The sequence below is a fragment of the Schistocerca cancellata genome, chromosome 1 (genome assembly GCF_023864275.1).
Source record: "Schistocerca cancellata isolate TAMUIC-IGC-003103 chromosome 1, iqSchCanc2.1, whole genome shotgun sequence".
Taxonomy (NCBI): Eukaryota; Metazoa; Arthropoda; class Insecta; order Orthoptera; family Acrididae; genus Schistocerca; species Schistocerca cancellata.
In genome coordinates this window covers 113,049,044-113,121,132 of record NC_064626.1, presented here as the reverse complement: position 1 = coordinate 113,121,132, position 72,089 = coordinate 113,049,044, and the positions used below count along the sequence as shown (strand labels likewise).

Genomic DNA, 72,089 nt, shown 5'->3' with positions numbered 1-72,089 from the left:
CGGCAAGTGTCCACCACTTCAAGCAGGTGGCCGTCGAGGTAAAGTTCAGGATGAGGGTGGACCGTCCGACGCCTGCAGAAGTGCATAACTCGAGTCTTGGGTGCAGAGAACTGAAAACCGTGAGTCAGAGCCCATGATGCTGCCTTGCGAACGGCGACTTGCAGCCTGCGTTCGGCGACTCCCGTAGTCGTGGAGCTAAATGAGATGCAGAAGTCGTCGGCATACAAAGAAGGAGACACCGACGACCCCACTGCTGCAGCCAGACCATTAATGGCCACTAAAAATAAGGAGACGCTCAACACCGAGCCCTGCGGGACCCCATTTTCCTGTATGTAAGAGGAACTAGAGGTGGCACCGACTTGCACCCGGAAAGAGCGGCGCAATAAAAAGCTTTGAATAAAAGCCGGGAGCCGACCACGAAGACCCCACTCATGCAATGTGGCGAGGATGTGATGCCTCCATGTGGTGTCATACGCCTTCCGCAGATCGAAAAACACAGCAACGAGATCCTGACGTCGGGCAAAGGCCATACGGACAGCAGATTCCAGCCGCACCAAATTGTCCACTGCAGACCGGCCCCGACGGAAGCCACCCTGGGATGGAGCGAGGAGACCGCGCGACTCAAGGACCCAACACAAACGCCGCCCCACCATACGTTCGAGCAATTTGCACAAAACGTTGGTGAGGGTAATGGGACGATAGCTGTCCACCGCCAGTGGGTCCGCACCGGGCTTCAAGATGGGGACAATAACACCCTCTCGCCATTGCGACGGGAACACGCCTTCACTCCAAATGCGATTAAATATCGCGAGAATGTGTCTCTGGCAGTCCCTGGAGAGATGCTTCAGCATCTGTGCGTGGATGCAGTCCGGTCCTGGTGCTGTATCAGGGCAATCGGCGAGGGCAGCGAGGAATTCCCTCTCGCTGAAAGGAGCATTGTAAGTTTCAGAACGACGCGTGTGGAACGATAATGGCGTCTGCTCGGCCCGCTCCTTGAGAGAGCGAAAGGCGGGGGGATAAGTTGCAGTCGCAGAGCTCGTAGCGAAGTGCGCAGCAAGGTGTTCAGCAATGGCGGCAGCGTCCGTGCACACAGCGCCGTCTAAAGAGATCCCAGGGACACCCGTAGGGGTCTGGTGTCCATAAATCCGCCGTATCCGGGACCACACGAGCGAGGGGGAAACACGGGAGCCCAAGGAGGAAACATACCGCTCCCAGCACTCCTGCTTACGCCGTGCAATAAGACGGCGGGCGAAGGCACGGAGCCTCTAAAAGGCGATGAGGGTCTCCAGAGACGGGTGCCGCCTATGACGCTGGAGAGCCCGCCTACGGTCGCGAATAGCCTCAGCAATCTCCGGCGACCACCAGGGGACAGCCTTCCTCCGAGGGAGGCCAGAAGAACGGGGGATGGAAGCCTCGGCCGCTGAAATGATGGACGTGGTTAAAACACGAACCACCTCGTCAATGTCACCCTGTGGGGGAGACTCAATGGTTGCAGCGGAAGTAAAAGCTGGCCAGTCAGCCCTGTGGAGAGCCCAGCGGGGCAAGCGCCCAGAAGAATGACACTGGGGCAGTGACAAATAGATGGGAAAATGGTCACTACCACACAGGTCAGGGTGCACTCTCCAGTGGAGGGATGGGACAAGGCCAGGGCTGCAAATAGAGAGATCGATGGCCGAGAACGAGCCATGGGCCACACTGAAATGCGTGGGAGCACCGGTGTTCAAGAGGCTAAGGTCGAGCTGAGCCAACACATGCTCCACGGCCCGACCGCGAACATCGGAGACAGTCCCACCCCATAGAGGGTTGTGGGCATTGAAATCACCCAGCAGCAAAAAAGGTGGCGGCAGTTCGGCTATCAGAGCAGCCAGGACATGCTGTGCGACAACACCATCAGGTGGAAGGTAAATACTGCAGACGGTGATAGCCTGTGGCGTCCACACCCGAACAGCGACAGCCTCTAAAGCTGTTTGTAGAGGTACAAACTCGCTGTGAAGAGAGTTAAGGACATAGATGCAGACGCCACCAGACACCCTTCCATAAGCTGCTCGGTTTTAAAATAACCCCGATACCCACGGAGGGCTGGGGTTCGCAGTGCTGGAAACCAAGTTTCCTGCAGAGCAATGCAAAGGAAAGGATGACGGCTGAGAAGTTGGCGGAGCTCAGCTAGATGGTGGAAAAAACCGCTGCAGTTCCACTGGAGGATGGTATTAGCCATGGATGGGAAAAGCGTGAAGGGACTGGGGAGGCAGATTACGCCTCCGGGGCCCCTGCTGCTACTGAGTCACCACCTGGACAACAGCTATCTATTGCATCCGAGGGACTGGCGAGATCCATGTCCTCAGCGGACGCCAGGATCTCCACCTCATCTTCGGACGCAGAGGGAGAGGGTTGCGGTGGGACAGGTGCCACCGCAATTTCAGGATGCTTGGGAGCCTTTTTCTTCGACTGCTTTGCGCGCTGAGCCTTAGGTGATTCTGGCTGGGAGGGCCTCACTGGGTCAGTCTCTGGGACTGAAGACGACCGTGACGCCCTACGACCAGCGACCGGTGGTTGTTTGACAACCTTGCGGGTGTCCGCTTTGGCACTGGGCAAAGCCTGGGATGGGAGGGCCCCAAGGGACCCCTTCCGAGCGAGAGGAGCCGAAGAAGGCTCACGCTTCTCCGGCTGTGAAGGGGGAACGGATGTCCCCGGTGGTTGGGGTGGTGTTGCTCCTGAAGTAGATGGAGCAGGAGCAACAGGGAGTGAAGTGCCCCCCACAACCAAGGGGGCCGGTGAATGCTGACCGAGCTGAGATCGAACTGGTGTTGCAGCAGCGGCATAACTAGTTGGCATTGGCACAGGATGTAGCCGCTCAAATTTCCGCCTTGCCTCGGTGTAGGACAGGCGGTCCAGGGTCTTATATTCCATTATCTTCCTTTCTTTCTGGAAGATCCTACAGTCCGGCGAGCAGGGGGAATGGTGTTCTCCGCAGTTAACACAGATAGGAGGCGGGGCACATGGAGTATCAGGATGCGAAGGACGTCCACAATCCCGACACGTGATGCTGGAAGTACAGCGAGATGACATGTGCCCGAACTTCCAGCATTTAAAACACCGCATCGGAGGAGGGATATATTTCTTCACATCACAACGGTAAACCAGCACCTTAACCTTTTCGGGTAAGACATCACCCTCAAAGGCCAAGATGAAGGCACCGGTGGCTACCTGATTATCCCTCGGACCCCGATGGACGCGCCGGACGAAGTGAACACCTCGTCGTTCGAGGTTGGCGCGTAATTCATCGTCGGACTGCAGAAGAAGATCCCTGTGGAATATAATACCCTGGACCATGTTGAGACTCTTATGCGGCGTGATGTTAACTGAAACATCCCCCAACTTGTCACAAGTGAGCAACCTCCGTGACTGGGCAGAGGATGCCGTTTTGATGAGCACAGAACCAGAGCGCATCTTGGACAAGCCCTCCACCTCCCCGAACTTGTCCTCTAAATGCTCCACAAAAAACTGGGGCTTGGTTGACATAAACGATTCCCCATCAACTCGCGTACACACAAGGAACCGGGGTGAATAGTCTTCACTGCCTTCTTTTGCCATACATTCCTCCCATGGAGTGGCCAGGGAGGGAAATGATCGTGGATCGTATTTCCTGCCGTTGAGGTTAGACCTCGATCGCTTAGAGACTGCTGGTGGTGGCCCTCCAGCGAGAGATGATGTACCACGCTTCATTGCGGGTCATCCGCCCTGATGCCACCTACTCCGACCAAGGGCCCTCCCCACGGGCGCCACCCAGCCACAGCAAAGGCCACCTGGCAGGATGGCCGTTGCCGGGAGTCCCGATGCCCCAGGGCGATGGGCATCTACTCCTTGGCATACGTGGGGAGTTAACGGCGCAGGCATCAGTAGAGCGATCCCTGTGTTGTCAGGGGGCTACAACCAAGAGGGTACATGGCGGCCCCACCACAATGGACTGGCTACCGTGCTGGATCTTAGGTGCAAAAATGGCCAAGGTCGTCGTCGCAGTTAAAAGAAACACTGCAGAGTGCAGTGTGGTAATCGCCCAAGAGATCGAAAACGAGCGGGACACCATTGCAACGACGAGAAAGACGGCTAAAGGTGATATTGCACGACGGATACAGTGCACCATGTAAGGCGCCCTTCCCCAATTGGCTCGCTCTTCGGAATAATTTAGAAAGATGGAGGTCAAACCCGAGAGGGGACCATCACATAAGGCCGAAACATGTGAGACTCCTTTTAGTCGCCTCTTACGACAGGCAGGAATACCGCGGGCCTATTCTAAACCCCGAACCCGCAGGGGGCCCTCTGGAGGGACCGAGTCCTTCGAGCCCTGTGCAAGTCGAGCCGAAGGCAAGGGCGAGGAACACACCACGGGGGTGTACGCAGAGGCGCCCGGAAAGGAGGTGGAACAGGGAGAAACCCAAGCTCGCAGAGAAGCTCCTTGACGCGTACGGCGATCGGACAACCCGACCGGGGCCGACGGTCTGGCAGATGGACGACTGACTGCGGGAACAGGACACGATAATTTGGATTCCCGGGCAAGCTTAGAACATGGGCAGCATAAGCGGCCAGCAAACGTTGGCGCCGGAACCGCAGTGGAGGTACACCTGCCTCCACTAGTACACTGTCCACAGGGCTGGTGCGGAAAGCACCAGTGGCAAGTCGTATCCCGCTGTGGAGAATTGGGTCCAGCACCCATAAGGCAGATGGGGATGCTGAGCCATAAGCCAGGCTCCCATAATCCAGACGGGACTGGATTAACACCTGGTAGAGCCGCAACAGGGTAGAGCGGTCGGCGCCCCAGCGGGTGTGGCTCAAGCATCTCAGAGCGTTTAGATGCCGCCAACACGCCTGTTTAAGCTGCCGGATATGAGGCAGCCAAGTCAACCGGGCATCGAAAACCACCCCCAAAAACCTGTGGGTCTCCACCACAGCAAGGAGTTCGTCGGCAAGATAAAGCCGCGGCTCAGGATGGACTGTTCGGCGCCGGCAGAAATGCATAACGCGGGTCTTGGCTGCCGAAAACTGAAACCCATGCGCTACAGCCCAAGACTGCGCCTTACGGATAGCGCCCTGTAGCTGACATTCAACGGCTCCAATGCCAGTAGAGCTGTAATAAAGGCAGAAGTCGTCAGCATACAGGGAAGCAGAGACAGAATTTCCCACGGCCGCAGCGAGCCCGTTAATGGCTATTAAAAACAGGCAGACACTTAAAACAGAACCCTGTGGCACACCGTTCTCCTGGATGTGGGAGGAACTATACGAGGCCGCGACTTGCACGCGGAAGGTACGATACGACAGGAAATTGCGGATAAAAAGCGGCAGAGGACCCCGAAGACCCCATCCATGAAGCGTAGAAAGGATGTGATGACGCCATGTCGTATCGTACGCCTTGCGCATGTCGAAAAAGACAGCGACCAGGTGCTGACGGCGGGCAAAGGCAGTACGGATGGCCGACTCCAGGCTCACCAGATTGTCGGCGGCGGAGCGGCCTTTCCGGAACCCACCCTGAGATGGAACCAGAAGGCCCCGAGACTCCAGTACCCAATTTAAGCGCCGGCTCACCATCCGTTCGTGAAGCTTACAAAGAACGTTGGTGAGGCTAATGGGGCGGTAACTGTCCACCTCCAGAGGGGTCTTGCCAGGTTTCAAAACGGGGATGACAACGCCTTCCCGCCATTGCGACGGAAACACCGCCTCGACCCAAAGACGGTTGTAAAGATCGAGAAGGCGCCGCTGGCAGTCCACTGAAGGGTGTTTCAGCATCTGACAGTGGATGCCATCTGGCCCAGGAGCGGTATCAGGGCAAGCAGCTAGGGCACTGCGAAGGCCTGGGGGTAATTCGCAGAAGCGGAACTCATAGCAAAATGCTCTGCTAAGCGATTGGCAATGACGTCGGAGTCAGTACAAACTGCTCCATTCAGTGAGAGCGCAGGGACGCTGGCAGGGGTCCGATAGCCGTAGACGCGTCGAATCTTGGCCCAGACCTGCGAAGGAGTGACATGGAGGCCAATGGTGGACACATACCGCTCCCAGCACTCCTTCTTGCCTTGGCGGATAAGGAGGCGGGCCCGCGCACGCAGCCGTTTGAAGGCGATAAGGTGTTCTAAGGAGGGATGTCGCTTGTGACGCTGGAGCGCCCGCCGGCGATCTTTATTCGCTTCAGCGATCTCAGGCGACCACCAAGGCACAGCCTTCCGCCGAGGGGACCCAGAAGATCAGGGAATGGCAGATTCGGCGGCAGTAACGATGCCGGTGGTGACCGATTGAACCACCGCATCAATGTCGTCATTAGAGAGAGACTCAAGAGTGGCAGTGGAGGAGAACAAGTCCCAGTCAGCCTTATTCATAGCCCATCTGCTAGGGCTCCCAGAAGAGTGACGCTGTGGTATTGACAGAAAGATCGGAAAGTGGTCACTACCACACAGGTCGTCATGCACACCCCACTGGACAGACGGGAAGAGGCTATGGCTACAGATTGAAAGGTCAATGGCGGAGTAGGTGCCATGCGCCACACCGAAGTGTGTGAAGGCACCCTCATTTAACAGCGAGAGATCGAGCTGCGACAATAAATGCTCAACGATGGTGCCTCGACCTGTTGCCACTGACCCACCCCACAGAGGGTTATGGGTGTTGAAGTCGCCCAATAGCAAGAAAGGTGGCGGCAATTGGGCTACCAGTGCAGCCAGGACATGCTGCGAGACATCACCATCCAGTGGAATGTAAAGACTGCAGACGGTAACAGCCTTTGGCGTCCACACCCGAACAGCGACAGCCTCTAAAGGTGTTTGGAGAGGGACAGACTCGCTGTGCAGAGTGTGAAGGACATAGAGTCAGACGCCACCCGACACCCTTTCATATGCTGCCCGGTTCTTATAATAACCCCGATAGCCACGGAGGGCGGGGGTTCGCATTGCTGGAAACCAAGTTTCTGAAGAGCAATGCAGAAGAAAGGGTGAAGGCGGATAAGTTGTTGGAGCTCAGCTAGATGGTGGAAAAATCGCCGCAGTTCCACTGGAGGATGATATTGTCCATGGCTGAGAAAGGCGTGAAAGGACTGGGAAGGCAATTTACGCCGCTTGCTCAATCACTGCCACCGCATCCATGGCGTCTGAGGGACCAGCGAGATCAAGGTCCTCAGCGGACGCTAGAATCTCGACTTCATCTTCAGACGCAGAGCGCGAAAGGTGCGGTGGGGTTGGTGCCACCGCAAGTTCTTTGGCCTTAGAGGTCTTTCTCTTGGACTTGTCTCGCTGAACCTTGGGTTGCACCGGCGGGGAAGGCTTCACCGATTCAGTCTCCGGGACAGAGGAGGATCGTGAAGCCCTACGTCCAGCCGCTGGTGAGGACTTATGCCACTGGCGGCCGTCATCCTTCCCGCTGGTGGAACCCTGGGAAGGGAGGGGCCCAAGGGAACTCTTACGGGCGAGAGTAGCCGAAGAAGTTAGACGCTTCTCTGGCTGAGAAGCGGGGACAGACGTCCCCGATGGGTGGGAGGAGGTTGCTCCTGAGGTAGGTGGTGCAGGAGCAACCGGTTGGGTAGAGCCCCCCACGGGCAAGGGGGCAGGAGGAGCCTTACTGGTTATCGAGCTAGCTGGAAGTCTCGAAACTGATGGGGCTAGCACAGTTGTCGTAGCAGTTGCATAAGAAGATGTAATTCTCACAGGATGGAGTCTGTCATATTTCCTTTTGGCCTCAGTATAGGTCAGCCGGTCCAGGGTCTTATATTCCATAATTTTGCGCTCTTTCTGAAAGACTTTGCAGGCAGGCGAGCAAGGTGAATGGTGCTCCCTGCAGTTGACACAGATGGGAGGCGGGGCACATGGAGTATCGGGATGAGATGGGCGTCCGCAATCTCGACATGTGAGGCTGGAAGTGCAGCGGGAAGACATATGGCTGAAGTTCCAGCACTTGAAGCACCGCATCGGGGGAGGAATATAGGGCCTGACGTCACATCGGTAGACCATCACCTTGACCTTTTCCAGTAACGTATCACCCTCGAAGGCCAAGATGAAGGCACCGGTAGCTATCTGATTTTCCTTCGGACCCCGATGAACACGCCGGACGAAATGTACACCCCTGCGTTCTAAGTTGGCGCGCAGCTCGACATCAGACTGCAAAAGAAGGTCCTTATGGTAAATAACTCCCTGAACCATATTTAAACTCTTATGCGGCGTGATCGTAACAGCAACATCCCCCAACTTGTCACAAGCAAGCAACCGTCGTGACTGGGCAGAGGATGCCGTTTGGATCAGGACCGATCCAGAGCGCATTTTTGACAAGCCCTCCACCTCCCCAAATTTGTATACTAAATGCTCGACGAAGAACTGAGGCTTTGTGGAGAGAAAAGACTCCCCATCAGCTCTCGTACAAACTAAGAATCGGGGCGAATAACTATTACCTCCATCCTGAGGTTGGTTGGTTTGGGGGGATTAAAGGGACCAGACTGCTATGGTCATCGGTCCCTTTTTCCAAAGACAAAGAACACCCACAGAGAATAAAAACGAGGAACAAAAGAGATCACAGACGATACAGGACAAGAGAAACTGAGACAAAGACAAGACAAAACGAACTAAAAGCACACAGAGTGTGACGGTGGTTGGCCGACCAGAGAAATAAAAAAGGAAAAGCCAACCACTAGAAACACATTAAAAAATCAGTTTAAAACCGGAGGCCAAAGGCCAGAATCAACACAAAACAGTAAGATAGAAATAGAAACACTCAGAGTAAAGAATAAAAACCCCCTGCCCGAATAAAACGTAAAACTAAGTCAGCCATAGCCGGGTCATCTGTTAAAAGGGCAGGGAGCGAGTCAGGCAGTGCGAACGACTGCCTGAGCGCAGCTAAAAACGGACACTCCAATAAAACATGAACCACGGATAAAACGGAGCCGCAGTGACATAGAGGCGCATCCTCACGGCGCAATAAGTGGCCGTGGGTAAGCCGAGTGTGCCCAATGCGCAGCCGGCAGAGGACAACAGACTCCTTGCGAGAAACCCGCAAGGAGGAGCGCCACACACCGGTAGCCCCCTTGATGGCCCGAAGTTTGTTGCGTGAAGGCAGGGCGCGCCATTCAGTGTCCCAAAGGTCCAGAATTTTGCGGCGTAGGAACGCCCGCAAATCGGTCTCCGGGAGGCCAACGTCCAGAGGTGGTGCACTAGTAGCCTCTTTCGCCAGCCGGTCAACATTCTCGTTGCCGGGGATCCCAACATGGCCTGGGGTCCACACGAAGACCGCAGAGCGGCCGCAACGCGCAAGAGTATGCAGGGACTCATGGATAGCCATCACCAGACGGGAACGAGGAAAACACTGGTCGAGTGCTCGTAAACTGCTCAGGGAATCGCTACAGATAACGAACGACTCACCTGAGCAGGAGCGGATATACTCTAGGGCTCGAAAGATGGCGACCAGCTCAGCAGTGTAAACGCTGCAGCCAGCCGGCAAAGAACGTTGTTCGGAATGGTTCCCTAGAGTGAGCGCATACCCGACTCGACCAGCAACCATCGAGCCGTCGGTGTAAACAATGCCAGAGCCCTGATACGTGGCCAGGATGGAATAAAAGCGGCGGCGGAAGGCCTCTGGAGGGACTGAGTCCTTCGAGCCCTGTGCCAAGTCGAGCCGAAGGCAAGGGCGAGGAACGCACCACGGGGGTGTACGCAGAAGTGCCCGGAAAGGAGGTGGAACAGGGACAAGCCCAAGCCCGGAGAGAAGCTCCTTGACGCGTATGGCGATCGGACAACCCGACCGGGGCCGACGTTCCGGCAGACGGACGACTGACTGCGGGAACAGGAGACGATAGTTAGGATGCCCGGGCGAGCTTAGAACATGGGCAGCATAAGCGGCCAGCAAACGTTGGCGCCGGAACCGCAGTGGAGGGACACCTGCCTCCACGAGTAAGCTGTCCACAGGGCTGGTGCGGAAAGCACCAGTGGCAAGGCGTATCCCGCTGTGGAGGATTGGGTCCAGCACCCGCAACGCAGACGGGGATGCTGAGCCATATGCCAGGCACCCATAATCCAGACGGGACTGGATTAACGCCTGGTAGAGCCGCAACAGGGTAGATCGGTCGCCGCCCCAGCGGGCGTGGCTCAAACATCGCAGAGCATTGAGATGCCGCCAACACGCCTGTTTGAGCTGCCGGATATGAGGCAGCCAAGTCAACCGGGCATCGAAAACCACCCCCAAAATCCTGTGTGATTCTACCACTGAAAGAAGGTCGCCGGCTAGATAAAGCCGCGGCTCCGGGTGGACAGTGCGTCGCCGGCAGAAATGCATAGCGCAGGTCTTGGCCGCCGAAAACTGGAACCCATGAGCTACAGCCGAAGACTGCGCCTTTCGAATAGCACCCTGTAGCTGACGTTCAACAGCTGCAATGCCAGTAGATCTGTAATAAAGGCAGAAGTCGTCAGCATACAGGGAAGCAGAGACAGAATTTCCCACGGCTGCAGCGAGCCCGTTAATAGCTATTAAAAACAGGCAGACACTTAAAACAGAACCCTGTGGCACACCGTTCTCATGGACGTGGGTGGAACTATATGAGTCTGCGACTTGCACGCGGAAGGTACGATACGACAGAAAATTTCTGATAAAAATCAGCAGAGGGCCCCGAAGACCCCATTCATGAAGCGTAGAAAGGATGTGATGACGCCATGTCGTATCGTACGCCTTCCGCATGTCGAAGAAGACAGCGACCAGGTGCTGACGGCGGGCAAAGGTAGTACGGATGGCCGACTCCAGGCTCACCAGATTGTCGGCGGCGGAGCGGCTCCTCCGGAACCCACCCTGAGACGGAACCAGAAGGCCCCGAGACTCCAGTACCCAATTCAAGCGCCGGCTCACCATCCGTTCGAGAAGCTTACAAAGAACGTTGATGAGGCTAATGGGGCGGTAGCTGCCCACCTCCAAAGGGATCTTGCCCGGTTTCAAAACGGGGATGACAATGCTTTCCCGCCATTGCGGCGGAAACTAACCCTCGACCCAGAGACGGTTGTAAAGATCGAGGAGGCGTCGCTTGCAGTCCACTGAAAGGTGTTTCAGCATCTGACAGTGGATGCGATCGGGCCCGGGAGCGGTATCAGGGCAAGCGGCAAGGGCACTGTGAAATTCCCACTCACTGAATGGAGCATTGTAGGATTCAGAAGTGTGGGTGCGAAAAGATATACTCCGACGTTCCATCCGCTCTTTAATGGAGCGGAAGGCCTGGGGGTAATTCGCAGAAGTGGAACTCATAGCTAAATACTCTGCCTGTACAAACTGCTCCATTCAGTGAGAGCGCAGGGACGCTGGCAGGGGTCCGATAGCCGTAGAAGCGTCGAATCTTGTCCCAGACCTGCGAAGGAGTGACATGGAGGTCAATGGTGGACACATGCCGCTCCCAGCACTCCTCCTTGCCTTGGCGGATAAGGAGGTGGGCCCGCGCATGCAGCCGTTTGAAGGCAATAAGGTGGTCGATGGAGGGATGTCGCTTGTGACGCTGGAGCGCCCGCCTGCGATCTTTAATCGCTTCAGCGATCTCAGGCGACCACCAAGGCACAGCCCTCCACCGAGGGGACCCAGAAGAACGGGGAATGGCAGATTCGGCGGCAGTAACGATGCCGGTGGTGACCGATTGAACCACCGCATCAATGTCATCACGAGAGAGAGGCTCAATAGCGGCAGTGAAGGAGAACAAGTCCCAGTAAGCCTTATTCATAGCCCATCTGCTGGTGCGCCCAAAAGAGTGGCGCCGTGGCAGTGAGAGAAAGATTGGAAAATGGTCACTACCACACAGGTCGTCATGCGCACCCCATTGGACAGACGGTAAGAGGCTATGGCTACAGAGCGATAGGTCAATGGCGGAGTACGTGCCATGCGCCACACTGAAGTCTGTGGAGGCACCGTCATTTAAGATCGAGAGATCGAGCTGCGCCAATAAATGCTCAATAGCGGCGCCTCGACCTTTTGCCACTGACCCACCCCACAGAGGGTTATGGGCGTTAAAGTCGCCCAGTAACAAGAAAGGTGGCGGCAATTGGGCTATCAGCGCAGCCACCTCATGCTGCGCGACATCACCCTCTGGTGGAAGGTAAAGACTGCAGACAGTAACAGCCTGTGGCGTCCACACCCCAACAGCGACAGCCTCTAAAGTTGTATGTAGAGGGACAGACTCGCTGTGGAGAGAGTTAAGCACATACACTCCTGGAAATGGAAAAAAGAACACATTGACACCGGTGTGTCAGACCCACCATACTTGCTCCGGACACTGCGAGAGGGCTGTACAAGCAATGATCACACGCACGGCACAGCGGACACACCAGGAACCGCGGTGTTGGCCGTCGAATGGCGCTAGCTGCGCAGCATTTGTACACCGCCGCCGTCAGTGTCAGCCAGTTTGCCGTGGCATACGGAGCTCCATCGCAGTCTTGTGTAGGTGTTCACGAGCGCGAACGGACGTGTCTCGCGCGCGCTCCCGCAACTACGGTCTTTTTGTCGGTTCTATCGGGAACAATCACGCCAGTGAACGAAAAAACAGTGATCAGTGATGGATAATAGTGAAGTGAAGCAGTCCTACAAAATTTTCTCGTGTTTAGACTAGAGAAATAGTGCATTAGTGACTTCGCGGGCACATTTACAGCATGTTGGACCTCATCAAAGGTATTCCACTACAACTAACATCCAAAAACACTACTAATACGATTAGGAACGCTTGACATTACTAACATTACTAACCGCAGTGCTGTGAAAGTGTTAAAAACAATATGAAAGGAAAGTTACCGTGTGACGAATCATCAAAGTAACGTATGGTAGGATTTTTCTCCGTAATTAGACGTTAAATATCCACCAAACTCACGATAACATGTTAGAACAGTGAAGGGTAGCTTCCAAAAGTGTCCCGAATAAAAACTGATAATAACGGACTTAGACTAAAAACGAAGACTAACATAAGGTAGCAAATCTCGCAGAAAAGACTAGCTTAATATGAAGAAAACCAGTGTGAACAATACCCATACAGCGAAGGGAAACGATCATAATTCTGAATTATAGACATATTATAGGCAAAAGTCATAAACTGTCGATAGTGAAGAAAATTGATTACGAGTAACGTAAAGCGATACGCCGAGCGACGGAACACAAAGTCCCGAGAGTAGGTCGCAGTGCGCCAGCTGACACGCACTACGCGTGAGTTTCGCAAGTAGGCCAAACTGCGCTGGCCACAGCAAACCGGTGTTGCTGAGCACGACTCGTGTTTCCGCGCCCAACCGCGGGAGTCAGCAGCTTACGCGAGCTCACAGTCCCCACCTGGTCCCGCGAAGCACGTGGCCGGCTGACGTGCGGAGCTGACCGCGGCGCTCGGTGTCGATCGGACATCGCCGGCGAAGCCACCCAGCCCACATTCGGCCTCGTTCTGTGACGTATCGCTTTTGGGACTTACGTATCCCAATGTGGTGCCGCACACGCAACACCTACCAAATAACGGTCACTCTTTAAGAACAATAACACAGATCCGCAATCCTGGATCGAGCACGCCAACTAAGTGGTGCCAACACCACACCCAAGTCCACGAAAGGGACGCTTAGTAGAGCGCAGAGTAGCACCAGTTGCAAAGTATCGCCTATAGGCATGGCGTCTGGTGTCCACGAATATGCCGTCATGTCACCGAGCCAGAAGATCGCTGCAATTGACGAGCTATTAAATGACATTGGGGCGGAATTAAAGGCCAAACACGTATCGAGTAGCGTACTGAATACGATAAGGAATAAAATATTCCCTTTGGCTTTCCAACTCACGTCAGCAGAAGCAAAGGTCGAGCTGCTGCAAGAGCAGAACAAAGATCTACTGCGCGAACTTCAGAACTCAGCTGACCCAGTTAAGGACCTTAGAATTGAGTCTCTCACAGAACAGGTCAACAAACTCGAGGAAGACAATACAAAACTCGCTGAAATAAACCAAGAGCTCAGGGACCAAATTAGGGATCTGACAGGAAAGGTTACTGAACAGGCACAGCAACAGGCCAAGACACTAACATACGCTGCGGCACTCTCCACCGCACCCAAAGAACATAAACGCATTGAGGTGGCAAAAGCCAAGCAGGCAACCACTCTCTTCATAAAGTCTACCAACAACCAAGACACGAAAACAATAAAACAAACGTTGACAAAAAACATCAACCCAAGACGAGACAACCTACACATTAAGTCAATAAGAAACACGAAGACAGCTGTGATTGTCGAAGCAGCAACACAGGAGGACTGTAGGAAAATAATAGAAAAGACGAAAGATATTGAGAATATCGCGTGTGAGGGGCCCAGAAAGCGGCAACCTTTGGTGATAGTCTATCGAGTGACAGACACTATCTCGGATAGAGAATTTCTTGAGTGTTTATACGACCAAAATCTTAGTGACGATTTCACAAAAGACGAATTCGACAAAGACGTGAAAATCAGATTCCGCACAGGGCCCAAAGGAAAGGGATACAACCACCAAGTGTTGGAAGTCACACCAAGAATTTATTGGTACCTCACCAAAAAAGGAAGGGTGTACATAGACTTCCAATCCCTATCTGTCAAAGACTTTACGTCAGTGAGCCAGTGTTACAACTGTTGTGACCTTGGCCATACAACCAAAGCCTGCGCAGACACAGGTACGACCTGTTCAAGGTGTGGCAAAAAGGGCCACAAACGCGCGGACTGTCGAGCATCAGAGCCCATCGATTGCATCCCGTGCAGGAACAGAAACCGAATTTGCAATAAGAGCAGGGGTGGAGTCTGCCAGACCTACAAACAGCTGCTTGATAGACTAATTGACAGTACTGACTATGGCAACTGAACACCCCCCTGAGTCAAACAACATGCTCCATAAATCAACCCCTGTAAAAATAAGATCATACAAGTCACCATCCACCAGGCACAGAAACCATCTACGTGCAATACTCTGGCGTAAGAGGCAAAAACTATTACCTGACGACTACCCCAACAATGGTCACATTCCAGGCTTGATACACAATACAAACCTGGAGGACAGCCATCATGCAATCAATGAATACATAGACGACCTAACACTCACAGGACAAATGTCACCAGAAGCCGCCAAACTAATCAAAAGACAAATAATGTACTGGATGACATTCCAGACGACCCTTATGAACAGGATAGACGAACTCGAAGACGAACTACTGAGAATAGACATGATAACCCCAAATCCTGATACCGACAGACCAGAAAACCATACCACACATGACCAACCAAAGCAACTGCACAAAACAGCGTTGCTAACCACTCAAGACCACCCATCCACTCCAGCACAACGACGCACATACGACACTACAAAATGCGAAGGACGCATCAAACCAATCAAATTCATACAAGGTGAGACCTTGAACCCAACGGTTCTAAACACAACCGTAACGCAAGCAAGCACAACTGGAATCCAAACGGAAAACATGGACAAATCAGACACCTCAGACTGTAATCAAATCAAACGCAAAATAACTCTCTCTGACTCACTGACAGAGGAAGAAGACGACGTCTATTATTGCCCTTACGCCAGAGATTGTAGTGTTCATAACAATGATATTCGAAACCGTAATACCGACCTTGAACAGGCCACAGTGCCGGCAGACACCACGAATGCCACACAAAAAGCCTCAGCAACAACCGCAACAAAAGTTTGCGGAGGGTCTGGCAACAGAGGCGACAGTGGGCATAACATACCAAAAGCTGTTATGTCTGTCACAGGTAGCGCTGACGAGCAGTCAAGTGGGAACCAAATCACGTCTAATCAATGCAGAATGGAGGCACAAACAATCAACACATCTGATACACATCAAGACTGCACAAACGAAACACACACAAAAAACAAACGAATCATCGCAGCCTTTAGGAAACTAAAACCGCATAGAAAACCCAAACAGCCTAAGAGAGTCCCGAAAGTGAAAGCGTGTGACGACCAATCTCGGCAATCGCAGGCTGCCTCAAAACCTAGTGATACGAAAGTGCATACCCCTGATGATACCATCACCTTCGCAACCCCCCAACCAACAGCCTCAATGCCGACGCCCAAGGAAACCCCCACAACAACCAACGAGGAAGCCAATCCAGCGCCCCCGGCAGAGGTGCACAACAACGCCACTACACCATCACGACACGTCACGGCTGCAGAGACGCCAACACACGCCATCGACACCGATAGTTTTAGTTACGACAAGCTAGATATAAATGTAAAATTAAGTAGGCTAGAAAAAAGAGACATCTTAGAGACGGCACAGCGGATGCTCATCCGCACCCTACACCCGTACGGCCAATCTGTTTGTTTCCGTACATCAGAGCAAACCGATAGAGTGATTCTCAAAACGGAGAATATTCCAACAGATCCAGACAGCCTACTAGACCTGCTCATGCAGGTGTGCGCCCGCAGGGAGGAACCATTCGATATGGACAAGCTTTACAAGGATCACGTAAGGGCTCATGGGAGAACATACTTCGATTACAGTCAAACTGGCAGCAAGTGCTACGCCACAGTTAAACACCCAAACTGCTAATAGCACAGCTTAATGCTATGCGGAGTATACTTGTAAATTCGGAGCTCCCACGGGTCCTACGTGAACTAAAAAGTGACATTCTGTGCATACAGGAGCCCTACACTAGACAAGGGCATATCCCCAACTTTCCTCCAAGTGCGGTGACGGTTGCGGAGGGGACAGGCTGCATGGCATCTGTCATAATCCTAAACAAAGAAATACATCCAGTGAAAATTACAGAACTCTGTTCCCAGCATCTAGTTACAGTTGAAGTCACACACAAGGGGGATACCTGGATCATCGCGTCGCTTTACGCCCAATTCTGTCATTGCATCAAACCATACGCAGACCTCATCAGAGATGTTGCGCAATACGCTGGCAACAAAAAACTTCTCATCTGTGCAGACATAAATGCCAGATCAACCCTGTGGCATTCAGACAGAACTGACGACAGAGGTAGAATAATAAATGACATCATCCAAGAAAACAGACTACACGTACTCAACAAGGAAGGACATCACCCGACTCACATCGGACACAACGGTCATTCATCAAACATAGACATCACCCTCGTTAATAACGCCGTCATCAACCACGTACGAGACTGGACCGTACATGACCAGATCACTGCTAGCGACCACAACATCATCACACTAACCGTAAGTGGCACACCAAACGTCAACACAGAAACACTACCAAAAAGACTATTATTTGACAAAACAGACTGGGACAGGGTCAGACAAAAAATACATGAGCACATACCGCAAGACATCACCGGCAGTGTTGATTACAGAGCACACATGCTGACAGATATCATCACACACACACAGAACACCTGCATACCCACACAAAGAATGACAAAACACCAAAATATTCCCTGGACTACACAATTAACACGACTCAAACAAGACTCAAAACGTAAACGTAAACTTTACCAACGAGCAATTTCAGATAGAGAAAGACAATTACGACTACACGACTACCAGCTTGCCAAGGATAAATATAAACTTGAGCTGAATAAGACCAGGAAAGACCATTGGAATAGCCATGTAGCAGCACAAACACAACTAAACATTTGGGGGGAACCATACAAAATCGTGACAGAGAAAATTAAGAGCCCACTGGTTCTGGGAACGCTGCGACAGGAGTATGGTGAGATGACTAAGGGCTGGAGACGCACAGCGGAGTTCCTGCTGAGCAAACTCCTGCCCGACGACATCGCAGACACAGACACACCACAACATGCAGCGGTGAGACGCGAAGTAGACACAGTATACACCACACCAACCGTCACCTGTCCATTTGCGCAGGAAGAAGTGGCGACAGCGATCTCAGAACTCAAAAACAAAAAGGCGCCTGGGCCGGATGGTATCCACTCTGAGGTACTGAAACAAATTGCACCGCAGATCATCCCGTTTCTCACAACGTTGTTAAACGATGCATTAAGGCTGGGCCGTGTGCCTGCAGTGTGGAAGACCTCGAAGGCGGTTATCATTAAAAAGGCTCCAGACAAAGACACATCAGACCCCAAGTCATACAGACCAATTTGCCTTATCAATACACTCGGTAAAGTACAAGAAAAACTACTCTGCAAAAGACTACAAGCACACCGAACACTATGGGGACTGACACCACACCAATATGGCTTCAGGGAAGGGAAATCTATAGACGACGCAATTAACAGAGCACTCCAAATAGTACACGACACACCCTCCAAATATACACTTGCAATTATGATAGACATCTCAGGTGCCTTCGACAACCTCTGGTGGCCGGCCTTGTTCAAGAGGCTCAGACACCTGCAGGTACCGGAGTCTCTGTATAATAGTTTCATGGACTACTGCAGAGACAGAACGGTCGTTTGGCAAATGGACAACCAGAAAGTGATTAAACGAATTACAAAAGGCTGTCCACAAGGGTCGATCTGCGGCCCCATCTTCTGGGACATAGTTATAGAACCGCTCCTACTGTTACTAGAGGAGCACATCTTGACAGATGGAGCTGTCGCTTATGCTGATGATCTACTCGTCGTAGTTTCAGCAAATAACCGTGCCCAGCTAGAAGAAAGAGCCAATGGAACACTTAGGACAATAACCCAATGGTGCACAGATAATAAATTAAAGATAGCAGGAAACAAAACAACTTATACATTGCTAAAGGGTATCCTGCGCAGGAACCCAATAGTCAAAATCGGGGACACTAACATAAAAAGACTAGCAGTCACACGCTATCTAGGAGTATACATTGATGAACGATTGAACTTCCACGAACACATGCGAATATGCACAAACAAAGCAGAAAAGATACTACACAAACTGGCTAGGCTAAATTCGGAACAATTCAGACTACCCCTGTCAGTGACACGAACATACCATTGCGCTCTCTTCGAGTCAGTACTATGCTTTGCTGCCAGTACGTGGGCCCACAGGTTAAATCTCTCAACCAACAAAACCATTGTACGTCGAGGCCAAAGAAGTGTTCTACTTCGACCTACAGGGGCATTTAACACAACATCAAATGACGCACTATGTGTCGTCATGGGAATTTTCCCCATAGATATCACCATCAGGTACCGCGCAGCAATGTACTGGCTTAGGATGGGGAGAATAGACCAGGTTCGGCAGATCACTGGTGTACCGATTGAGACAACACGCCAACTCAGAGCATGGCGAGTGGATACCTGGCAGAGCGAGTGGGCCAACAGCGATAAGGGCCGCCGTGTATACAACTTCTTCCCTGACATCCGGGAAAGACTAAAACTAAAACATATTGATCCCAGCCGCGGTATGGTACATTTCATCACAGGACATGGCCCTTATCCCACGCACCTGTACCGCGTGAGTCTGCAGCAGACTAATAGATGCACATGCGGGGAAGAAGGTTCCCCTGAACATACTGTCTTCTTCTGCGGACAACGCACGAACATAAGACACACAGTACACATAAATCGCCTGAACACACAGAACGAACTACATGCAATAATACGCGACCCGGAAAGGTGGACTGAACTCAACAAACTAACGGACGAAATCTCGAAGATCCAACAAATAGAATACTTGCGCAACAGACCCTACCGAAGGCAAGTCGGTCCAAACAGACGTCACGATGCCCAGGGGGACACAGATATGATTAGCACCACGAGTGATGAAGAAGAAACAGATACAGACCAGGACACCAACACAGATATTGAAGCGTCCAGCGCGGATGATCCATAGTGTCAACCAAGTTAAATTCAAAGAATAGAGTGGAACAACCGGCAAGAGGTGCACAAGTCACACACAATCATAAAAACAGATTGCACGTTATATATAAACAGTTAACAGCATCTCCATGTTCAATAAGAGCTTAAAGCTAGGTACCTCTTCAAGGGACCTACGCCTTCCGTTAAGAGGCAGCGCACAGTCTGTATGGAAGGATCTTAATTGTGGTCCCTCTCTTTTGAGCCCAACCCGACGGATACCTATGGTAGATCGGGGAAAACCACCGCTCAGGCTGTGTTGCTGGCGGGGCCGGAAGGTGCTAACTGCCACACCACGTATCATTGTAAGTCCCATTGACTCAGTGTGAACTGTTTGTACAACTAACCTACACAGCCTATACCTCAACCTCCACTATACTAAGAACTTCTCATCTGAAGCTTAAAGTTGGGCACCTCTTCAAGGGACCCACGCCCCCCTGGTAAGAGGCGGCGCACGTCCTGGATGGAAGGACCTTAATTGTGGTTCCTCTCTTTTGAGCCCAACCCGACGGATACCTATGGTAGATCGGGGAAAACCACCGTTCAGGTCGTGTTGTCGGCGGGGCCGGGAGGTGCTTGCGCCTGATGTACTCTACTAGGAGCCTTGTAGGCTCAACACAAACCGTTAGCGTCATTACCTTATTACTTTTACTACGAGTACCCTTTCATTAGCAACTTTGAGCCAAGCACAAAATCAGTTACCTCTCTATTGTATATCGTAAATAGTTTAGTAGGCTGGACATGGAGGTCTTAGTCTTAGTTTCTAGCTTTAACGTACCCTAATCTCTTCTAGTTAAGGTAGTTTTTAGGACAGTAGATGTTAAAGGCATGGTGAGCAACGGCCAGCGTCTTGAGGTTCATTCCAAGACCCGGGCCGCCGCCCACAACCAGGTGACGGGCAATATTATACCTATAACTTCTCTTCCTTCCTTCTTTCTAAATATTTAATTTCGTTTTGTTTATTAATATCTTACTTGTTTTGTATTAGTTATACGTTTTTCTAATGCTGCACAAAAAAAAAAAGATATCAAATGGATCTAAACAGAGCCCGCCTCCACGTGGCGGGACACGGGCAACGGTGTGAGTGGGGACGGGAGCCGGTGTGGTGTTACTTTCAGTCACTGCGGACCCCGGACCCAGTCACAGCGGCTAAGTGGCAATATACGACCCACCATAAGAAATTAGACGGTGGGTCATAAAATATAAGCAGCTAGTGAAAAAAAAAAAAAAAAAAAAAAAAAAAAAAAAAAAAAAAAAGTGAAAAGTCTTTAGCACTGGTAGCATGCCGCGACAGCGTGGACGTGAACCGTATGTGCAGTTGACGGACTTTGTGCGAGGGCGTATAGTGGGCATGCGGGAGGCTGGGTGGACGTACCGCCGAATTGCTCAACACGTGGGGCGTGAGGTCTCCACAGTACATCGATGTTGTCGCCAGTGGTCGGCGGAAGGTGCACGTGCCCGTCGACCTAGGACCGGACCGCAGCGACGCACGGATGCACGCCAAGAACGTAGGATCCTACGCAGTGACGTAGGGGACCGCACCGCCACTTCCCAGCAAATTAGGGACACTGTTGCTCCTGGGGTATCGGCGAGGACCATTCGCAACCGTCTCCATGAAGCTGGGCTACGGTCCCGCACACCGTCAGGCCGTCGTCCGCTCACGCCCCAACATCGTGCAGCCCGCCTCCAGTGGTGTCGCGACAGGTGTGAATGGAGGGACGAATGGAGACGTGTCGTCTTCAGCGATGAGAGTCGCTTCTGCCTTGGTGCCAATGATGGTCGTATGCGTGTTTGGCGCCGTGCAGGTGAGCGCCACAATCAGGACTGCATACGACCGAGGCACACAGGGCCAACACCCGGCATCATGGTGTGGGGAGCGATCTCCTACACTGGCCTTACACCACTGGTAATCGTCGAGGGGACACTGAATAGTGCATGGTACATCCAAACCGTCATCGAACCCATCGTTCTACCATTCCTAGACCGGCAAGGGAACTTGCTGTTCCAACAGGACAATGCACGTCCGCATGTATCCCGTGCCACCCAACGTGCTCTAGAAGATGTAAGTCAACTACCCTGGCCAGCAAGATCTCCGGATCTGTCCCCCATTGAGCATGTTTGGGACTGGATGAAGCGTGGTCTCACGCGGTCTGCACGTCCAGCACGAACGCTGGTCCAACTGAGGCGCCAGGTGGAAATGGCAAGGCAAGCCGTTCCACAGGACTACATCCAGCATCTCTACGATCGTCTCCATGGGACAATAGCAGCCTGCATTGCTGCGAAAGGTGGATATACACTGTACTAGTGCCGACATTGTGCATGCTCTGTTGCCTGTGTCTATGTGCCTGTGGTTCTGTCAGTGTGATCATGTGATGTATCTGACCCCAGGAATGTGTCAATAAAGTTTCCCCTTCCTGGGACAATGAATTCACGGTGTTCTTATTTCAATTTCCAGGAGTGTAGATGCAGACGCCACCAGACACCCTTTCATAAGCTACCCGGTTTTTGTAATAACCCCGATAGCCACGGAGGGCGGGGGTTCGCATTGCAGGAAACCATGTTTCCTGAAGTGCAATGCAGAAGAAAGGGTGAAGGCTGATAAGCTGTCGGAGCTCAGCGAGATGGTGGAAGAAACCGCTGCAGTTCCACTGGAGGATGGTGTTGTCCATGGCTGGGAAAGGCGTGACGGGACAGGGAAGGCAGATTACGCCTCTGGACCACCTGCTGCCTCCGATTGAGCACCCGTGCTAGTGCTTTCCATGGCGTCGGAGGGACCGGCGAGATCGAGGTCCTCAGCGGACGCCAGGATCTCCACCTCATCCTCAGACGCATGGTTTGAAGGGTGCGGTGGGACAGGTGCCACCGCAATGTTAGGATGCTTGGGAGCCTTTTTCTTCAACTGCTTTGCACGCTGTGCCATTGGAGGATCTGTCTGGGAGGTCCCCACTGGGTCAGTCTTAGGGACTGACGACGAGCGGGAACCCCTATGACCAGCGACCGGTTGTTGTTACATAAATTTTCAGGTGTCCGCTTTGGCACTGGGCAAAGGCTGTGAAGGGAGGGGCCCCAAGGGACCCCTTCCTAGCTAGAGTAGCCGAAGAAGCCTCACGCTTCTCTAGCTGGGAAGAGGGGACGAATGTCCCCGATGGTTGGGGTGGTGTTGCTCCTGGAGTAGATGGAGCAACAGAGGGGGAAGTGCACCCCACAACCAGGAGGGCCGGTTCATCCTGACACAGCTGAGAGGCAACAGTACGTGACGACATGGGAGAGGAACGGACCGCTGTTGCAGCAGCGGCATAGGTGGATATCATGGGCACAGGATGTAGCCACTCATATTTCCACCTTGCCTCGGTGTAGGTCAGGCGGTCCTGAGTCTTATATTCCATTATCTTTCTTTCCTTCTGGAAGATCCTACAGTCCAGTCAGCAGGGGGAATGGTGTTTTCCGCACTTAACACATATTGGAGGCGGGGCACATGGACTATCGGGATGGGTAGGACGGCCACAATCCCAACAGGTGATGCTGGAAGTACAGCGAGATGACATGTGACCAAACTTCCAGCATTTAAAACACCGCATCGGAGGAGGGATATATGGCATCACATCACAACAGTAAACCATCACCTTAACCTTTTTGGGTAAGACATCACCCTCAAAGGCCAAGATGAAGGCACCGGTGGCTACCTGATTATCCCTCGGACCCCGATGGACGCGCCGGATGAAGTGAACACCACGTCGTTTGAGGTTGTTGCGTTATTCATCGTCGGACTGCAGTAGAAGATCCCTGTGGAATATAATACCCTGGACCATGTTGAGACTCTTATGCGGCGTGATGGTAACAGAAACATCCCCCAATTTGTCACAATTGAGCAACCTCCGTCACTGGGCAGAGGATGCTGTTTGGATGAGTACGAAACCAGAGCGCATTTTGGACAAGCCCTCCACCTCCCCGAACTTGTCCTCTAAATGCTCCACAAAAAACTGGGGCTTGGTTGACATAAACGATCCCCATCAACTCGTGTACACACAAGGAACCGGGGTGAATATTCTCCACTGCCTTCTTTTGCCATACGTTCCTCCCATGGAGTAGCCAGGGAGGGAAATGATCGTGGTTCGTATTTCCTGCCGTTGAGGTTAGACCTCGATCGCTTAGAGACTGCTGGTGGAGGCCCACCAGCGAGAGAAGATGTACCATGCTTCATTGCAGGTCATCCGCCCTGATGCCTCCTACTCCGACCAAGGGCCCTCCCCACAGGCGCCACCCAGCCGCAGCAATAGCCACCTGGCAGGATGGCCATTGCTGGGAGTCCCGATGCCCCAGGGAGATGGGCATCTACTCCTTGACATACGTGGGGAGTTAACGGCGCAGGCATCAGTAGAGCGATCCCTGTGTTGTCAGGGGGCTACAACCAACAGGGTACATGGCGGCCCCACCACAACGGACTGGCTACCGTGCTGGATCTTAGGTGCAAATATGTCCAAGGTCGTCGTCGCAGTTAAAATCAACACTGCAGAGTGCAGTGTGGTAATCGCACCCAGGGACGTATCCTCGCCCAAGAGATGCAAAACGAACGGGACACCATTGCATCGACGAAAAAGCCGGCTAAAGGTCTCAATGCACGACGGATACAGTGCAACATGTAAGGCGCCCTTCCCCAATTGGCTCGCTCTTCGGAATAATTTAGAAAGATGGAGGTCAAACCCGAGAGGGGACCATCACATAAGGCCGAAACATGTGAGACTCCTTGTAGTCGCCTCTTACGACAGGCAGGAATACCGCGGGCCTATTCTAACCCCCGAACCCGCAGGGGGTAATACACCAAGGTGGTGTATAGGGGGGACCTGAAAAGCAGATGGAAGATGCAAAGACTCGAGGTCACTAAGGAGTGACCGAACACGGATCCCAATGGTATGGCCTGATCGAGGCCGCCGGTGTGGTGTATGGACTGCCGCATGAGCGAAAAGGAGACGGTAGTTAGGGTGATGGGGAGAACAACGGACGTGGGCAGCATAGTTGGCTAACAATTGTTGACGCCGAATACGAAGCGGAGGAACCCCAGCCTCAGCAAGGAGGCTATTAACAGGGCTGGTGCGGAATGCTCCTGTCGCCTGTCGAACCCCACAGTGGTGAACGGGGTCCAGCAGTTGCAACGCCGAGGGCGACGCTGAGCCATACGCCACACTCCCATAATCAAGCCGGGACAGCACAAGGGCTTTGTAGAGCTGCAGCAGCGTATTACGATCTGCACCGCAAGTTGTGTTGCTGAGGCAGCGAAGGGCATTCAGATGCTGCCAGCACTGACGCTTGAGTTGACGAATATGTGGAAGCCAAGTAAGCCGGGCATCAAACAGCAATCCCAGAAAACGGTAAGTGTCAACAACCCTGAGCATGGCATCCTGAAGATTGAGCTCAGGATGGGGATGGACAGTTCGACGCCGACAAAAGTGCATAACACAAGTCTTCGCAGGAGAAAATTGAAACCCATGGGCTAGGGCCCACGCCTGCGCCTTGCGTATGGCTCCCTGCAAACTACGTTCTGCAACACTAATGGTGGAAGAGCTGAAAAAGATGCAGAAATCGTCAGCGTGTAACGTGGGTGAGACAGACGACCCTACTGCTGCTGCAAGGTCATTAATGGCCACAAGGAAAAGGGGCACACTCAACACAGAACCCTATGGAACGCTGTTCTCCTGGATATGAAGCGAACTATGGGATGTCGGGCGTCAGAAATACACTCTATAAGTGCTACTACTATTTTCATCTGTAGCAATGTGTTCTCCTTGCTCTGAAATCTTACTTCACTAATTTAACGATCTGTTCAGTAATTTTAAATTTTATATACATTTGACCTAAACATTAATAGTAAATAGGCTTTTGAAAAATAGAGACTATCTTATAGAGGACGTGGGCAGCTAATATATATGTATGAATACCGGTTTTTACATTCTTTTAGCTAGTTTGACAACGTATGAACCAGTGTTCAGTGTATGCCGCCTTTACGATTGAACTATAAGTAGTTCGCACAATATCAGTGAGATTACTAATAAGCCTGATTAAATATTGCACTTATTTTTAGGTTTTAATATAAATTTTCTTTTTACTGTTATAGAATCTGACGATTGTCATTATATGGTCGGATCGGGTTATGACTGTGTCGTGAGACTGTGACTGCGTCTATGAATAAACAAAAATTTTTACAAGATGTCAGAGAAATTGGGAGTGGTTTCGGTGAGGGCCTGGAGCTGTGTCAGGGCAATGGGCAAGGGCAAGGGCACTGAGGTATTCCCACTCAGTAAAACCCGCAACAAACCAACAAACCAACCAACCAACCAACCAACCAACCAACCAACCAACCAACCAACCAACCAACCAACCAACCAACCAACCAACCAACCAACCAACCAACCAACCAACCAACCAACCAACCAACCAACCAACCAACCAACCAACTTAGAGATCGGATTGTAAATTTCCTAAATCGAAGAGTATGAGAAGTGGAAGCAGATAGATTTTGCATGCGACTCGGTAAGTCAGAGTGTACAGCAGCGCAGTAAACGCTTGTGAAAAGTCTTGCCTCCCGGCTGAAGGAGCCTAGTACATCAGTAACAGCACACGGTGGCAAATTTCGATTTGATCAGGTACACAGCCACTTCAGGTCCACCCAACATCTGCAGCCTAATGGAGGGCAGAGCCATCTAAGATATCTGCGTAATAATGGTCTGTCTGCACTTTGCGTTATAAATCTTAGAACGTCAACCAAGTCGGAAAGACATGATAACGTATACAAAGCCAAATTTGCGGAATAGGCTGAAAGACATAACGAGATGGTGGAAGCCATGAAGAAAGCGGGATCACTAGTCGTGGAATTAACTGTTGAAGAACGAAATCTCATGTCAGTCGCCTACATCAATGTAATTTGAGATCAGCGTGCAAGCTGGAGGATAATCAGTTCTATCGAGGAAGGGGAGGAAAACAAAGCAGTAGAAAAAATGCTCGAAGTGCTTAGAGGATGGATATAGAGCACAGGTGGAGAAAGAGTTAATATATATATAATGCTCGTATACTCCGCCGTTGGCTATAAGGAAGCCAGTGATATCACAATGACGGAACAACCTCGTACGTAGCCCACTAAGTTGACTCGGCACTGAATTTCTCCATGTTCTATTTTGAGATTCCGAACTCGCCTGAAAGAACCTCCACGCTAGCAAAAGCCGCATTTGATGATGCAACTGCAAAGTTTGACAGTCGTAGTGGAGAAAGACTCCACACTGGTCTTGCGACTTCTGAGGGACAGTCTGATGCTGTGGACATCTGACGTGCAAGGCGACAGTAAAATAGAACGCAAAGATGGACTACGAGATGTGGAAGATCAGAACGCGTTGTAACTTTTGTGTCATTAATTCTTAATTACATCAAAGAAAGGTTTAAAAACATATTAACTTTGAACACCTTCATCTTGTTTGTCAGTGCTCAAAACTAAAATCGAATGGCTAAATAATAATGGTCACAAGGCAAAACTTTATATAAAGAGATGTTGTGTTCGGAGGTTGTAAGAATCAAGTACGTTACGGGAACGCCTAGAAAATCCGGATGGATGGTGGTGGTTGTTGGGATGTTTAAGGGGGAATAAACAGCTAAGGTCATCAGTCCCCCATTCCAAAAACAGGCGAGACATAAATGCACGAAGCAGGTATAACCCCAAGGGGAGGAGACTAACCCCAGGCCCTAAAAGAATACAAATGTGGTAACGAACAATACAGACACGAAGAGTATAGATGAACACCAGACACAGAAACAGAAGAAAAGAAGATGGCCGGAGACTGGTTGACTGACCACGACGACAAAAAAGGGAAAGAGTCAACCAACCGACTACACACTAAAATCTGCAACCAAATATGAGAGACTCGAGGACAAGAGACACACAAAGGGAAAGGAGCAGGACCTCCCTAAAGGGAACCATAAAAAGGACTACCACGGATAAAATTTAAAACGTCATCAGCCATGGAGGCATTGTCGCTTAAAACCAAAGGCAAAGTGCCCGGGAGATTAAAGGACTGCCGGAGGGTGAGCAGTCGGGGACACTCCAATAAAATGTGGGCGACCGTCATCCGGGACCCACACTGACACAGGGGGGGGATCCTCCTGACGCAAAAGATGGCCGTGCGTCAGGTATGTATGGCCGATGCGGAGCCGACACAGGATAACAGAGTCCCTGCGAGAAGCCCACAGGGAGGAGCGCCACACATCGGTCGTCTCCTTAACAGCCCGCAGTTTATTCGGGGATGTCAGGCCACGCCACTCAGCAGCCCACATCCCAAGCACCTTACGGCGCAACACCAACTGCTGATCTCGAGCTGAGAGGCTGATCTCCAAAGCTGGGGCGTCGATCGCCCCTTTGGCCAGCCTGTCGACACGTTCGTTCCCCAGGATGCCAACGTGACATGGCGTCCAAACAAAGACCACCGAACGTCCAGAGCGGGTAATGGTGGAAACAGACTCCCGAATAGAGAACACCAGAGGAGAAGAGGGATAGCAGCGATCGATGGCCTGGAGGCTGCTCAGGGAGTCACTGCAGATGACAATGGACGTACCTGAGCAGGAACGCATATGCTCAAGAGCGCGCAATATGGCCACCAGCTCTGCAGTAAAAATGCTGCAGCCAGCCGGCAAGGAGCGCTGTTCAACGTGGGCAGCGTGAGCAAAAGCGTAGGCAGTGCGAGCATCAAACAGGGAACTGTCAGTGTAGACAGCCTCACAGCCCGGAAAGGAGGCGAGGAGCGCAAGAGAATGGCGATGGAGGGTCACAGGCGGAACCGAGTCCTTGGGTCCCTGTGCCAAGTCCAGACGGCCGGACGGCCAGGGCAAACACCAGGGAGGCGTAGGTGCACGGACCCGGAAAGGAGGCAGAAGAGGGGACGAGCCCAGTTGCAACAGCAGGGACTGGACGCTGACAGCTATGGAAAGCCCTGACCGAGGTCGCCGTTTGGGCAGATGGAGGACCGTGACAGGGAAAAGCAGGCGATGATTGGGATGTCCCGGCGAGCAGTGCACGTGGACAGCATAGTCGGCGAGCAGCCTATGGCGGCGAATCCGCAGCGGGGGAACCCCGGCCTCCACCAGTACACTATCCACGGGGCTCGTACAAAAAGCGCCAGTTGCAAGCCGATCCACACAGTGGTGTATGGGGTCTAAAAATTGCAACACTGACGGTGATGCAGACCCATAGGCCAGGCTCCCATAATCAAGCCTGGACTGCACAAGGGCTCTGTACAATCGCAACAGCGTGCAGCAATCCGCACCCCAAGAAGTGTGGCTCAGGCAGCGGAGGTGGTGGTGGTTGTTGGGATGTTTAAGGGGGACTAAACAGCGAAGGTCATCAGTCCCCCATTCCAAAATCAGGCGAGCCGAAAATCTACGGAGCAGGTAAAAACCAAAGGGGGAGGAGACGTCCCCCAAAAAGAACACATATGGAGCAACAAACATTACAGACAAGAACAGCAACAGACACAAGGACAAAAGACACAGAAAGGGAAAGGTGCAGGACCCCCCTAAATCGAACCATAAAACGGACTACCACGGATAAAATTTATAACGTCATCAGCCATGGAGGCGTCGTCAGATAAAACCAAAGCCAAAGTGCCCGGGAGATTAAAAGATTGCTGGAGTGTGCGCAGTCGAGGACACTCCAGCAAAATGTGGCCGACCGTCAGCCGGGACCTACACTGACACAGGGGGGGATCCCCCTGACGCAAGAATGGCCATGCGTCAGGTACGTATGGCCGATGCGCAGCCGACACAGGACCATCGAGTCCCTGCGAGAAGCCCGCAGGGAGGAACGCCACACAGCGGTCGTCTCCTTGACAGCCCGCAGTTTATTCGGGGCCGTCATGCCAAGCCACTCAGCAGCCCACATCCCAAGCACCTTACGGCGCAACACCAGGTGCTGGTCGCGAGCCGTAAGGCCGATCTCCAAAGCTGGGGCGTCTATCGCCCCTTTGGCCAGCCTGTCAACACGTTCGTTCCCCGGGATGCCAACGTGACCTGGCGTCCAAACAAAAACCACCGAACGACCAGAGTGGGTAATGGTGGAAACAGACTCCCGAATAGAGGACACCAGAGGAGAAGAGGGATAGCAGCGGTCGATGGCCTGGAGGCTGCTCAGGGAGTCACTGCAGATGACGACGGACGCACCTGAGCAGGAATGCATATGCTCAAGAGCGCGCAAGATGGCCACCAGCTCTGCAGTAAAAATACTGCAGCCAACCGGCAAGGAGCGTTGCTCAACAAGGGCAGCGTGAGCGAAAGCATAGGCAGTGCGACCATCAACCAGGGAACCATCAGTGTAGACAGGCTCACAGCCCGGAAATGATTCGAGGAGCGCAAGAAAATGGCGACGGAGGGCCACAGGCGGAACCGAGTCCTTAGGTCCCTGTGCCAAATCCAGACGGACGGACGGCCGGGACAAACACCAGGGAGGCGTAGGTGTACAGACCCGGAAGGGAGGCAGAAGAGGGAATGACCCCAGTTCGGACAGCAGGGACTGGACACGGACAGCGACGGAAAGCCCAGACCTAGGTCGCCGTTCGGGCAGATGGAGGACCATGGCAGGGAAAAGCAGGCGACGATTGGGATGGCCTGGCGAGCAATGTACGTGGACAGCATAGTCGGCGAGCAGACGATGGCGGCGAATCTGCAGCGGGGGAACCCCGGCCTCCACCAGTAGACTATCCATGGGGCTGGTGCGAAAAGCGCCAGTTGCAAGCCGAACCCCACAGTGGTGTATGGGGTCTAACAACTTCAACACTGAGGGGGACGCAGACCCATAGGCCAGGCTCCCATAATCAAGCCGGGACTGCACAAGGGCCCTGTACAACCGCAGCAGCGTGCAGCGATCTGCACCCCAAGACGTGTGGCTAAGGCAGCGGAGGGCGTTGAGGTGCCGCCAGCATTTTTGCTTCAGCTGAGTAACATGAGGAACCCATGTGAGTCGGGCATCAAACACGAGTCCCAAGAAGCGGCAAGTGTCCGCCACTTCAAGCAGGTAGCCGTCGAGGTAAAGTGCAGGATGAGGGTGGACCGTCCGACGCCTGCAGAAGTGCATAACTCGAGTCTTGGGTGCAGAGAACTGAAAACCGTGAGTCAGAGCCCATGATGCTGCCTTGCGAACGGTGACTGGCAGCCTGCGTTCGGCGTCTCCCGTAGTCGTGGAGCTAAATGAGATGTAGAAGTCGTCGGCATACAAAACAGGAGACACCGACGACCCCACTGCTGCAGCCAGACCATTAATGGCCACTAAAAATAAGGAGACGCTCAACACCGAGCCCTGCGGGACCCCATTTTCCTGTATGTAAGAGGACTAGAGGTGGCACCGACTTGCACCCGGAAAGAGCGGCGCAATAAAAGGCTTTGAAGAAAAGCCGGGAGCCGACCACGAAGACCCCACTCATGCAATGTGGCGAGAATGTGATACCTCCATGTGGAGTCATACGCCTTCCGCAGATCGACAAACACAGCAACGAGATGCTGACGTCGGGCAAAGGCCGTACGGACAGCAGATTCCAGCCGCACCAAATTGTCCACTGTAGACCGGCCCCGACGGAAGCCACCCTGGGATGGAGCGAGGAGACCGCGCGACTCAAGGACCCAACACAAACGCCGCCCCCCCATACGTTCGAGCAATTTGCACAAAACGTTGGTGAGGGTAATGGGACGATAGCTGTCCACCGCCAGTGGGTCCGCACCGGGCTTCAAGATGGGGACAATAACACCCTCTCGCCATTGCGACGGGAACACGCCTTCGCTCCAAATGCGATTAAATATCGCGAGAATGTGTCTCTGGCAGTCCCTGGAGAGATGCTTCAGCATCTGTGCATGGATGCAGTCCGGTCCTGTTGCTGTATCAGGGCAATCGGCGAGGGCAGCGAGGAATTCCCTCTCGCTGAAAGGAGCATTGTAAGTTTCAGAACGACGCGTGTGGAACGATAATGGCGTCTGCTCGGCCCGCTCCTTGAGAGAGCGAAAGGCGGGGGGATAAGTTGCAGTCGCAGAGCTCGTAGCGAAGTGAGCAGCAAGGTGTTCAGAAATGGCGGCAGCGTCCGTGCACACAGCGCCGTCCAAAGAGATCCCAGGGACACCCATAGGGGTCTGGTGTCCATAAATCCGCCGTATCCGGGACCACACGAGCGAGGGGGAAACACGGGAGCCCAAGGAGGAAACATACCGCTCCCAGCACTCCTGCTTACGCCGTGCAATAAGACGGCGGGTGAAGGCACGGAGCCTCTTAAAGGCGATGAGGGTCTCCAGAGACGGGTGCCGCCTATGACGCTGGAGAGCCCGCCTACGGTCGCGAATAGCCTCAGAAATCTCCGGCGACCACCAGGGGACAGCCTTCCTCCGAGGGAGGCCAGAAGAACGGGGGATGGAAGCCTCGGCCGCTGAAATGATGGACGTGGTTAAAACACGAACCACCTCGTCAATGTCACCCTGTGGGGGAGACTCAATGGTTGCAGCGGAAGTAAAAGCTGGCCAGTCAGCCCTGTGGAGAGCCCAGCGGGGCAAGCGCCCAGAAGAATGACACTGGGGCAGTGACAAATAGATGGGAAAATGGTCACTACCACACAGGTCAGGGTGCACTCGCCAGTGGAGGGATGGGACAAGGCCAGGGCTGCAAATAGAGAGATCGATGGCCGAGAACGAGCCATGGGCCACACTGAAATGCGTGGGAGCACCGGTGTTCAAGAGGCTAAGGTCGAGCTGAGCCAACACATGCTCCACGGCCGGACCGCGAACATCGGAGACAGTCCCACCCCATAGAGGGTTGTGGGCATTGAAATCGCCCAGCAGCAAAAAAGGTGGCGGCAGTTCGGCTATCAGAGCAGCCAGGACATGCTGTGCGACAGCACCATCAGGTGGAAGGTAAATACTGCAGACGGTGATAGCCTGTGGCGTCCACACCCGAACAGCGACAGCCTCTAAGGCTGTTTGTAGAGGTACAAACTCGCTGTGAAGAGAGTTAAGGACATAGATGCAGACGCCACCAGACACCCTTTCATAAGCTGCTCGGTTCTTAAAATAACCCCGATAGCCACGGAGGGCGGGGGTTCGCATTGCTGGAAACCAAGTTTCCTGCAGAGCAATGCAAAGGAAAGGATGACGGCTGATAAGTTGGCGGAGCTCAGCTAGATGGTGGGAGAAACCGCTGCAGTTCCACTGGAGGATGGTATTAGCCATGGATGGGAAAGGCGTGAAGGGACTGGGGAGGCAGATTACGCCTCCTGGGCCCCTGCTGCTACTGAGTCACCACCTGGACAACAGCCATCCATTGCATCCGAGGGACTGGCGAGATCCATGTCCTCAGCGGACGCCAGAATCTCCACCTCATCTTCGGATGCAGAGGGAGAAGGTTGCGGAGGGACAGGTGCCACCGCAATTTCAGGATGCTTGGGAGCCTTTTTCTTCGACTGCTTTGCGCGCTGTGTCTTAGGTGGGTCTGGCTGGGAGGGCCTCACTGGGTCTGTCTCAGGGACTGAAGACGACCGTGACGCCCTACGACCAGCGACTGGTGGTTGTTTGACAAATTTGCGGGCGTCCGCTTTGGCACTGGGCAAAGCCTGGGATGGGAGGGCCCCAAGGAACCCCTTCCGGGCGAGAGGAGCCGAAGAAGGCTCACGCTTCTCCGGCTGTGAAGGGGGAACAGATGTCCCCGGTGGTTGGGGTGGTGTTGCTCCTGAAAGAGATGGAGCAGGAGCAACAGGGAGTGAAGTGCCCCCCGCAACCAAGGGGGCCGGTGAATTCTGGCAGAGCTGAGAGCGAACTCTTGTTGCAGCAGTGGCATAGGTAGACGTCATGGGCACGGGATGGAGCCGCTAATATTTGCGCCTGGCCTCGGTGTAGGTTAGGCGGTCCAGGGTCTTATATTCCATTATCTTCCTTTCCTTCTGGAAGATCCGACAGTCCGGTGAGCAGGGGGAATGGTGTTCTCCACAGTTAACACAGATGGGAGGCGGAGCACATGGAGTATCAGGATGCGAAGGACGTCCGCAATCCCGACACGTGATGCTGGAAGTACAGCGAGATGACATGTGCCCGAACTTCCAGCATTTAAAACACCGCATCGGAGGAGGGATATATGGTTTCACATCACAATGGTAAACCATCACCTTAACCTTTTCGGGTAAGACATCACCCTCAAAGGCCAAGATGAAGGCACCGGTGGCGACCTGATTATCCCTCGGACCCCGATGGACGCGCCGGACGAAGTGAACACCTCGTCGTTCGAGGTTGGCGCGTAATTCATCGTCGGACTGCAGAAGAAGATCCCGGTGGAATATAATACCCTGGACCATGTTCAGACTCTTATGCGGCGTGATGCTAACGGAAACATCCCCCAACTTGTCACAATTGAGCAACCTCCGTGACTGGGCAGAGGATGCCGTTTTGATGAGCACAGAACCAGAGCGCATCTTGGACAAGCCCTCCACCTCCACGAACTTGTCCTCTAAATGCTCCACAAAAAACTGGGGCTTGGTCGACATGAACGATTCTCCATCAACCCACGTGCACACGAGGTACCGGGGTGAATATTCTCCACTGCCTTCTTTAGCAAGACGTTCCTCCCATGGAGTAGCTAGGGAGGGAAACGATCTCTGTTCCAATTTCTTCCCGTTGAGGTTAGACCTCGATCGCTTAGAGACTGCTGACGGCTGGCCGCCAGCGAGAGATGATGTACCACGCTTCATTGCGGGTCATCCGCCCTGATGCCACCTACTCCGACCAAGGCCCCTCCCCACGGGCGTCACCCAGCCACAGCAAAGGCCACCTGGCAGGATGGCCATTGCCGGGAGTCCCGATGCCCCAGGGAGATGGGCACCTACTCCTTGGCATACGTGGGGAGTTAACGGCGCAGGCATCAGTAGAGCGATCCCTGTGTTGTCAGGGGGCTACAACCAAGAGGGTACATGGCGGCCCCACCACAACGGACTGGCTACCGTGCTGGATGTTAGGTGACATGTGGGCCATGGGCGTCGTCAGTGCAGAAAATGGCCCTGCACAGTGCTTGGCAGAAAGTGCACGCAGGAGCGTATCCATGCCCAAGCAATGGAGAGCGGGCAGGACTGCAATGCAACGACGAATAAGATGGCGAAAGTTCTCAACCCAACATGGACACAATGCACCAAGTAAGGCGCCCTCCCCCAATCGTCTCGCTCTTCGGAAAAACTTTGAGATATGGAGGTCAAACCCGACAGGGGACCATCACATGAGGCCGAAACGTTTGAGACTCCTTTTAGTCGCCTCTTACGACAGGCAGGAATACCGCGGGCCTATTCTAACCCTCGAACCCGCAGGGGGAAATAGTTGGGAAAATGGTCACTACCACACAGGTCAGGATGCACTCTCCAGTGGAGGGATGGGACAAGTCCGGGGTTGCAAAGAGAGAGATCGATGGCCGAGAACGAGCCATGGGCCACACTGAAATGTGTGGGAGCACCGGTGTTCAAGAGGCTAAGGTCGAGCTGAGCCAACAAATGCTCCACGGCACGACCGCGGTCATCGGAGACAGTCCCACCCCATAGAGGGTTGTGAGCATTGAAATCGCCCAGCAACATGAAAGGTGGCGGCAGTTGGGCTATCAGAGCAGCCAGGACATTCTGCGTGACAGCACCATCCGGTGGAAGGTAAATACTGCAGACGGTAAAAGCCCGTGGCGTCCACACCCGAACAGCGACAGCCTCTAAAGCTGTTTGTAGAGGTACAAGCTCGCTGTGAAGAGAGTTAAGTACATAAATGCAGACGCCACCAGACACCCTTTCATAAGCTGCACGGTTCTTAAAATAACCCCGATAGCCAAGCAGGGTGGGGGTTCGCATTGCTGGAAACCAAGTTTCCAGCAGAGCAATGCAAAGGAAAGGATGACGGCTGAGAAGTTGGCGGAGCTCAGCTAGATGGTGGAAGAAACCGCTGCAGCTCCACTGGAGGATGGTATTAGCCATGGATGGGAAAGGCGTGAAGGGACTGGGGAGGCAGATTACGCCTCCGAGGCCCCTGCTGCTACTGAGTCACCACCTGGACAACAGCCATCTATGGCGTCCGAGGGACTGGCGAGATCCATGTCCTCAGCGGACGCCAGAATCTCCACCTCGTCCTCCGAAGCAGAGCTTGTAGTAAGCGGTGGGACGGGTGCCTCGCAATGTTGGTATTCTTGGGGACTTTCTTCTGGTGCTGTTTCTGTTTCTCTCGTTGTGCCTTCGGTGGTTCAGGCTTGGAGGGCTTAGAGGGCTTCACAGGGTCAGTCTCAGGGACGGAGGACGACCGGGAGGCCCAACGACCAGGGACTGGTGGTAGTTTGAGCCACTTGCGGGTGTCTGCTGTGCCGCTGGACGAAACTTGCGAAGGGAGGTCCCCAAGGGACCCCTTTCTTGCGAGAGTAGCCGAAGAAGTCGGACGCTTCTCCGGCTGGGAAGGGGGAACTGAAGTCCCCGATTGGTGGGGGGGGGGGGGTGTTGCTCCTGAAGTAAATGGAGCAGGTTGTGAAGTGCCCCCCACAAGCAAGGGTGCTGGTGGATGCTGACCGATTTGAGAGCCGATTCGTGATGACTGGAGAACTGTCGTTGCAGCAGCAGTGTAGGTTGACGTCATTGGATGGAGCCTCTCATATTTCCGTCTAGCCTCGGGGTAGGTCAGGCGGTCCAGGGTCTTATATTCCATTATCTTCCTTTCTTTCTGCAATATCCTACAGTCCGGCGAGCAGGGGGAATGGTGTTCTCCGCAGTTAACACAGATAGGAGGAGGGGCACATGGAGTGTTGGGATGCGAAGGACGTCCACAATCCCGACACATTATGCTGGAAGTACAGCGAGATGACATGTGCCCGAACTTCCAGCATTTAAAACACCGCATCGGAGGAGGGATATATGGCTTCACATCACAACGGTAAACCATCACCTTTTCGGGTAATACATCACCTTCGAAGGCCAAGACCTGATTATCCCTGGGACCCCGATGGACGCGCCGGACGAAGTGAACACCTCGTCGTTCGAGGTTGGCGCGTAATTCATCGTTGGACTGCAGAAGGAGATCCCTGTGGAATATAATACCCTGGACCATGTTGAGACTCTGATGCGGTGTGATGCTAACGGAAACATCCCCCAACTTGTCACAAGTGTGTGTGTGTGTGTGTGTGTGTGTGTGTGTGTGTGTGTGTGTGTGTGTGTGTGTTGTGGTTTATGGGCGCTCAACATCGAGGTCATCAGCGCCCTAACACACATTAAAAGGAACGAATGTGGAGAGGCCTAATAAAACTGAAAAACACATTCAAAGAAATCAGGAAAAGAGGGAAAATACTACATAAGAAAGTAAAACCTAAGGGAAGGGAAAACATAGCAACAAGAATGACACAGGAAAGTGTCATTGGCTGGCCACTTACATAAAAGATGGGCGAGCTTGTCACACAGTGAGCAAATTAAAATCCTCTCCCTAAAATCTTTGTAAAAACATTTGACAAGGCACAGAACTTTAAAACTTTAACCACATTCGTCCGAGTGTTGCCTAAAAGAGTTGGCAGGTCCGCTGGCAAATCAGCTGAGGCCCGCTGGTCAGAAAATAAAACACAATCCAGTAAAATGTGGCTCACAGTGACCTGGACGCCGCAAGCACCACACAATGGAGGGTCTTCTCGCCGGAGCAGGAAGCCATGCGTCATAGGGCTGTGGCCTATTCGAAGCCGAGTGAGGAGAACCTCGTCCCGTCGATGGGGCTGAAAGGAAGTACACCACACACGCGTTGTGGGCTTGACTAGACGGAGCTTATTGTCAGTCACTTCCAGCCACTCATCCTCCCACCGACACATGACTCGGGAGCTCAACAGCGAGGTGAGTGCGTGCAACGGGATAGCACACTGAGATACGTGTGGATCAAGACACGCCTCCTTGGCTGCGAGATCTGCCCTTTCATTCCCAGCAATGCCGACATGCCCCGGAACCCAGCAGAAAGCTACAACCTTCCCCAGTCGCTGTAGTCGGAGGAGGGCATCCTGGATGGTCTGGACTACTTTATCCGCCGGATACAAATGGTGCAATGATTGAAGGGCACTGTGTGAATCGGAACAGACAAGAAATTTAAGAGAGGAAGAAAGTCTCATCGGCTCCAGTGCCCGCAAGATCGCAGACAATTCTGCATCAAAGACAGTAAAAGTCTGAGGCAGGCGGACCGTGAGGACACGATCCGGAAAAACAACTGAGCAACCCACGGAATCCACTTGTTTCGACCCATCCGTAAAAACAGCTACATAGTCGTGGCGCTCAGATAAAATGGCAGAAAATGCTGCATTAAAAACGGTGGCAGGAGTGCCATCTCTCTTGTACTGCAATAAATCTAAAATCACAAGTGGCCTCTTCAGTAACCAGGGTGGCAGGCGGTTAAAACCCAGGATTTGGAGTTGTACAGACTATACACCGAGGGACTAAAGCACATGGCGCACTCTGATCCCAAACGGGAACGTAGCCCGGGGACGGCGGGAAAAAAGGCGATCCAGAGGTGGATGGGCAACAAGATGGTGAGCAAGCGAGCTGGGAGCTGGGAGCTGCGAGAAACTTACAAGCTTGGCGCACCAGCAGGAGCTGCCGCCGGATGGTAAGTGGTGGTTTGCCAGCCTCAGCACAGAGGCTGGGTACGGGACTGGTCCGATAAGCACCCGTAGCCAGTCGAATCCCAGCATGGTGAACTGCGTCAACGATCCGCAAATAAGACGGCCTCGCTGACCCATATACTGTGCAGCCATAGTCCAGCCGTGAGCGCACGAAAGCTCGATAAAACTGAAGGAGACGCGCCCTGTCCGCTCCCCAAGACCTGTGGCTGAGGCACGTGAGGATGTTCAGTGCCTTCAGCGTTCTGGCTTTCAAGTCACGTAGGTGTGGCAACCATCACAACCAGGAGTCAAAAATTAGGCCCAGAAACCGCACTGTGTCTCCAAACTGTAGGACAGTATCCCCCATATGCAAGGCAGGCAACGTAAGAAGACGACGAGAACGATTAAAATGAACACAAACACACTTATCGGCAGAAAACCTAAAACCCGTCTTTGCAGCCCACTCCTCTAACCGCCGCACCGTTAGTTGCAATTGACGGCTCGCGGATGCAACACTAGAGGAGGAACAGAAAACAGCAAAGTCGTCCACAAACAAGGAGCACTGTACTGGACTCCTCACTGTAGACGTTATACTGTTGATTGCTATGGCAAAGAGTGTAACGCTTAAAACACTGCCCTGGGGGACACCGTTCTCTTGCTCAAAGCGATCAGACAGTGTGTTACCAACGCGGGTCCGAAAAAACCGCTGAGACAGGAAAGACCGAATGAAAATAGGGAGGCGGCCACGAAAGCCCCATTGATGCAGTTGTGCAAGAATACAGTGTCTCCAAGTAGTATCATATGCCTTACTGATATCAAAGAAGATACCGATACAGTGATGCTGACGGAGGAAAGCCTGCTGAATAGCCGCCTCGAGGGGGGTCAGGTTGTCGACTGTGGATCGAAATTTTCGGAAGCCACACTGAAAGCGGCTAAGGAGCTGTCTGGTCTCTAGCAGCCAGACCAGACAACGGTGAACTATCCGTTCCAGGGTCTTTCCGACACAGATTGTCAAGGCGATACTACGATAACTACTGGGACATGTGCGGTCCTTTCCTGGTTTGAGGAGAGGGATGAGGATTGCCTCCCTCCACGAGGTTGGGAACACTCCTGTGTGCCATATGAGATTAAAACATTCAAGGAGGATTTCCTTTGACGCCGCTGGCAGATGTCTAAGCATGGAGTACCGGATGCGGTCGTAACCTGGTGCAGTGTCAGAAGTCTCAGTAAGAGCCGACTCAAGTTCCCACATCGAGAAAGGGGAGTTGTAGGCCTCTGAACCGTTCGACCGAAAGTTCAAATTCGCTCTTTCGACAGTCGCCCGGTAGCGACGAAACGCTGGATCCTGGGTTGCAGTGGCAGTACTTTGTGCAAAATGCTCTGCCAGCGACTGAGCTATGGTGCTGGGTGTCGTTTGGAGGCATCCCTGGTTCAGGACTGCAGCTATTGGTAAACGGCTGCGTTTACCGGAAATCCTCCGGATGGCTTCCCATACCTTTGTGGAACAAGTGGAACGGTTGATGGAGTCCAGAAACTCCTGCCATGACCTTTTCTTGCTCTCTTTAATGACACGGCGTGCCCTGGCTCTCGCGATACGAAAGGCGGTAAGATTGACCGCTGTTGGGTGGCATTTAAATCGGCGAAGAGCCGCACGCCTATCACGGATGGCTGAACGGCACTCTTCTGTCCACCAAGGCACAAGGCGCCGCTTAAGAGTGCCAGAAGACTGTGATATGGACAGGTCAGCAGCATGGTGGATCACAAGCGTGATGTGATCCACCCATTCCTGTACGCTGTTGTGGCGGTCAAAGACAGCCAACCGAGTGAACAGTGGCCAGTTAGCCCTGCCAATCATCCACGATGGTGGCCGCTGCTCCAGCAATACACCATCCAGGAGATGAATGCGGATAGGGAAGTGATCGCTGGAATGTAGGTCGTCAATGACCTCCCAGTGAACGGAGTCAGTGAGGGTGGGAGAGCAGAAAGATAGGTCAATGGCGGAGAATGACCCTGTAGCACTAGAGAAATGAGTCGGAGTACCTGTGTTGAGGATGCACAACACTTGAGATGTTAGGAGGCTATCCAAAATTCGACCTCGAGCGCAAATAGAAGTGGAGCCCCACAGGACATGATGGGCATTGAAGTCTCCCAGGAGGAGAAACGGGCGGGGGAGTTGGTCGATAAGGTTTGTGAGAGGCTCTAAGTTCACTGCATCCAGAGGGGGTAAATAAAGGGAGCAAACGGTAAGCCTCCGACTGGAATAAATTGCAACTGCAACTGCTTGCAGGTCAGTTTCCAGGGGGAGAGCAGAGGAGTGGTGGTCATTATCGACAAACACGGCGACTCCGCCTTTGGTCCTGTCTCCAGTCAGGTCATCTTTGCGATACAACGTATAGCCCCTGAGTACAGGAGCATCAGATTGTTTTAGATGTGTTTCCTGTAAACCCAAGCACAGGGGCCGTTGCCGTGCTAGGAGGTGCAGTTCCTCCACATGTGCCCGGAATCCATTCATGTTCCACTGAATAATGGGAGCCATCTATCAGGGCGGGAGTACCTTCAGTCGCACTTTCTGTCGGGGAGGAGAGCCCACAACAGGTGGAGGCTCAGTTTTGGGGCGAGATGATTGCCCCAGTCTGACATCTACCTCCATCGCCTCAGAAGAGGAGTCGAGAGAGACGTCAGAGAGAATGACATCCACATCAGCAGACTGTAGAACTTCAGTCTCCTTTAGTGGGCGAGTCTTCACCTTTGTCTTTGGCTTCGATTTTCTGGCCTGAGGTGGCATTGGAGCCAAAACCTCAGAAGCAGTAGGGGGTGTAGCAGCACTGGGCAGTACACAAGACCGGACCCGGGAAGGGCCAGGAAGTTCCAAGATGTCAGCTACCACAGCCTGGTCAGAAGGCCGGGGGGGAGCAGCAGGCTTCACAGGAATGGCAGCACCATCCACCCGTTTCATAACGTGTTGCACGTCGACAATTGCTTCCCGGGACCATTCAGATATCAGTTCGTCTTGGGGAATGTCGACGAGATCTCTGCAAGTCACAACACCCTTGCTGTAGTTCAAGGTGTTGTGAAATTCAGTCTCTATCGCAAACTCCCCAAGAAATTGTGCCTTCTGAAGGTTCTGGACTTGCTGGAAGCTAGATGTTTCAACCAGCAAGGTGCCATTGCGCAAGCGCTTTACAGACTTTAACGTGCCAGCAATACCCTCTAAGCCCTTCTGTATATAAAATGGCGAAACTTTTTCAAAACTCCCATCTTTTCTTTTAATTATGAGAACCACATTCTGAGAAGCAGAATGCGTTCTGTTACTAGTACCTGAATCAGGAGGACTGGCTACACGAGCCCTCTTGTTAGATTGGGTGTTAGAACCTACCAGCGGCCCACCCTTTCCGCTGGGAGGAAAAGAAGAAAAGTTCGAGGGTTCCATCTCGATCCCACGAGCAGCTAGGGAGCTAAAGGTCCGCTCAGACAGAGCCCCGCGTGCCTGAGTAAGCCTTATACAACTGGGGTGTGGCAGGTGCCCCAGAGGTTGCCCGCTTGCGACTGTTCCACCTCAACAGCCATGCATCTCATAGGCGCGGAGCACACCGGAAGATTGAGGGTTTTTTTATAGAGGTTTGTTCCATCCTCGCGATCCGGGCGGTCAAGCCAAGATCCCCATTCCCTGAGACACACAACATTCCACCGCCGCGCCGCACGGTGGTCGCTGAAGTGTACTCAGAGCTTACGGTGACGGGGGACTGGTGGCGCTTACCAGTCCCCAGCTCAGGAACCCCGGGGTCGCCAAGCCCGTACCCAGCAAATGAATGCTGAGCCCCTGGGGGCTCCAGCAGGATCGACCGGATTTATGTCTCCCCCGCTCTTGGTCGTAGGGTAGCCAACAGTGATATCGCCCCCGTCAGCTTTTCCGACCACAGCGTACACCAGTGCTACGTAAACCTCCAACGCCCACAAGTAACTCGTGGGAGGGGTTATTGGTAACTGAACGTTGGCCTGTTGCAAGACAGAGAGCTGGACGAAGCGGTAAAACGGATGTGGGAGCAACTACAGCGCACGAAAACGAGGTACAGGTCTATCACCGAATGGTGGCTCCATAGTGCGAAACCTAAACTTCAGATAACGATTAAACGCTGTGCGTATCAGAAGTGGTACTGGCATAAGCAGACAATAGAATTTCATTTTTCTGGTCTTTGGGAATTATACCACTGCGGTGACATCGCAGCCGTTGACACCTACTGCTGCATCAAGAAATATAAAGCTAAGATTATGACCCTCTATCGCCAGCAAATGGAAGTCACCGTATGTCGGTCACAGCCCAAGGACATAGCGTCAGATGAGCCGACTTCTCTATATCACACCTTACGAACACTGCGGCGAGAGAAAGCCAAGCTAATTGAAGAAGTGGAGCGGGCAATGTCTTTACTAAACAACGGGACATCGCATTGCGTATATATCGCCACTTCAGCGACTTGTATAACAGACAAGAGGTTGACGACGCACTCTGCGACGAAGTTCTCAGAGACATCCCTTCTGTCTTATCACATGAGGACAATGACATTCTAGAGGCGTCTTTCAGTGAAGAGGACTTAGGCAGTCTCCAGCGCTGCAAAACGGAAATCCCCTGGCCCCGACGGTCTCGGCGCAGAATTTTATCAGCACTATTGGGACATCCTGGCTCCGACGTTTCTCCAAATAGCTACTGAGATGTGGGGACTTGAATCTGTTCCAGACGAATAGATGGAAGGCTTTATTGTACTTTTGCCAAAACCAGGAAACAGTCGGAAGATCCAAGGCCTCAGACCAATTACGCTACTCAACTCGGACTTTAAAATCATAACGAGGGCAGTGAAGCAGCGCATGCAACCAGTACTGAACAAACTCCTTGGAAAACATCAATATGGAGCGGTACCTGGCCGAAGCATTATATCAGCTGCCTACGATCTCAGGGAAGTGATATGCAAATTAGCGTACACTCAAGAGCCTGGGGCGTTGCTTTTTCTCGATTTTGAAAAGGCGTATGACCGCATCAGTCAGGAATACCTGACTAAGGCACTGCTGAAGATGGGTTTTGGCTGCCGTTTCGTCACTCTACTACATCAATTAATATCCAACGCCACGTCTCGTGTAATTGTCAATGGTCACTTAACGGACACACTAACGATCAGACGATCAATCCGACAAGGATGCCCGTTATCGATGGCGTTGTATGCCATCGCTGTCGAGCCTCTGCTTATGACCATCAATCAGAGGTCCAGAGGAATCACCATTGGAATGCAGAAGATGGCATGTATTGCTTACGCTGAAGACGTCTGCTTAGGTGAAACTTCAGAGGCTAATCTACTGGAGATAGGACACATTGTGAACACATTCAATGCGGTCACCGGCGCGAAGCTCAACAAGAGGATGACGACGTTGCTCCACATAGGGTGCGGAATCGGTGATGTCACCCATATCGACTGGTGTGCATCGAAAGACCAACACAAATCTCTTGGCGTTTATTGGTGTGCGGTACCTGATGTTATGGCCACCAAAAACTGGACACATATGTTGCACAAGATTCGAGCAACAACCTGTATTTATTCTGATAGGGAACTGGATCTCTTGCAGGAAGTTCATACAGTTCGCATTTCTGTAGCGAGCCGTACGTATTATTTAGGCCAAATTTTACCGGTTTCCGATCACCTCGTAGCCAGTATACAAAAAGCTTTCTGTTGGTACGTGCTACGGAGACATATATTTAAAGTCAGCTTTGAAACATTAACCCTACCATCGTCGATGATGATGATGGTGATTATTAGTGTTTTAGGGCGCACAACAGCGAGGTTATCAGCGCCCGTTCCCAAAAGTTCAATTCAGAGCCAAATTGTGAGAGAATTGGTATCGTTCAAATGGCAAGATTGGACACAGCTCATCAAAACAGGGAGATAAAACTGAAAATAAAATAGCAGTAAAAACAGGTAAAAATAATTAACGGTGGCTGAGTGACCACTTACAAATAATGGGTGACCAAACCACTGGACAGCACATTAAGGCTTCAATCCCAATACTTTGGGAAGAAGGCCAGACATCACACAAAAACGTAAAACTCTAGCGACACTCGCCTCATTATTAGTTAAAATAGAGGGCAGGTCTGGTGGTAAATTTAAATCTTCCCTCAAACCTGCATATAAAACACACTCAGTTAAAATATGTCGTATCGACAGCCGTGTCCCACATGTCTGACACGTTGGTGGCTCCTCACGACGTAGCAGAAAACCATGTGTCAAAGGACAATGTCCTATTCTAAGCCGTGTAAGGGCTACTTCCACAGCGCGTCGTTGTCGGAAGGAGGTGAGCCACGGTCGGACAGAATCCTTCACCGCTCGCAACTTATTATCCCTCACGTCCAGCCACTGAGCCTCCCACCAACGCATGACCTTCCGAGTCACTAAAGACGTAATGGCCTGCAGGGGGACGGAACAGCGAGCAGGAGGTGGGATGGAGCAAGCCTCCTTGACAGCCGCATCTGCAAGTTCATTTCCAGGAATCCCTATGTGCCCTGGAACCCAGCAGAAAATTACATCCTTACCCCGCTGTTGCAAGAGCAGGAGTGTGTCCTGCACCTCTTGCACCATCCGATCTGCTGGGTACATCTGTTCAAGAGCGTGTAGAGCACTTTGGGAATCGGAGCAGATGATGAATTTTGTGCCACGATGTCGGCGCATATGCTCTAATGCTTGCAGAATGGCATACAGTTCTGCATAGTAAACTGAGAACTGCTCTGGGAGCCCTATCCGATGGACGGTATCGGGAAACACAGCAGAGCAGCCCATCAAATCCCCCTGTTTAGACCCATCCGTGTAAACAGTAATAAAATCGGAATGGCGTTCTAAAATCTCAGTAAGTTTAATTTTATAAAATCTCAGTAAGTTTAATTTTAAAAAGGTGGTCCGGGGTACAATACTTCCTGTGTGAGTGTGTGTGTGTGTGTGATTGAAGTTTACGGGCGCTAAACAGCGTGGTCATCAGCGCCCAAACGCATAAAAACAGGAACACATGCAGTGAAGGGACTAAGACAAACAGCGAACAAGGAGAACGGCTAAAACACACAGACCTGACGCAGTTCCAATTCCTCACACACAGAGGCAAAACGAGAGGAGAAGGGACACACTAAAAAGGAAAGGAAACACAAGGAAAAGAGAACAGAAACCGAAGGGAAACAAGGAGGTGATCGGGACTGGCTGACCTCTTACCTAAAACCTGGGTGAGCCAGTCACCCAGCAGCACATTAAAACCCTCTTCCTAAAATCCGAGGCAACAAATTGGACAGGACAAAACCGTAAGACCTTAACTACAGTCGTTGCGTCATCTTCTAAAATAGAGGGCAAATCCGGTGGCAAGGAAACCACCGCCCTCTGGTCAGAGAATAAAAGACAGTCAAGTAAAATGTGGCGGACAGTAATCTGGACGCCACAAGAACTGCAGATTGGGGGGTCCTCCCGCCGGAGTAAAAAACCATGCGTTAAGGGACTGTGCCCGATGCGGAGGCGGGTGAGGAGAACCTCATCCCGCCTGCATGACTGGTAGGACGTACGCCATGGCCGCGCGGTGGCCTTGACCAGACGCAGCTTATTGTCGTTGGGGGGCCACATGCTCCACACCAAGGGAATCAAGCAAGTGCTTGGCACGAATCCCAAATGGCCGCGTTGCCCTGGGACGACTGGAAAAAGAGACGTTCCATAGGCGGTCGGGCAAGGGTAGGGTACGCAGGGGAGGTAGGACAGGCAAGGAATTGACACACCCGTCGCACCATGAGGAGTTTCCGCCGGATGGCGAGCGGCGGTTCCCCTGCCTCAGCACACAGGCTGCGGATGGGACTGGTACGGAAGGCACCAGTGGCCAGCCTGATACCCTCATGGTGTACTGCATCAAGAATCTTCAGATACGAAGGCCTTGCTGACCCATACACGGTGCAACCATAGTCAAGACGCGATAGGACGAAAGCCCTATAGAACTGCAGCAGACGCGCCCGATCTGCTCCCCAGGACCGATGGCTCAGACACTTCAAAATATTCAGTGCCTTCAGGGCCCGCACCTTGCGGTCTTTAAGGTGAGGCAACCACGACAACTTGGAATCAAAAGTGAGGCCCAGGAACCACACAGTGTCGCTAAAAGGAAGAATGGTGTCCCTCAGACGCAATTCAGGGCAGGTAAAAAGACGTCGAGAACGATGCAAAGTGAACACACACACATTTATCTGCAGAAAAGGTAAAACCCGTCTGCGCAGTCCATGCCTCTAACCGCTGTATCGTAAGCTGCAACTGCCGACTAGCGGTGACAAGATTGGAGGAAGAACAGAAAACAGCAAAATCGTCCACAAAAAAGGAGCATTGGACAGGACTCCGGATAGTGGACGTGATACTGTTAATGGCGACGGCAAAGAGGGTGACACTTAAAACGCTTCCCTGAGGAACACCATTCTAATGCACATACAAATCAGATAGCACATTACCAACCCTATAACGAAAGAGGCGGTGGGAAAGAAAGGACCGAATGAAGATGGGGAGACGGCCACGAAAGCCCCACTCATGGAGTTGATTGAGGATATGGCGGCGCCAAGTAGTGTCATACGCCTTATGAATGTCAAAGAAGACACCAAGACAATGCTGGTTACGTAGGAAGGCCTGCTGGATGGCCGCCTCAAGCAGGATCAAGTTGTCGATAGTGGAACGACATCGCCGAAAGCCACACTGAGAGGGGCTAAGGAGCTGCCTGGTCTCGAGCAGCCAAACCAGGCGACGGTTGACCATGCATTCGACCGTCTTCCCGACACAGCTCGTCAAAGCAATACTTCGGTAGCTGCTGGGATGCGTTCGGTCTTTCCCCGGTTTGAGGAGAGCAATCAAAACCGCCTCCCTCCACGAGTCAGGGTATGTAACGGATAACCATATCATATTAAAACTACTCAGGAGAACTTCCTTGGATGGCAGCAACAAGTGCTGCAGCATGCTGTACCGGATTTGATCATGACCAGGCGCAGTATCACGAGCCACAGACAGCGCCGAATCCAGTTCCCACAGTGTGAAGGGGCAGTTGTAGGGTTCAGAATTTGGAGACCGGAAGTCCAAGTGACCCCTCTCGATGGCAGTTCGGTAGCGGCAGAAATCTGGATCGCAGTTAACAGTGGCGGTAGATTCCGCAAAATGCATGGCCAGTGTCTGGGCAATGTCTCTCGGCGCCGTGAGGAGACATCCCTGATGCAGCAATGCCGTGACAGGTAGTTGGCTGCGTTGCCCGGAAATCCTCCTGATGGCTTCCCACACTTTCGTAGAATTAGTGGAGCGGGAGATGGAGTTCAAGAACAATTGTCATGACCGTCGTTTGCTCTCTTTAATCACTCGCCGCGCGTTTGCCCTTGCCACCCGAAAGGCCGCAAGATTGTCAGCGGAGGGACGGCACTTGAAGCAGTGCAGAGCTGCACGACGGGCTCGGATGGCGGAGCAGCACTCAGTGGTCCGCCAAGGGTTGGTTGGTTGGTTTGGGGGATTAAAGGGACCAGACTGCTATGGTCATCGGTCCCTTTTTCCAAAGACAAAGAACACCCACAGAGAATAAAAACGAGGAACAAAAGAGATCACAGACGATACAGGACAAGAGAAACTGAGACAAAGACAAGACAAAACGAACTAAAAGCACACAGAGTGTGACGGTGGTTGGCCGACCAGAGAAATAAAAAAGGAAAAGCCAACCACTAGAAACACATTAAAAAATCAGTTTAAAACCGGAGGCCAAAGGCCAGAATCAACACAAAACAATAAGATAAAAATAGAAACACTCAGAGTAAAGAATAAAAACCCCCTGCCCGAATAAAACGTAAAACTAAGTCAGCCATAGCCGGGTCATCTGTTAAAAGGGCAGGGAGCGAGTCAGGCAGTGCGAACGACTGCCTGAGCGCAGCTAAAAACGGACACTCCAATAAAACATGAACCACGGATAAAACGGAGCCGCAGCGACATAGAGGCGCATCCTCACGGCGCAATAAGTGGCCGTGGGTAAGCCGAGTGTGCCCAATGCGCAGCCGGCAGAGGACAACAGACTCCTTGCGAGAAACCCGCAAGGAGGAGCGCCACACACCGGTAGCCCCCTTGATGGCCCGAAGTTTGTTGCGTGAAGGCAGGGCGCGCCATTCAGTGTCCCAAAGGTCCAGAATTTTGCGGCGTAGGAACGCCCGCAAATCGGTCTCCGGGAGGCCAACGTCCAGAGGTGGTGCACTAGTAGCCTCTTTCGCCAGCCGGTCAACATTCTCGTTGCCGGGGATCCCAACATGGCCTGGGGTCCACACGAAGACCGCAGAGCGGCCGCAACGCGCAAGAGTATGCAGGGACTCATGGATAGCCATCACCAGACGGGAACGAGGAAAACACTGGTCGAGTGCTCGTAAACTGCTCAGGGAATCGCTACAGATAACGAACGACTCACCTGAGCAGGAGCGGATATACTCTAGGGCTCGAAAGATGGCGACCAGCTCAGCAGTGTAAACGCTGCAGCCAGCCGGCAAAGAACGTTGTTCGGAATGGTTCCCTAGAGTGAGCGCATACCCGACTCGACCAGCAACCATCGAGCCGTCGGTGTAAACAATGCCAGAGCCCTGATACGTGGCCAGGATGGAATAAAAGCGGCGGCGGAAGGCCTCTGGAGGGACTAAGTCCTTCGAGCCCTGTGCCAAGTCTAGCCGAAGGCAAGGGCGAGGAACGCACCACGGGGGTGTACGCAGAAGTGCCCGGAAAGGAGGTGGAACAGGGACAAGCCCAAGCCCGGAGAGAAGCTCCTTGACGCGTATGGCGATCGGACAACCCGACCGGGGCCGACGTTCCGGCAGACGGACGACTGACTGCGGGAACAGGAGACGATAGGTAGGATGCCCGGGCGAGCTTAGAACATGGGCAGCATAAGCGGCCAGCAAACGTTGGCGCCGGAACCGCAGTGGAGGGACACCTGCCTCCACGAGTAAGCTGTCCACAGGGCTGGTGCGGAAAGCACCAGTGGCAAGGCGTATCCCGCTGTGGAGGATTGGGTCCAGCACCCGCAACGCAGACGGGGATGCTGAGCCATATGCCAGGCACCCATAATCCAGACGGGACTGGATTAACGCCTGGTAGAGCCGTAACAGGGTAGAGCGGTCGGCTCCCCAGCGGGTGTGGCTCAAGCATCTCAGAGCGTTTAGATGCCGCCAACACGTCTGTTTAAGCTGCTGGATATGAGGCAGCCAAGTCAACCGGGCATCAAAAACCACCCCCAAAAACCTGTGGGTCTCCACCACAGCAAGGAGTTCGTCGGCAAGATAAAGCCGCGGCTCAGGATGGACTGTTCGGCGCCGGCAGAAATGTATAACGCGGGTCTTGGCTGCCGAAAACTGAAACCCATGCGCTACAGCCCAAGACTGCGCCTTACGGATAGCGCCCTGTAGCTGACGTTCAACAGCTGCAATGCCAGTAGAACTGTAATAAAGGCAGAAGTCGTCAGCATACAGGGAAGCGGAGACAGAATTTCCCACGGCCGCAGCAAGCCCGTTAATGGCTATTAAAAACAGACAGACACTTAAAACAGAGCCCTGTGGCACACCGTTCTCCTGGACGTGGGAGGAACTATACGAGGCCGCGACTTGCACGCGGAAGGTACGACACGACAGAAAATTGCGGATAAAAATCGGCAGAGGACCCCGAAGACCCCATCCATGGAGCGTAGAAAGAATGTGATGACGCCACGTCGTATCGTACGCCTTCCGCATGTCGAAAAAGACAGCGACCAGGTGCTGACGGCGGGAAAAGGCAGTACGGATGGCCGACTCCAGGCTCACCAGATTGTCGGCGGCGGAGCGGCCTTTACGGAACCCACCCTGAGATGGAGCCAGAAGGCCTCGAGACTCCAGTACCCAATGCAAGCGCCGGCTCACCATCCGTTCAAGCAACTTGCAAAGAACGTTGGTGAGGCTAATGGGACGGTAGCTGTCCACCTCCAGAGGGTGCTTTTCAGGTTTCAAAACGGGGATGACAATGCCTTCCCGCCATTGCGACGGAAACTCCCCCTCGACCCAAAGACGGTTGTAAAGATCGAGAAGGCGCCGCTGGCAGTCCACTGAAAGGTGTTTCAGCATCTGACAGTGGATGCCATCTGGCCCAGGAGCGGTATCAGGGCAAGCAGCGAGGGCACTGCGAAATTCCCACTCACTAAATGGAGCATTGTAAGATTCTGGGTGGTTGGTGCGAAACGAAAGGCTCCGACGTTCCATCCGCTCTTTAATGGAGCGGAAGGCCTGGGGGTAATTCGCAGAAGCGGAACTCATAGCAAAATGCTCTGCTAAGCGATTGGCAATGACGTCGGAGTCAGTACAAACTGCTCCATTCAGTGAGAGCGCAGGGACGCTGGCAGGTGGCCGATAGCCGTAGACGCGTCGAATCTTGGCCCAGACCTGCGAAGGAGTGACATGGAGGCCAATGGTGGACACATACCGCTCCCAGCACTCCTTCTTGCCTTGGCGGATAAGGAGGCGGGCCCGCGCACGCAGCCGTTTGAAGGCGATAAGGTGGTCGAGGGAGGGGTGTCGCTTGTGACGCTGGAGCGCCCGCCGGCGATCTTTAATCGCTTCAGCGATCTCAGGCGACCACCAAGGCACAGCCTTCCGCCGAGGGGACCCACAGGAATGGGGAATGGCAGATTCGGCGGCAGTAACGATGCCGGTGGTGACCGATTGAACCACCGCATCAATGTCATCGGTAGAGAGAGGCTCAAAAGCGGCAGTGGAGGAGAACAAGTCCCAGTCAGCCTTATTCATAGCCCATCTGCTAGGGTGCCCAGAAGAGGGGCGCTGTGGTAGTGACAAAAAGATCGGAAAATGGTCACTACCACACAGGTCGTCATGCACACTCCATTGGACAGACGGTAAGAGGCTATGGCTACAGATTGAAAGGTCAATGGCGGAGTAGGTGCCATGCGCCACACTGAAGTGTGTGAAGGCACCATCATTTAACAGCGAGAGATCGAGCTGCGACAATAAATGCTCAATGATGGCGCCTCGACGTGTTGCCACTGACCCCCCCCACAGAGGGTTATGAGCGTTGAAGTCGCCCAATAGCAAGAAAGGTGGCGGCAATTGGGCGACCAGTGCAGCCAGGACATGCTGCGAGACATCACCATCCGGTGGAATGTAAAGACTGCAGACGGTAACAGCCTGTGGCGTCCACACGCGTACAGCGACAGCCTCTAAAGGCGTCTGGAGAGGGACAGACTCGCTGTGCAGAGTGTGAAGGACATAAATGCAGACGCCACCAGACACCCTTTCATAAGCTGCTCGGTTCTTGTAATAACCCCGATAGCCACGGAGGGCGGGGGTTCGCATCGCCGGAAACCAAGTTTCCTGCAGAGCAATGCAGAAGAAAGGGCGAAGGCTGAGAAGTTGGCGGAGCTCAGCTAGATGGTGGAAGAAACCGCTGCAGTTCCACTGGAGGATGGTATTAGCCATGGATGGGAAAGGCGTGAAGGGACTGGGGAGGCAGATTACGCCTCCGGGGCCCCTGCTGCTACTGAGTCACCACCTGGACAACAGCTATCTACTGCATCCGAGGGACTGGCGAGATCCATGTCCTCAGCGGACGCCAGGATCTCCACCTCATCCTCGGACGCAGAGTGAGAAGGTTGCGGTGGGACAGGTGCCACCGCAATTTCAGGATGCTTGGGAGCCTTTTTCTTTGACTGCTTTGCGCGCTGAGCCTTAGGTGGTTCTGGCTGGGAGGGCCTCACTGGGTCAGTCTCTGGGACTGAAGACGACCGTGACGCCCTACGACCAGCGACCGGTGGTTGTTTGACAACCTTGCGGGTGTCCACTTTGGCACTGGGCAAAGCCTGGGATGGGAGGGCCCCAAGGGACCCCTTCCGAGCGAGAGGAGCCGAAGAAGGCTCACGCTTCTCCGGCTGTGAAGGGGGAACAGATGTCCCCGGTGGTTGGGGTGGTGTTGCTCCTGAAGTAGATGGAGCAGGAGCAACAGGGAGTGAAGTGCCCCCCACAACCAAGGGGGCCGGTGAATGCTGACCGAGCTGAGATCGAACTGGTGTTGCAGCAGCGGCATAACTAGTTGGCATTGGCACAGGATGTAGCCGCTCAAATTTCCGCCTTGCCTCGGTGTAGGACAGGCGGTCCAAGGTCTTATATTCCATTATCTTCCTTTCCTTCTGAAAGATCCTACAGTCCGGCGAGCAGGGGGAATGGTGTTCGCCGCAGTTAACACAGATAGGAGGCGGGGCACATGGAGTATCAGGATGCGAAGGACGTCCACAATCCCGACACGTGATGCTGGAAGTACAGCGAGATGACATGTGCCCGAACTTCCAGCATTTAAAACACCGCATCGGAGGAGGGATATATGGCTTCACATCACAACGGTAAACCATCACCTTAACCTTTTCGGGTAAGACATCACCCTCAAAGGCCAAGATGAAGGCACCGGTGGCTACCTGATTATCCCTCGGACCCCGATGGACGCGCCGGACGAAGTGAACACCTCGTCGTTCGAGGTTGGCGCGTAATTCATCGTCGGACTGCAGAAGAAGATCCCTGTGGAATATTATACCCTGGACCATGTTCAGACTCTTATGCGGCGTGATGTTAACTGAAACATCCCCCAACTTGTCACAATTGAGCAACCTCCGTGACTGGGCAGAGGATGCCGTTTTGATGAGCACAGAACCAGAGCGCATCTTGGACAAGCCCTCCACCTCCCCGAACTTGTCCTCTAAATGCTCCACAAAAAACTGGGGCTTGGTTGACATAAACGATTCCCCATCAACTCGCGTACACACAAGGAACCGGGGTGAATAGTCTCCACTGCCTTCTTTTGCCATACGTTCCTCCCATGGAGTGGCCAGGGAGGGAAATGATCGTGGATCGTATTTCCTGCCGTTGAGGTTAGACCTCGATCGCTTAGAGACTGCTGGTGGTGGCCCACCAGCGAGAGATGATGTACCACGCTTCATTGCGGGTCATCCGCCCTGATGCCACCTACTCCGACCAAGGGCCCTCCCCACGGGCGCCACCCAGCCACAGCAAAGGCCACCTGGCAGGATGGCCATTGCCGGGAGTCCCGATGCCCCGGGGCGATGGGCATCTACTCCTTGGCATACGTGGGGAGTTAACGGCGCAGGCATCAGTAGAGCGATCCCTGTGTTGTCAGGGGGCTACAACCAAGAGGGTACATGGCGGCCCCACCACAACGGACTGGCTACCGTGCTGGATCTTAGGTGCAAAAATGGCCAAGGTCGTCGTCGCAGTTAAAAGAAACGCTGCAGAGTGCAGTGTGGTAATCGCCCAAGAGATCGAAAACGAGCGGGACACCATTGCAACGACGAGAAAGACGGCCAAAGGTCTAATTGCACGATGGATACAGTGCACCATGTAAGGCGCCCTTCCCCAATTGGCTCGCTCTTCGGAATAATTTAGAAAGATGGAGGTCAAACCCGAGAGGGGACCATCACATAAGGCCGAAACATGTGAGACTCCTTTTAGTCGCCTCTTACGACAGGCAGGAATACCGCGGGCCTATTCTAACCCCCGAACCCGCAGGGGGGGTCCGCCAAGGGACAGGACGTCTCTTGGGATGACCGGATGACCGTGGAATGGACAATTCAGCAGCATGGGAGATCACGGCTGTAACATGGTCCACCCATTCGTGGACGCTGGCACGGTGTTCCAAAACAGCCCGTTGGCTGAAAAGTGTCCAGTCAGCTCGGCAGAGGTGTCACTGAGGCGGCACTGATAATGCCACAGCCTCATCCAGGAGGCGAATCCAAAGGGGGAAGTGGTCACTAGAATGGAGGTCAGCAACAACCTCCCACAGAGCAGAATCCGCGAGTGCAGGAGAGCAAAAGTAAAGGTCAATAGCTGATGACGACCCGGAAGCAGTACAGAAATGAGTGGGAGCACCAGAGTTGAGGATGCACAGTTCTTCAAACATCATGAGGCTTTCCAGAATGCGACCCCTGGGGAAGTAGTCGGAGAGCCCCATAAGACATTATGAGCATTGAAGTGCCCTAGCAGAAGAAATGGGCGGCGGAGTTGGCTAATAAGGTCTGTGAGAGCCTCAGAGTCTATTGCGTCCTGAAGCGGTAAGTAAACTGAACAGACTGTGAGCCTCCGACCCACAAGAAGGTCAACTGCAACTGCTTGCAAGTCTGTAACGAGAGGGAGCTCAGATGAGGGGTGCATGTCACAGACAAAAACCGCAACACCACCCTTTGCCCTTTGCCCCGTCAGATCATCTTTCCGATATACGGTATAGCCCCGTAAAGGAGGAGCATCAGAGGCCCGAAAATGTGTCTCTTGGAGACATAAGCACAAAGGGCACTCTCGTACAAGGAGTTGTAATTCGGCCACATGTGTGCTGAACCCATTCAGGTTCCACTGTAATATGGGAGCCAGTGATTAGGGTGTCTGAACTTTCACCCTTCCTCTGTGCTTCCGAGGAGAGCCCGTACCCGCCGGAGATTTAGTCCTGGGGCGAGAAGATCGCCCCCGGTCGACATCAATGTCCATCAGCTCCGACGACGACCCACGGGAGATGTCAGACAGTACGATGGCCTCGTCATCGGACCGACCCTCAGGTGGCAAAACCTTCACCTTCGGCGGCTTTGTCTTGGAGGGCTTAGAATGCACAGCCTTGTCAACAGGTGGAGCTTTACTCGCCTGGGCAGTAGGTGCCATAGGGGGAGAGGCAGGAAGTACCCCAATGTCAGCAACCACAGCCTTGTCCGACGTTGCAGGGAGAGCCGCAGGTTGCAAAACAACCGCAGCAGCACAAGTGCACTGGCAAACGCAGGTATTAGTGCTAACACTAGCAACCTCCGTTTGCGTAGCAACAGAGGCCATTTGTACCGGTTTCTTCAGAGCGGAAGCGAAAGATGTTGTAAACACAGGAGGTTGCATGGCCTTAAAGAGCTTCTTGGCCTCACCATAGGGGATGCGCTTAGATGTTTTAATCTCCTGTATCTTCCGTTCTTCGAGATAGATGGGGCAGACCCGGCTCCAGACAGGGTCACTCCCAGAGCAATTCACGCACTTCACAGGCGATGAACAATCGGCTCCTTCATGGGCAGGCTGACCACATTTACCACAAGTGGCTATCCCATTGCACCCCAACGTAGTATGCCCAAAGCGACCCCATTTAAAACAGCGCACTGGGTTGGGGAAATATGGCCTTACTGGCAAACCTATGAACCCCGCTTTAACATGCTCTGGGAGTCTCGGGCAACTGAACGTGCGAATAAACGAGTCGGATTTGACTAGGGTCCCATCGACTCGTTTCATAATATGCTGCACGTCAACAATACCGTCATTAGCCTATTTAGATTTTAACTCATCCACCAAGTCCCTACATGTCACAACACCCTTACTATAGTTCAGAGTGGAGTGGAGCTCGGTCTCGATAGCGTACTCTCCGAGACTGGTTGCTGTCCGAAGAGAAGCGACTTGACGGGAACTAGAAGTCTCAACTAACAGAGTCCCATTGCGAAGTCGCTTCACAGATTTAAGTGTTCCTGCAATTCCCTCAAGACCCTTGTGGATGTAAAAGGGAGAAACCCTCTCAAAGCTACCCTCCTTCCGTTTAATAATCAAAAACACATTCTGATTATCAGCATGTGCTCTGTTACGACAGTCTGATAAATCTCGATCAACACCAGGCGCTGGAGGACTCGCAGCACGAAGTCGCTTCTTCGATGGGGTGTGTTTTCCTACCAGTGGCCCACCCAAGCCACTGGCAGGGTGAAATGTAGAGGTCGAAGGGTCCATTACGGTCCCACGAGCAGCTAGGGAACTAAAGGTCCGCTCAGACAGAGCCCCGCGTGCCTGAGTAAGCCTTATACAACTGGGGTGCGGCAGGTGCCCCAGAGGTTGCCCGCTTGCGACTGTTCAGCCCCAACAGCCATGCATCTCTTAGGCGCGGAGCACACCGGAAGATTGAGGGGTTTTTACAGAGGTTGTCCTTCCTCGCAATCCAGGCGGCCAAGCCAAGATTACTATTCCCCGCAGCACACAACATTCCACCGCCGCGCCATACGGTGGTCGCTGAAGCATGTCCGGGGGTTACGGTGACAGGAGACTGGCGGCGCTGACCAGTCCCCAGCTCAGGACCCCGGGGTCGCCAAGCCCGTACTCAGCAAATAAATGCTGAGCCCCTGGGGGCCATAGTGAGACGGGGTTCGAGAAAGAAACGCAGAACATTTACATCAAACGGAACATAAAACACGGGGAACAAACATAAAAAATATGTGCTCACCCACACCGAAGCGTGGGATGAAGCAGGGCGTCAGCAGTAAAACGTGGACAACACAGGAAGAAAAAGGTAAAGGGAGCTAATGCAATGGAGCAGATGGAAGTGGCTGGCTGACCGCAAGGAAAAAAGGGAGGAGTCAGCCACTCTGCAATACACTAAAACCGCCAGCCTAAAAGTTTAGGCCAGAGTCCAGACACATCACAAAACTTAAAAACCCTAGACACACACGTCTCATCGTTAGCTAAAACACAGGGCAGATCCCCATCAACTTGTGCTTCTGCCCTTGCATAGTAGTAGTAGTAGTAGTAGTAGTAGTAGAAGGGTTTTGTGGGCGCACGACAGCAAGGTCTTCAGCGCCCGTTCAGTATCATAGTGAGACGGGTGTCAAGAAAAAACTCAGAACATTTACATCTAACGCAACATAAAACGGAACATAAAACACGGGGAACAATCATTGAAAAATATGTGCTCACCCACACCGAAGCGTGGGATGAAGCAGGGCGTCAGCAGTAAAACATGGACAACACAGGAAGAAAAAGGTAGAGGGAGCTAAAACAATGGAGCAGATGGAAGTGGCTGGCTGACCGCAAGGAAAAAAGGGAGGAGTCAGCCACTCTGCAATACACTAAAACCGCCAGCCTAAAAGCTTAGGCCAGAGTCCAGACACATCACAAAACTTAAAAACCCTAGACACACACGTCTCATCATTAGCTAAAACACAGGGCAGATCCCCATCAACTTGTGCTTCTGCCCTTGCATCACGGTATAAAACGCAGTCTGTCAAAATGTGCCGGACAGTGATGTGCACACCACAAGCATCACAAAACGGAGGATCCTCCCGCCGTAATAAATAGCTATGTGTCAGGGGACAGTGCCCGATCCGAAGACGTGTGAGCGCCACCTCTTCCCGCCTGAGCAGCCGGAAGGAGTAACGCCACGGCCGAGTGGTTGACTTTACCGACCGCAGTTTATTGGCCATCACCGCCAGCCATTCGTCCTCCCACAACTCCATGCACTTCCTGTGGAGTGCAGCGATGACTGACTGCAAGGGGATAGGACACTGGACCACATCCTGCTCTCTGCAGGCCTCCTTGGCAGTCCAATCAGCCTGTTCATTGCCCCATATGCCGACATGACCAGGCACCCAGCAGAAGGATACCTCTTTACCCCGCCGTTAGAGCAAGTACAGTTGGTCATGTATCAGCTGGACTATCTCTTCAGTCGGTATAGGTTCTGCAGTGATTGTAAGGCACTAAGAGAATCGGAGCAGAGAAGAAATCGATCGCACCGAACACGATGCATCTGCTCCAGTGCCGTCAGGATCGCGTGGAGCTCCGCTGCGAAAACGGTATATTCAGCAGGGAGGTGAATCCGGGTAACATGATCAGGGAACACCACAGAATGGCCAAGGAAAGTCTACTGTTTGGAGCCATCAGTATAAACGACAGTGAAACAGTGATGCACATCTAAAATGTTAAAAAACAGAGATTGGAACGTAAAATCTGGTGTGCCAGCTTTCTTAAAATTTGTCAAATCTAAAATAAGTTTGGGTCTCCGGAGGAGCCAAGGTGGAGATCTGCTCCAACCGCGACGTAAAACACGAAGACCAGCCATAGACATCGCACCGAGGCAATCCTGTGCGCGAATCCCATAGGGCTGCGTCGCACGTTGCCGGTTATGAAACAATCGTGCCAGAGGAGGCTGAGCAACGGTATGGTATGCAGGGGTGTAGGGTGTGGACAAAGTTTTATACGCCTGGCGCACTGTAAGTAGCCGTCGCCGCATATGAAGTGGCGGTTCACCAGCCTCTGCACAGAGGCTTGGTATGGGGCAAGTTCGGAATGCCCCAGTGGCCAACCGAAGCCCTTCATGGTGCACAACGTCCAACATTTTTAAGTAAGAAGGCCTCACAGACCCATACACCGTGCACCCATAATCGAGCCGAGACCGCACAAACGCCCTGTAAAACTGGAGCAGACAAGTCCTGTCAGCTCCCCATGTACTGTGGCTGAGACATTTTAAAATACTTAAAGCCTTAAGTGACCGCCGTTTCAGGTCTTTAAGATGAGGTAACCAGGTGAGCTTCGAGTCAAAAATGAGCCCCAGAAATCTCACAGTGTCTTTAAAAGTAAGAATAGCGTCCCTCATCCTCAACTCAGGAAAGGTTAAAATCGAACGAGAACGGTTAAAAAGAACACATACAGACTTCTCGGTGGAAAACTTAAAACCACTCTTCTGCGGCCAGTCATCCAAACGCCTAATCGTAAGTTGCAACTGACGAGTCGTCGTTGCTAGGCTTGAAGAAGAGCAAAACAAAGAGAAATCATCCACAAACAAAGAACACTGGACAGGAATTTTCACTATGGACGTAATGCTATTAATAGCGATGGCAAAGAGAGTCACACTTAAAACGCTACGCTGAGGGACACCGTTCTCCTGCTCAAAGCGATCAGACAGGACGTCACCAATCCGGTATCTAAAATATCGTGGCGAGAGGAAAGACTGAATAAAAAGAGGAAGACAACCACGAAAACCCCATTCGTGAAACTGCTCCAGGATGAGACGCCTCCAAGTAGTATCGTAGGCTTTTTGATGTCGAAAAATACACCTAGAAGGTGATGACGGCGTAGGGAAGCCTGTTGTATAGCCGCCTCCAGGAGGGCAAGGTTATCGAAGGTGGAACGAAACCTCCTGAACCGACACTGAAAGCGACTAAGGAGTTGCCGGGATTCTAACATCCAGACAAGGCGGCGGTTGACCATCCGCTCCAAGGTCTGCCCTATGGAACTAGTGAGGGCAATACTACGGTAGCTACTTGGGCTCGTACGGTCTTTCCCAGGTTTTAAAAAAGAGATTAAAACTGCCTCACGCCACGCGTCAGGAAAGTGACCCGACGTCCAAACGGCATTAAAAAGTGCGAGGAGGATTTCTTTGTTGCGCATTGTTAGGTGCCATAGCATACTGTAATGGATCCTGTCGTGGCCAGGGGATGTGTCACGAGCGCCAGACAAAGCAGAACCCAGCTCCCACATAGAAAATGGGCAGTTGTAAACTTCATGAGAGGTGGAATGGAAGTCCAGACTACATCTCTCAGCAACGGCTCTATGGCGCTGGAAACCTGGATCCTGACTGGTTGTTGCAGTAACTGTGGCGAAATACGCTGCCATAGTCTGATCAATGTCTCACGGATCCGTGTGGAGAGTGCCGTTATTCATTACAGCAGCTATGGGGCACCTCCCTCCTCTGCCAGAAAGTCTCCTGATGGTCTCCCACACAATCGAACTTTTGGTGGAACGATTAATGGTGTTCAGGAACGTTTGCCACGACCTCTTCTTGCTCTCACGAATAATGCGGCGACATCTTGCCCTCGCCACCCGAAAGGCTGCAAGATTCTCAGCAGTCGGCTGACACTTGAACCGACGCAGAGCCGCACGCTTGGTCCTGATCGCAGAGCGGCATTCGGCACACCACCAAGGCACAGGTGGCCTCTTCCAGTGGCCTGTGGACTGTGGAATGGATGCTGCAGCGGCGTGGTGGACCGTTTTGGTAATATGATCCACCCACACCGCAACATTCGCACAGTGTTCGAATTGGGCCAACTGGCTATAAAGTGTCCAGTCAGCTCCACTGAGCACCCATCGTGGTGGTCTCCTTTCGGGGCCCACGCCATCTGGCAGGTGAATCCAGATTGGGAAATGATCACTGCCATGCAAGTCAGCGACCACTTCCCAGTGAGCACTGGCGGCAAGAGCTGGAGAGCAAAGCGAGAGATCAATGGCAGAGAAAGACCCAGTCGCTGTGGAGAAATGAGTACTCTGTCCTCCATTGAGCAAGCAGGCACAGGATGACAGGAGAAGCCTCTCAATTGCTCTACCCCTGGGGCAGGTAATTGCAGAGCCCCAAAGCACATTGTGGGCATTAAAATCACCACAAATAATGAATGGCTGGGGAAGCTGGGTAAGAAGGTCGGTGAGGGCTGCTTCATCAAGAGCATCATTTGGGGGCAAGTAAAGTGAACATACCGTCAATGGAAGACGCACGTGCACGGACACAGCGACGGCCTGTAGAGTAGTCGTAAGTGAGAGAGGCGAGGAGTGGTAGTCCGTCCTGACGAAAATACCTACGCCTCCTCTAGCTCTCTCTCCAATCAGGTCGTCCTTTTTGTGGAGTGTGTAGCCTCGTATCTCAGGGGAGTAAGATGGATGGAAATACGTATCCTGGAGACAGAAACACAGTGGTCTACCCTGAGAGAGTACTCGAAGTTCCTCCACATGCGTCCTGAACCCGTGCAAGTTCCACTGGAGTATGGGAGCCATCTATGTTGGGGGTAGCACCTTCATCCTGTCTCTCCGACGGGGAGGGGAGACCGCAGCAGATGGAGGGGCAGGCGTGGGGCGAGATGATTTTCCCACACATACATCGGATTCCATCAACTCTGGTGAAGAGTCAGATGAAGCCTCACGGAAAACAACATCTGCATGGTCAGACGGTTTACTACGGGATTTGACCCGCTGTTGCTGCTGTATGGGAGCTTTCTGCGGTTTGGTGGGCTTTGGGAGAGCTGATGTGGGAATGGTAATGGCTGTACTGGGCTTCGGAATATCCTCAGCTGTTGGAAGCGTCAGGGGCTGTCCCAAGTTCGCCACTGTACCTTTTTCTGCCATTCGAATAGGGGCTACTGGCTCTGAAACACTGGCTGCGATACAAGTGCACTGACAGCTGCATGTATTAGTGCCAACACTCACCACCTCTGTCTGCGTTAAGGCATTGACTTTTGGAGGAGGCTTCTGAACCAGGGAGGCAAAAGATGTAGCAAATGTGGGAGGTTGCATCGACCTAAAGATCTTCTTGGGCTCACCATAGGGGATAGGCTTAGTTGTTCTTATTTCCTGGACTTTGCGTTTCTCTAAATATATTCGGCAGTCCCTACTCCAAACAGGGTGGTTCCCAGAGCAATTGATACATTTGGCTGGAGAGGAGCAACCAACTCCTTCACGAGCAGCTTTACCACAGTTGCCACAAGTCGCGTCGCCTTTGCATCCTAAGGTGGTATGCCCAAATCGCTGGCATTTGAAACAGCGCATTGGGGTTGGGAAATAGGCCTCACACTAAGGCGAAGAAAGCCAGCTTTCACATTTTCAGGAAGTTTTGTGCTACTGAAGGTCAGAATAAAGGAGTTGGATTTGACAAGATTGCCATCAACCCTCCTCATGATATGTTGAACATCAACGATACCTGCCGGAGCCCACTCACGTTGCAGCTCTTCCTTGGGAATGTCAACTAGATCCCGGCACGTCACAACACCTTTGCTGTAGTTCAAGGTGCTGTGCAGTTCAGTGTCTATGGCATACTCTCCAAGGCATTTAGCAGACTGAAGTTTATTAACTTGCTGGGAAGTGGAAGTCTCCACTAGCAAGGTCCCATTACGTAAGCGCTTTACCGATTTTAAGGAGACACAGATTCCCTCCAATCCCTTTTGTATATAGAAGGGCGAAACCTTCTCGAAACTACCCTCCACCCGTTTCACAATGAGAAACACATTCGGATTACCAGAATGCATTCTGTTACCTAAGACTGGACTTGTCAAAGAAGTGCCGGAGTCAGGGGGACAGACTGCATGAGCCCTCTTAAGAGACTAGGTGTTAGAACCTTCCAGCGACCCACCCTTTCCGCTGGGAGGAAGAAAAGAGGATTTCGAAGGATCCATCTCGGTCCCACGAGCAGCTAGGGAACGAGGAGTCCACCTAGACAGAGCCCCGCGTGCCTAGGTAAGCCTTATACAATTGAGGTGCGGCAGGTTCCCCAGAGGATGCCCGCTATCGACTGTTCCACCTCAACAGCCATGCATCTCATCAGCGCGCAGCACACCTTGAGATTGAGGTTTTTTGATAGAGGTTTATTCCATCCTCGCGATCCGGGCGGTGAAGCCAAGTTCCCCATTCCCTGAGACACACAACGTTCCACCGCCGCGCCGCACGGTGGTCGCTGAAGTATGCCCAGAGCTTACGGTGACAGAGGACTGGCGGCGCTTACCAGTCCCCAGCTCAGGAACCCCGGGGTCGCCAAGCCTGTACCCAGCAAATGAATGCTGAGCCCCTGGGGACTGGGAGGCCAAAATCCAGAGACGGTTGTCTCGTGGCCTCTTTCGCCAGGCGGTCAACATGTTCATTGCCCGGGATACCGACATGACCGGGGGTCCACACAGAGACCACAGAGCGGCCACAACGCGCAAGAGTATGCAGGGACACAAGGATAGCCATCACCAGACGAGAACGAGGAAAACACTGGTCGAGAGCTCTTAAACCGTTCAGGGAATCGCTACAGATAACGAAGGTCTCACCTGAGCAGGAGCGGATGTACTCGAGGGTATGAGAGATGGCGACCAGCTCAGCAGTGTAAACGCTGCAGACAGCCGCCAAGGAACGTTGTTCGGAATGGTCCCCTAGAGTTAGCGCATAACCAACACGACCAGCAACCATTGAACCGTCAGTGTAAACAATGCCAGAGCCCTAATACGTGGCCAGGATGGAAAGAAAGCGGCGGCGGAAAGCCTCCGGAGGGACCGAGTCCTTCGACCCCTGTGCCAAGTCGAGCCGAAGGCAAGGGCGAGGAACACACCACGGGGGTGTACGCAGTGGCGCCCGGAAAGGAGGTGGAACTGGGAAAAACCCAAGCCTGCAGAGAAGCTCCTTGATGCGTACGGCGATCGGACAACCCGACCGGGGCCGACGGTCTGGCAGATGTATGACTGACTGCGGGAACAGGACACGATAATTTGGATGCCCGGGCAAGCTAAAAACATGGGCAGCATAAGCGGCCAGCAAACGTTGGCGTCGGAACCGCAGTGGAGGTACACCTGCCTCCACTAGGACGCTGTCCACAGGGCTGGTGCGGAAAGCACCAGTGGCAAGGCGTATCCCGCTGTGGAGAATTGGGTCCAGCACCCGTAACGCAGATGGGGATGCTGAGCCATAAGCTAGGCACCCATAATCCAGGCGAGACTGGATTAACGCCTGGTAGAGCCGCAACAGGGTAGATCGGTCGGCGCCCCAGCGGGTGTGGCTCAAACAACGCAGGGCGTTGAGATGCCGCCAACACGCTTGTTTAAGCTGCCGGATATGAGACAGCCAAGTCAACCGGGCATCAAAAAGGACACCCAAAAACCTGTGGGTCTCCACCACAGCAAGAAGTGCGTCGGCAAGATAAAGCCGCGGCTCAGGATGGACCGTTCGGCGCCGGCAGAAATGCATAACGCGGGTCTTGGCAGCCGAAAACTGAAAACCACGCGCTACAGCCCAAGACTGCGCCTTGCGGATTGCGCCCTGTAGCTGACGTTCAGCTGCTGCAATGCTAATGGAACTATAGTAAAGACAGAAGTCGTCAGCATACAGGGAAGCGGAGACAGAATTTCCTACCACCGCAGCGAGACCATTTATTGCAATGAAAAACAGGCAGACACTGAGGACAGAGCCCTGGGGTACCCCGTTCTCCTGGACGAGGGAGGAACTATACGAGGCCGCGACTTGCACGCGGAAGGTACGATACGACAGAAAATTTCTGATAAAGATCGGCAGAGGGCCCCGAAGACCCCATCCATGAAGCGTAGAAAGGATGTGATGACGCCATGTCGTATCGTACGCCTTCCGCATGTCGAAAAAGACAGCGACCAGGTGCTGACGGCGGGCAAAGGCTGTACGGATGGCCGACTCAAGGCTCACCAGATTGTCGGTGGCTGAGCGGCCTTTACGGATCCCTCCCTGAGATGGAGCCAGAAGGCCCCGAGACTCCAGCACCCAATTTAAGCGCCGGCTCACCATCCGTTCAAGCAACTTGCAAAGAACGTTGGTGAGACTAATGGGACGGTAGCTGTCCACCTCCAGAGGGTTCTTTCCAGGTTTCAAAATGGGGATGACAATACTTTCCCGCCATTGCGACGGAAACTCACCCTCGACCCAGAGACGGTTGTAAAGGTCGAGGAGGCGTCGCTTGCAGTCCACTGAAAGGTGTTTCAGCATCTGACAGTGGATGCGATCTGGCCCGGGAGTGGTATCAGGGCAAGCGGCAAGTGCACTCTGAAATTCCCACTCACTGAATGGAGCGTTGTAGGGTTCAGAAGCGTTGGTGCGAAAAGAAAGGCTCCGACGTTCCATCCGCTCTTTAATGGAGCGGAAGTCCTGGGGGTAATTCGCAGAAGCGGAACTCATAGCAAAATGCTCTGCTAAGCGGTTTGCAATGACGTCGGAGTCAGTACAAACTGCTCCATTCAGTGAGAGCGCAGGGACGCTGGCAGGGGTCTGATAGCCGAAGACGCGTCGAATTTTGGCCCAGACCTGCGATGGAGTGACATGGTGTCCAATGGTGGACACATACCGCTCCCAGCACTCCTTCTTGCCTTGGCGGATAAGGAGGCGGGCCCGCGCACGCAGCCGTTTGAAGGCGATAAGGTGGTCCATGGAGGGATGTCGCTTGTGACGCTGGAGCGCACGCCGGCGATCTTTAATCGCTGCAGCGATCTCAGGCGACCACCAAGGCACAGCCCTCCGCCGAGGGGACCCAGAAGAACGGGGAATGGCAGACTCGGCGGCAGTGACGATGCCGGCTGTGACCGATGTAACCACCGCATCAATGGCATCAGTTGAGAGAGGCTCAATTGCGGCAGTGGAGGAGAACAAGTCCCAGTCAGCCTTATTCATAGCCCATATGCTAGGGCGCCCAGAAGAGTGACGCTGTGGTAGTGACGCTGTGGTAGTGACAGAAAAATCGGAAAGTGGTCACTACCACACAGGTCGTCATACACACTCCAGTGGACAGATGGGAAGAGGCTAGGGCTACAGATTGAAAGGTCAATGGCGGAGTAGGTGCCATGCGCCACACTGAAGCGTGTGGAGGCACCATCATTCAAAATCGAGAGATCGAGCTGCGACAATAAATGCTCAACGGTGGCGCCTCGACCTGTTGCCACTGACCCACCCCACAGAGGGTTATGGGCGTTAAAGTCGCCCAGTAATAAGAAAGGTGGCGGCAATTGGGCTATCAGCGCAGCCAGGACATGCTGCGCGACATCACCCTCCGGTGGAAGGTAAAGACTGCAGATGGTAAGAGCCTGCGGCGTCCACACCCTAACAGCGACAGCCTCTAAAGCTGTTTGTAGAGGGACAGACTCGCTGTGAAGAGAGTTAAGGACATAGATGCAGACGCCACCAGACACCCTTTCATAAGCTGCTCGGTTCTTATAATAACCCCGATAGCCACGGAGGGCGGGGGTGCGCATTGCTGGAAACCAAGTTTCCTGCAGAGCAATGCAGAGTAAAGGGTGAAGGCTGATAAGTTGGCGGAGCTCAGCTAGATGGTGGAAGAAACCGCTGCAGTTCCACTGGAGGATGGTTTTGTCCATGGCTGAGAAAGGCGTACCGGGACTGGGACGGCAGATTACGCCGCTGGGTCACCTGCTGCCTCCGATTGAGCCCCCGTGTTAGTGCTATTGCTATTCACGGCGTCTGAGGGACCGGCGAGATCGAGGTCCTCAGCGGACGCCAGAATCTCCACCTCGTCCGCAGACGCAGAGCTAGAAGGTTCCGATGGGGTGGCTACCACCGCGCGTTCCTTGGGCTTAGATCTGCTCTTCTTTGATTTCTCATGCTGCTCCTTGGGTTTAACTGGCTGGGAGGGCTTCACCGATTCAGTCTCCGGGACTGAGGAGGATCGGGAAGCCCTTCGACCTGCAGATTGTGGGGACTTACGCCACTGTCGATCGTCAGCCTTCCCGCCGGTGGAGACCTGGGAAGGGAGGGACCCAAGGGACCCCTTGCGAGCGTGAGAAGCCGAAGAAGTTGGACACTTCTCCGGCTTAGGAGCGGGGACCGACGTCCCCGATGGGGGGGATGGTGTTGCTCCTGAGGGAGGTGGCACAGGAGCAACCCGGTGGGTAGAGCCCCCCACTGGCAAGGGGGCAGGAGGAGTTGTACCACTCATCGATCCAGCCGGAAGGCGCGAAACTGATGGGGCTAGCACAGGTGTTGTAGCAGCGGCGTAGGAAGTTGTCATTCGCACTGGATGTAATCGGTCGTATTTCCGTTTGGCCTCAGTATAAGTCAGTCGGTCCAGGGTCTTATATTCCATGATTTTGCGCTCTTTCTGGAATATTCTGCAGTCTGGCGAGCAAGGTGAATGGTGCTCCCCGCAGTTGACGCAGATGGGAGGCGGGAGGCGGGGCACATGGAGTATCGGGATGAGATGGGCGTCCGCAATCTCGACATGCGAGGCTGGAAGTGCAGCGGGAAGATATATGGCCGAACTTCCAGCACTTTAAGCACCGCATCGGGGGAGGGATATAGGGCTTGACGTCACATCGGTAGACCATCACCTTGACCTTTTCCGGTAACGTATCACCCTCGAAGGCCAAGATGAAGGCACCGGTAGCAACCTGATTGTCCCTCAGACCCCGATGAACGCGCCGGACGAAATGAACACCTCTACGTTCTAAGTTGGCGCGCAGCTCGTCATCAGACTGCAAAAGGAGGTCCCTATGGAAAATAACACCCTGGACCATATTTAAACTCTTATGGGGAGTAATAGTAACGTTAACATTCCCCAACTTGTCACAAGCAAGTAACCTGCGTGACTGGGCGGAGGATGCCGTTTGTATCAGTACTGAGCCAGAGCGCATTTTAGACAAGCCCTCCACCTCCCCAAACTTGTCCTCTAAATGGTCGACGAAGAACTGAGGCTTTGTGGAGAGAAAAGACTCCCCATCAGCTCTCGCGCAAACTAAGAATCGGGGCGAATAACTGTTACCTCCATCCTGGGACTTACGCTCTTCCCACGGCGTGGCCAGTGAGGGGAACGTTTTCGGATCGTACTTCTGAGCATTAAATTGAGCCCGAGAACGCTTAGAGACTGCTGGCGGCTGGCCGCCAGCGAGAGATGATGTACCACGCTTCATTGCGGGTCATCCGCCCTGATGCCACCTACTCCGACCAAGGGCCCTCCCCACAGGCGCCACCCAGCCACAGCAAAGGCCACCTGGCAGGATGGCCGTTGCCGGGAGTCCTGATACCCCAGGAGGATAGGCATCTACTCCTTGGCATACGTGGGGAGTTAACGGCGCAGGCATCAGTAGAGCGATCCCTGTGTTGTCAGGGGGCTACAACCAAGAGGGTACATGGCGGCCCCACCACAACGGACTGGCTACCGTGCTGGATCTTAGGTGCAAAACTGTCCAAGGTCGTCGTCGCAGTTAAAAGAAACACTGCAGAGGGCAGCGTGGTAATCGCACCCAGGGACGTATCCCCGCCCTAAAGATCGAAAACGAGCGGGACACCATTGCAACGACGTGAAAGCCGGCTAAAGGTCTAATTGCACGACGGATACAGTGCACCATGTAAGGCGCCCTTCCCCAATTGGCTCGCTCTTCGGAATAATTTAGAAAGATGGAGGTCAAACCCGAGAGGGGACCATCACATAAGGCCAAAACATGTGAGACTCCTTTTAGTCGCCTCTTACGACAGGCAGGAATACCGCGGGCCTATTCTAACACCCGAACCCGCAGGGGGCAGTACGGATGGCCGACTCCAGGCTCACCAGATTTTCGGTGGCGGAGTGCCCTTTACGGAACCCACCCTGAGACGGAGCCAGAAGGCCCCGAGACTCCAGTACCCAAATCAAGCGCTGGCTCAACATCCGTTCAAGCAACTTGCAAAGGACGTTGGCGAGGCTAATGGGACGGTAGCTGTCCACTTCCAGAGGGTTCTTTCCAGGTTTCAAAACGGGAATGACAATATTTTCCCGCCATTGCAACGGAAACTCACCCTCGACCCAGAGACGGTTGTAAAGGTCTAGGAGGCGTCGCTTGCAGTCCACTGAAAGGTGTTTCAGCATCTGACAGTGGATGCGATCTGGCCCGGGAGCGGAATCAGGGCAAGCGTCAATTGCACTGTGAAATTCCCTCTCACTGAAGATTCAGAAGTGTGGGTGCGAAAAGAAAGGCTCCGACGTTCCATCCGCTCTTTAGTGGAGCCGAAGGCCTGTGGGTAGTTCGCAGAAGAGAAACTCATAGCAAAGTGCTCTGCTAAGCGGTTTGCAATGACGTCGGAGTCAGTACAAACTGCTCCATTCAGTGAGAGCGCAGGGACGCTGGCAGGGGTCCGATACCTGAAGACGCGTCGAATCTTGGCCCAGACCTGCGATTGAGTGATATTGAGGCCAATGGTGGACACATACCGCTCCCAGCACTCCTCCTTTCCTTGGCGGATAAGGAGGCGGGCCCGCGCAAGCAGCTGTTTGAAGGCGATTAGGTGGTCCATGGTAGGATGTCGCTTGTGACGCTGGAGCGCCCGCCAGTGATCTTTTATCGCTTCAGCGATCTCAGGCGACCACCAAGGCACAGCACTCCGACGAGGGGACCCAGAAGAACGGGGAATGGCAGATTCGGCGGCAGTAACGATGCCGGTGGTGACCGATTGAACCACCGCATCAATGGCATCACTAGAGAGAGTCTCAATGACGGCAGTGGAGGAAAAGAAGTCCCAGTCAGCCTTATTCATAGCCCATCTGCTGGGGCGCCCAGAAGAGTGACATGGTGGCACTGACAGAAGGATCAGAAAGTGGTCACTGCCACTCAAGTCGTCATGCACATCCATTGGACAGACGGTAAGAGGCTCTGAGCACTATGGGACTTAACATCTATGGTCATCAGTCCCCTAGAACTTAGACGGTAAGAGGCAAGGGCTACAGATCTAAAGGTCGATGGCGGTGTATGTGCCATGTGCCATGCTGAAGTGCGTGAAGGAACCATCATTTAGAAGAGACAGATCGAGCTGTGCCAATAAATGCTCAATGGTGGCGCCTCGACCTGTTGCCACTGACCCACCCCACAGAGGGTTATGGGCGTTGAAGTCGCCCAGTAATAAGAAAGGTGGCGGCAATTGGGCTATCAGTGCAGCCAGGACATGCAGCGCGACATCACCATCCGGTGGAAGGTAAAGACTGCGGCGTCCACACCCGCACAGCGACAGCCTCTAAATCTGTTTGTAGAGGGACAGACTCGCTGTGAAGAGAGTTAAGGACATCGATGCAGACGCCACCAGACACCCTTTCATAAGCTGCTCTGTTCTTATAATAACCCCGATAGCCACGGAGGGCGGGGGTGCGCATTGCTGGAAACCAAGTTTCCTGCAGAGCAATGCAGAGGAAAGGGTGAAGGCTGATAAATTGTCGGAGCACAGCTAGATGGTGGAAGAAACCGCTGCAGTTCCACTGGAGGATGGTTTTGTCCATGGCTGAGAAAGGTGTGACGGGACTGGGAAGGCAGATTACGCCGCTGGGTCACCTGTTGCCTCCGATTGAGCACCTGTGCTAGTGCTATTCATGGCGTCTGAGGGACCGGCGAGATCGAGGTCCTCAGCGGACGCCAGAATCTCCACCTCGTCCTCTGACGCAGAGCTGGAAGGATGCGGTGGGGTGGCTGCCAACACGGGCTCCTTGGGCTTAGAGCTCTTCTTCTTGGATTTCTCACGCTTCTCCTTAGGTTTAACTGGCTGGGAGGGCTTCACCGATTCAGTCTCAGGGACTGAGGAGAATCGTGAAGCCCGTCGACCAGCTGATTGTGGGCACTTACGCCACTGTCGGTCGTCAGCCTTCCCGCTGGTGGAAATCTGGGAAGGGAGGGACCCAAGGGACCCCTTCAGAGCGTGAGAAGCCGAAGAAGTTGGACACTTCTCCAGCTTAGAAGCGGGAACGGACGTCGCCGATGGGGGGGGATGGTGTTGCTCCTGAGGTGGGTGGCGCAGGAGCAACCCGGTGGGTAGAGCCCCCCACTGGCAAGGGGGCAGGAGGAGTTGTACCACTCGTCGATCCGGCCGGAAGTCGCGAAACTGATGGGGCGAGCACAGGTGGTGTAGCAGCGGCGTAGGAAGATGTCTCTCACTGGATGTAATTGGTCGTATTTCCTTTTGGCCTCAGTATAAGTTAGTCGGTCCAGGGTCTTATATTCCATGATTTTGCGCTCTTTCTGGAATATTCTGCAGTCTGGCGAGCAAGGTGAATGGTGCTCCCCGCAGTTGACACAGATGGGAGGCGGGACACATGGAGTATTGGGATGAGATGGGCGTCCGCAATCTCGACATGTGAGGCCGGAAGTGCAGCGGGAAGACACATGGCCGAACTTCCAGCACTTGAAGCACCGCATCGGGGATGGATATGGGACTTGACGTCACATCGGTAGACCATCACCTTGACCTTTTCCGCTAACATATCACCCTCGAAGTCCAAGATGAAGGTACCGGTAGCTATCTGATTTTCCTTCGGACCCCGATCAACGCGCCAGACGAAATTTGCACCTCTGCGCTCTAAGTTAGCGCGCAGCTCGTCATCAGACTGCAAAAGAAGGTCCTTATTGTAAATAACTCCCTGGACCATATTTAAACTCTTATGTGGTGTGATCGTAACAGCAACATCCCCCTACTTGTCACAAGCAAGTAACCGTCGCGACTGGCTGAGAATGCCGTTTGTATCAGGACCGATCCAGAGCGCTATTTGGACAAGCCCTCCACCTCCCCAAACTTGTCCTCTAAATGGTCGACGAAGAACTGAGGCTTTGTGGAGACAAAAAGACTCCCCATCGGCTCTCGTACAAACTAAGAATCGGTGCGAATAACTGCTACTGCCATCGAACGACTTACGTACCTCCCACAGTGAGGCCAGGGAGGGGAACGTTTTCGGATCTTACTTCTCAGCGTTAAATTGAGCCCGAGAACGCTTAGAGACTGCTGGCGGCTGGCCACCAGCGAGAGATGATGTACCACGCTTCATTGTGGGTCATCCGCCCTGATGCCACCTACTCCCACCAAGGGCCCTCCCCACGGGCGCCACCCAGCCACAGCAGAGGCCACCTGTCGTTGCGAGTCTGTAGCTCTGTCTAGTTGAGAGCAGTACTCAGTCAGTTGTCGTTGAGTGCAGTTCTGTAGTAGTCGTCATGCAGAGCGGTCGGTCAGTAGTAGGAGCCCAGTGCGGTTGTGTGATGTAGTCTGTCGGCAACACTGGTCAAGATGCTGAATAAGGTATATTGTTAATTAAGGTAATCATCAGATAATTTAAAGTACATTTATTGTAATTAATTTCCAACAAGTGCCCCAATAATAATTTGATTTCAAGCTAAGCATTTTTAATAAACAATTCTCTTTTTTAATAATATTTCCGTTGCATTTCCTTAAAAAAAAATTTCCCTTAAAGTAACAAAAAAAATATATATATAAAAATTATATTTGCGATGCATTTCCTCCAAGCTGTGCGCAACAATAAGAGCAGAAATTTGACTAGCAGTTACAATGAGGTAAGAATTTAATTCTGATTTTTGTACAGGGCCAAAGACCGATATTTCGGTTTAATTGAATTATCATTATCACTGAGATTTCATTAGCACTG

General features: G+C 53.0%; 1 pseudogene; it reads left to right on the top strand.

The window, feature by feature from the left end:
- The first annotated feature begins 16,036 nt into the window (after nt 1-16,036).
- LOC126092124 (14-3-3 protein epsilon-like) lies at nt 16,037-27,130 on the top strand (annotated as a pseudogene).
- Nucleotides 27,131-72,089: the final 44,959 nt, after the last annotated feature.